General features: G+C 51.6%; 4 protein-coding genes across 9 annotated transcripts; all 4 read right to left on the reverse strand.

Moving 5' to 3' along the window:
- Positions 1 to 5,352: 5,352 nt before the first annotated feature.
- On the reverse strand, positions 5,353 to 8,164 carry RHEBL1 (RHEB like 1). 2 transcript variants are annotated; one of them, XM_029073848.2, is made up of 8 exons: positions 7,997 to 8,164; positions 7,539 to 7,610; positions 7,160 to 7,227; positions 6,605 to 6,687; positions 6,471 to 6,527; positions 6,263 to 6,310; positions 6,063 to 6,144; positions 5,353 to 5,941 (listed from the first exon to the last, which is right to left on the reverse strand). In XM_029073848.2, exons 1-8 carry the CDS (start codon positions 8,046 to 8,048, stop codon positions 5,852 to 5,854), a joined length of 552 nt encoding a protein of 183 aa, XP_028929681.1. In that variant the 5' UTR covers positions 8,049 to 8,164; the 3' UTR covers positions 5,353 to 5,851. The 2 variants fall into 2 exon arrangements, with proteins under 2 accessions (XP_028929681.1, XP_028929680.1); XM_029073847.2 differs by having other exon boundaries at positions 6,063 to 6,147.
- Positions 8,165 to 15,390: 7,226 nt separating this feature from the next.
- On the reverse strand, positions 15,391 to 22,904 carry DHH (desert hedgehog signaling molecule). Its single transcript, XM_029072960.2, has 3 exons — positions 22,432 to 22,904; positions 17,609 to 17,870; positions 15,391 to 16,958 (listed from the first exon to the last, which is right to left on the reverse strand). The coding sequence occupies exons 1-3, from the start codon at positions 22,741 to 22,743 to the stop codon at positions 16,333 to 16,335; spliced, it is 1,200 nt and encodes a 399-aa protein (XP_028928793.1). The 5' UTR covers positions 22,744 to 22,904; the 3' UTR covers positions 15,391 to 16,332.
- Positions 22,905 to 24,162: 1,258 nt separating this feature from the next.
- Positions 24,163 to 39,902, reverse strand: LMBR1L (limb development membrane protein 1 like). 5 transcript variants are annotated; one of them, XM_029074323.2, is made up of 16 exons: positions 39,693 to 39,898; positions 32,133 to 32,250; positions 31,585 to 31,615; positions 30,644 to 30,783; positions 29,588 to 29,691; positions 29,357 to 29,483; positions 28,611 to 28,679; positions 28,457 to 28,521; positions 27,867 to 28,086; positions 27,670 to 27,746; positions 27,502 to 27,579; positions 27,239 to 27,312; positions 25,893 to 25,983; positions 25,713 to 25,779; positions 25,253 to 25,414; positions 24,163 to 24,809 (listed from the first exon to the last, which is right to left on the reverse strand). In XM_029074323.2, the coding sequence occupies exons 1-16, from the start codon at positions 39,762 to 39,764 to the stop codon at positions 24,742 to 24,744; spliced, it is 1,563 nt and encodes a 520-aa protein (XP_028930156.1). In that variant the 5' UTR covers positions 39,765 to 39,898; the 3' UTR covers positions 24,163 to 24,741. The 5 variants fall into 5 exon arrangements, with proteins under 5 accessions (XP_028930156.1, XP_028930157.1, XP_028930158.1 ...); XM_029074324.2 differs by having other exon boundaries at positions 32,166 to 32,250; positions 39,693 to 39,897; XM_029074325.2 differs by lacking the exon at positions 25,713 to 25,779 and having other exon boundaries at positions 39,693 to 39,902.
- Positions 39,903 to 53,635: 13,733 nt separating this feature from the next.
- Positions 53,636 to 58,128, reverse strand: TUBA1B (tubulin alpha 1b). The gene is made up of 4 exons (XM_001509215.6): positions 58,010 to 58,128; positions 55,462 to 55,684; positions 55,221 to 55,369; positions 53,636 to 54,821 (listed from the first exon to the last, which is right to left on the reverse strand). The coding sequence occupies exons 1-4, from the start codon at positions 58,010 to 58,012 to the stop codon at positions 53,841 to 53,843; spliced, it is 1,356 nt and encodes a 451-aa protein (XP_001509265.1). The 5' UTR covers positions 58,013 to 58,128; the 3' UTR covers positions 53,636 to 53,840.
- Positions 58,129 to 68,958: the final 10,830 nt, after the last annotated feature.

A 68,958-nucleotide genomic window follows, 5' to 3' on the forward strand; every position in this document is an offset into this window, starting at 1 on the left:
TCTGACTCCCGGGCCCATGCTCTATCCTCTAGGCCTTGCTGCTTCCCCAATACATGTTCTCCCTCCTATTTAGACCGTAAGCCCTTTGGTGGACAGGGTCTGTGTCTCTACCTGATTACCTGGTATTTACCCTGGTGCTTAGTACAGCCCTTGAGCCCATAGAAAGTGTTTAAATGAATACAAGTCTTAATATTATTAATACAGCATGGGAGGTTGCCCCACTGAAGGGGTGGGAGACTGGCAGGGCCAGAACAGGGTTTGGAATCATTATTACTAAGTTCTTACTATGTGCAAAGCACTGGGCTGCTTTCCACTTAGAGAAGCAGCCTGGCTTAGTGGATAAGACCACAGGCCTGGGAGTCAGAAGGACCTGAGTTCTAATCTCGCTATGACACATGTCTGCTGTGTGAGCTTGGGCAAGTCACTTAACTTCTCTGAGCTTCAGTCCCCTCATCCGTAAAATGGAATTAAGATTGCAAGCCCCATGTGGGACAGGGGAAGTGTCCAACTGATTAAGTTATCTACCCCAGTGCTTATAACAGTGCTTGACACACAATAAGCGCTTAACAAGTACCATAATAATAATAATTATTATTAGGCCAAGGAGGCCATTGTCAGGCCTAGCCTAGCTCCTTGGGTGGCTTCTCCTTTTCAAATCCTTTATTCCCTCTTCCATGGGGAGGGGCAGGACCTGCAGTTGGGGGGCAATATTTAATCTGGAGGGAAGCAACATCAGCTTGCCCGTGTGCCTACCTCCCCCAACTTGAATAACCCCTTGGTGCCCATAACCCCTCCAGGGGAACCCAGGCCCCCCCCCACGGTGGAGGTAATATCAATCCATATTACTAATAGTAATAATGATCAATAATAATAATTGTATTTGTTAAGCACTCACTATGTTCCAGGCTCATACTGTGCCTGCACATATTAATGTCTGTCTTCCCATCTAGACTGTCAGCTCGTTGGGGCAGGGAATGTGTCTGTTGATTGTTATAGTGTATTCTCCCAAGCCCTTCGTACAGTGCCCTGCTCACAGGAAGCACTCAATAAATATGATTTAATGACCAAGTGCTGGGGTGGATACAAGCTAATCAGGTTGGACACAGTCCATGTCCCACATGGGCTCACAGTCACAATCCCCATTTTATAGATGAGGTAACTAGGGCCTAGAGAGGTGAAGTGACTTGCCCAAAGTCTCACAGCAGACAAGTGGTGGAGCCAGGATTAGAACCCAGGTCCTTCTGACTCCCAGACCTGTGTTGTATCCTCTAGAGCCCCATATGGGACAGGACAGAGTCCAACTCGATTGGCTGGTATGCACCCCAGCGCTTAGTACAGTACCTGGCACATAGTAAGCCCTTAACAAATACCCCAATTGTTATTATCATTATTAGGTAGGAGGCAGTGGCAACATTAGAACCCAAGTCCGGGCTCTTTCCACTGGGTCATACCGTGGGGTAAATGGATTCTGGGAGAGAACATTGCCATTGGGGCATTTGGTGTTGGCAACTTTTCCCCCAAGCAACAGGGGGGGCAGATGGGGCAAGATGACTTTGTGGTTTCCGGAACCCCAAGCCTAAGCCCCCAACCCACCACAAGCTTGGAAACCTAAAACAGTGAAGGTCAAGCTCAGCAATCTTTGCTTCCCCACCAATTCAATCAGTCAATTAGTGGCATTTACTGGGCACCTCACTGAATACAGAGCACTGTACTGAGAGCTCAAGAGACTACAGTAAGAGCTCACAGTAAGCGCTTAGTAAATACGATTGAATGAATACAATAGAGGCGGAAAGATTCGAGCCCCACCCCTAAGGGTCTTAGGCTTTAATGGGAGAAAAACAAAATTCTTTCCATTTAAGGAGACAAAAGATGAGAAAGATGCTTCTCGCTGGGAAGCAGCATAAAGTAGAGGAAAGAGCTCGGACCTGAATTCTAATCCTGATACCGACTCCTACCTAATAATGATAATAATTGGGGTATTTGTTAAGGGCTTACTATGTGCCAGGTGCTGTACTAAGCGCTGGGGTGGATACAAGTGCTTTAATAGTATTCATTCATTTATTCAATCGTATTTATTGAGCGCTGTGTGCCGAGCACTCTACTAAGCACTTGGAACAATACAAGAGAAGCAGCATGGCAAGAGCATGGGCTTGGGAATCAAAGGTCATGGGTTCTAATCCCAGATCTGCCACTTCTCTGCCATGCGACCTTGGGCAAGTCATTTTCCTTCTCTGTGCCTCAATTACCTCATCTTTAAATGGGGATTAAGACTGTGAGCCCCTCGTCGGACAACCTGATTACCTTGTATCTACCCCAGCGTTTAGAGCAGTGCTTGGCACCTAGTAAACACTTAAATACCATAATTATCATTATTACAGTACTTTGCACACCGTAAGCGCTCAACAAATACGATTGAATGAATGAATCCCAGCCCTAGACCACAAGGGGCTTACCCCTTAAGAGGAGTACAAAATTATTTCCATGGAGGCAAAATATTAGGAAGATGGATAAATAGGCACATTAATAGTAGAGTACTACAATGGTATCAGTCAGTCATATTTATCGAGTACTTACTGTGTGCAGAGCCCTGTACCAAGTGCTTGGAAGAGGACATTATAACAACACATTCCCTTACTGGCTAGCGGGAATTTTCCGTCTAGAGGGATATGTGCCTAAATAATAATGATGGTGTTTGTTAAGCGCTTACTACATGCCAAGCACTGTTTATTGTTTTACTGTACTTTCCCAAGCATTTACTAGTGCTCTGCACACATTACGTGCTTAAAACGTCTTGTACCAAGTGCTTCAACTAAGTGCTGGATCTTTTATTTCTGTCTCCAGCCTTTAAAGCCCTGCTTCCAGACTGACAGGGACCCCTCTGGCCTCTTTGCCCATGTCCCTACATGCACCTGGCAACCTTCTCCCCCGATTAGACTGTAAGCCCGTCAATGGACAGGGATTGCCTTTATCTGTTGCCGAATTGTACATTACAAGCGCTTAGTACAGTGCTCTGCACCTAGTAAGCGCTCAATAAATACTATTGAATGAATGGTTGCTTCAACCCCAGGGCAGATGCCCTGGAGTCCCTGGTTGCTCAATCATCCATCACCCGGTAGTCGTAATTGGACACCTCTCAGGTGCAGGAGTGCTGTACTAGGTGCTTGGCTGAGGACCATAAAGGTGGTGGACATGAACCTTGGCCTCAAGGAGTTTACCCTTAAACGGGCAAGACACTGTGGTAGAGGAAGAGGGAATGTGTAATTATGAGCTAGGGCTTAAGTAACAGGGTAAGTAAGGTGGGTACAGAAATGCTTCGAGAAGCAGCGTGGCTCACTGGAAAGAGCACGGGCTTTGGAGTCAGAGGTCATGGGTTTGAACCCCGGCTCTACCACTTGTCAGCTGTGTGACTTTGGGCAAGTCACTTAACTTCTCGGTGCCTCAGTTACCTCATCTGTAAAATGGGGATTAAGACTGTGAGCCCCACGTGGGACAACCTGATTCCCCTGTCTCCCCCAGCGCTTAGAACAGTGCTCGGCACATAGTAAGCGCTTAACAAATACCAACATTATTATTATTCAGGGAGTGGAACTGTGAGTATGCAAGTGTACCAACTACACACAGAAGTACTCAAGGGGTGGTTGGGAGAGGAGGGATGTAATCCAGAGAGGGGAGAAACAATCAAGGAAGCCTTCCTAGAAGTGTGATTTCAGAAGCTGTAAGACCCATGTGAGGCAGGGATTGGGTCTGATATTACCTATCCTTTTGAAGATGAAAATGGACAAAATTCATAGGGGGAGGAAGATTCTGGCAAGAGGTAGGATGCCAGTAGGATCTTGGGCCACTGGGCCCCTAGGGTCCCCCAGCAGTGACAGCCACAGCCAATCAACTGACAACCATTTCCCTCATCCAGGTAGGGAACAGGTTAATCCCGGCTCTGCCACTTGTCTCCTGTGTGACCTTGGACAAGTCACTTCCGAGCCTGTTACCTCATTTGTAAGATGGGAGTTAAGTCACTGAGTCCCACGTGGGGCATCCTGAACTGTGTCCAATCTGATTAGCCTCTATCTACCCCAGTACCTTATTACAGTACCTCCACATAAGGCACTTTAATACCCTTTTTTAAAAAAACAGCTCCTCTTTAGGGAGAAGTGTGCAAGGACATAAGCATTAGAGGGGTTTTCTGCCAACCCCAATAATGGTATTTGTTATGCACTTACAAAGTACTAAGCGCCGGGGTGGCAGACAAGTGGCAGAGCGGATGAAACACCAAGGGGTAACGGCCCCAGGTACAGGACAAGTGGGGTTTTTTCACCCTTGTTCCCCCCAACCAAATTGCTTCCCACGAGTTTGCAGGGCGGTGAAGAGGCGCCACTAGAGGGCAGCACTTCAGCACCTGGGGGGGGGGGCGGCTGGAGGGTAATTGAACCGAACCATCATGGGACACTGGTTAGAACAGGGGCCTGGGAGTCAAAAAGTCCTGGGTTCTAATCCCAGTTCCACCACTTGTCTGCTGCCTGACCTTGGGCAAGTGCCTTTACTTCTCAAGGCCTGTTATCTCTTCTGTAAAAATGGGGATTGAGACTGTGAGCCCCACCTGGGACAGGGACTGGATCCAACTTGATTTGCTTGTACCCCACCCCACTGCTTAGAACAGTGCGTGGCACATAGTAAGTGCTTAACGCATGATGGGGACAGACAGGAGTTGTAGCCACCAGCACGAGGTGGGATCTACAGCCCTGTGAGGAGTTAAGAAGCTCTAAGAATCAATGCCAATTAAAAGCAGGCAAGAAGGCTAGGGATAAGATTCCTTGCAACCCACAACAGGGCAAGGGGAGATCAGGTAGAAAATTAAATAAGAGTTTTGTTTTTTGAGCTCATTCCCTGCCCGGCCTTGCTCAGGGGCATGGATAGGATTTCTCCCCCACCCACCTCCAAACATCAAGGTCAGATTAGCACAATCCAGGCGAGCTCAGGTTAGGTGGGGCTGAGGTACCTCCCACCCCCATTTCAAAAAAGCAGAGTGGAAGGAATTGGGGCCGGGGTGACAGGCATGCTGGCTTCTAATCCTGCAGGCTCTGGCTCCATTGCCTGCTGCATGACCTGTGGCAAAAATCACTTTGTGCCTCAGTTTCCTCCTCTTTCAAACTGGGATCAAATACCTGTTTTCTCTTCTATTGAGAGCCCTATGGGGAAGAGGGAGAGGGGAACAGTAGTGATGATCTTGTGCTTAATACATAATAAAGACTTAATACTACAAATGGATTATATAGATGAGCCCTGTGAACAACCCTGCAAGAAATCTTGAGCCATTTCACCTTTCTTCAACCCAGGTACAATGACTAGAGGGAGGGGGGGAAAAAAAAAAAAGAGACTTCTGATTTTTATTTGCACACTGCCAACCAGGGAAGCCAGCCCCAGCCACTGAGGGGGCAACCAGCCCTCTACAGCCCCTGGCCTAGGGTGCTGGCTTCCTGCTCTCCCCCCTGAGAGACACAGACACACACACACACACACACTGGACCTTCACTCCAGGCTGTAACAGAGCTCCTTCCCCAGCAACAGGGAGTAGAGAGGTGGTCGGGGGAGGTTGGGGAGGGCCCCCAAAAGTGGAGCCGTAGTCCTCCTTGCCCCCTTTGTAAACATTGGTGCCCAGGCAGGCAGGCCTGGGGAGACTGTGCAAATACAACGGTGCCAATTGTACCCACTGGCAGCACCAAATACCCGTAGAGTCTAGAAGGGCCCCCGCCCTTGAAGGAGCAGGCCTAAGGCCTCCCCAGGGAACAGGGGTGGGGGGGGGGATTTGAGGAGAGGGGCTGGGGGCTGGGAGGCGACCCTGGGCCCAGCCAGGCGCTCACATGACGCTGCAGGAACGCTCTTGCCCATAGGAATTCTCCACCCGAGCGATCTCCTCAATGATCTTGGTGAAGATGCCTTGTGTCACCTGCAGGAGTCAACAGTTTAGACAGACCCCCAGTGCAGCCCCAGAGGAAAGAGATGAGACTGCTTGGCAGATCCCTCCCTGCACCCGGCCACCCCCTACTCCCCAAGTTCAGCCCACACACCTGGCTCTCTCGGGCTGATGACTCCAAGAAAATAGCACCCCATGACTCTGCCAGCTTCTTTCCTTCTTCTGTCCGTACTTCTCTACTGGAAACAGGGTGGGGGAGAAGGTGAAGCTGCTGCCCTAGGCCCATAACCCAGTGGGGGAATAAAAGAGGACAGAGAGTGGGTCAGGGGCGGGGGGGCGGGGTCCTTCACCCACCTCTTGGGAGAGAGGTCAGCCTTGTTTCCCACAAGCACCACAGGCATCCTAAGAGGGGAAAAAGAAAAATTGTTGCTGTTCAGCCCCCCAACACACACACACACACAAACCAACACCAAGCATAGAAGGGCTTGTAAAACCACAAGCCTCCCTCATTCAGCTATGAATACCCATCCCCCAGGTCCCCGCCCCAGCCTTGAGGACTCACCTCGTCTTCCCCCGGCTCTCATAGAGCTTGTGGTGCAGGCTCTTGACAACCTGGAAGCTGTGGAGAGAAAAAGCAGAAGTGACGCTCCGGCCCCCACCTCCCCCCGGACCACCCCATTCTGCCGCCGTGCTCACCTGCGCAGGGAGGTGACGGAGTAGACCAAGACGTAGCCGTGGACACCGATGACGAAGGACTGTGGGAGAATGCTGTATTCATCCTGGAGGGGTGGGGGTGGGGGAAAGAGAGAAAAGGGGTGGTGGAGTGCCCCAAGGGAGGGATTTCCTCCCCACCCCCGCCCCTTCCTCCACCAGAAGTGACTTGATGAGATTATAAACATGTGGGCTGGGAGGCTGTTTTGTGCCTGCTCAACTTCCCCTGCTCTTCAAGACCGTGCTTTGCACTTAATAGACATCACTGATTGAGTCAAGGGTTTGCCCTCCCACAGCTATTCCACCCATGGGAGTGACCCCTAATGATAATAATGGTCCTTGTTAAGCGCTTACTATGCACCAAGCACTGTTCTAAGTCCCGGGGTAGATACAAGTTAATCAGGTTGGACAGAGTCCCTGTCCCATGTGGGGCTCCCAGTCTGAATCCCCACTTTCCAGATGGGGGGAAACTGAGGCCCAGAGAAGTCAGTGACAGGAATCGCAGAGCCAAACTAGCCCCCCACCCCTAGCAGCTGATACCTGTCCCGCTGTATCCATCAGCTGCAGGTGAAACTCATCTTTGCCCACGGTCAGAGTCTTGCTGTAAGCTTAGAGAGAGACCTAGGGGTGAGGATTCAAGTCCGCCAACCCCCTCCCCCACCCAGGGCTCTGCAGGGAAACTGAGGCACGCCTTGTTTGTGGGCGGGGAAGAAGCAGCAGCAGCAGCCCCTGAACCCACATCATCTCGACCCCCCACTCCCGCTCCGCCTGGATCCTTCCCCCTGCCGACCTGGCCCTCTCCACCCACCCAGGGGGGTTGCCAAAGATCAGGGGTCAAAGTTTGATCAGATCAGGCCCTTGGCACCTGGGGAGTCAGATAAGGGAGCCCGTCCCCAGAGTCCCCCTCCCCGCCACTCACTGCTCTCCACCGTGGGGTCGTAGCATTCCAGGAATTCTCCGTCCACAAACTGGTGCGCCAGGGACGTCTTGCCTGGCGGGGGGGGGGGGAGGGCGGGGCGGAAAAGGGGACATGGTGGCCGCCCTCCAAGCCGCCCCCCGACGCACCCCGGAGGGAACCCCGGAAGAGGAGGCCGGGCGGAGAGAGCGAATGCACCTGGGCCGCCCCGACGAGCCAGGTGGCGCCGATCCCGCTCCTCGGCTGCCGTCCCGGGGCCCCGCCCTGCCTCTGCCCCGCTCCTCCTCCTCCTCCTCCTCCTCCCGGTGCCCCGCGTGTCTCCGGCTCCGGGGGCACGGGCCACCCGGGACCGGTCCTGCCTCCTCGTCCTCCGGGCCCGCTCTCCCGCCCCGCCCGTTACTCTCCTGCAAGGGCCGAGCCCGCCTTGGCCCCCTGCTCCGGCTCAGCCGCTGCACACTCACCGACGGAGCGGTAGCCGAGGATGGCCACTTTCCTGTAGCGGAGCAGCGGCATGGTGCAGGCCAGGCCAGGGCAGGGCAGGGCAGGGCGGCTTTTGCCGGGCAGCCGCCGGCCCCGCGGAGAGCGAAACCAAAACAAGCGGGGCGGCCGGGGTCGAGGCCGGGGCCTCCACGTGACCACAACACGGCGAGGCCCGCCGCCCGGGGACTATACCGCCGCCCCGCCCTGGCCACGCCCCCTTCCCCGACGCCCATTGGTCCGCTCGCCGGCCGGGGGGCGGGGCCTGCGGGGAGGCGGCCCCGGGGGGGCGCAGCTGCGCAGGCGCGGAGGGCCGCCGCCTTCATTCACAAAAAAAGGCCGAGGGCGCCGCGCGCACGTGGCGCGGCCCGCCCAGCCCCCTCGGCGGGACCTCGGATGTGAATGTTGGCATCGGTTAAGCGCTTACTAGGTGCAGAGCGCTGTTATAAGAATAATGTTGGTATTTGTTAAGCGCTTACTAGGTGCAGAGCACTGTTCTAAGCGCTGGGGTAGACACAGGGGAATCAGGTTGTGCCACAGTCCCTATCCCACACGGGGCTCACGGTCCTATTTTACAGATGAGATAGCAGAGGCACAGAGACCTGAAGTCATTTGCCCAGGGCCACAAAGCAGACAAAGGGCAGAGCTGGAATTAGAATCCATGACCTTCTGCCTCCCAGGCCCGTGCTCGATCCACTACGCCGTGCTGCTTCCCAGCCTAAGTAGGAGGGAGTAGGATTGAATTCCCCTTGTATAGATGAGGGAAGTGAAGCACGGAGAAGTCAAGTGACTTGTCTCAGATCACCCAGCAAGCAAATGGCAGAACTGGAATTGGTACATAGGTCCTCTGATTCTCATGCCCATTATTCTCATTTTCCTCATTTGTAAAATGGGGATTCATCCGTCCTTATGCTGGAATCACCATGTGGTACAGGAACTGTTCGATCTGATTGTCTTGAATCTACCCCAGCACTTAGTACAGTGCTTGGCACACTGTAATCACTTAAATATCATTGTTGCTATTATACTTATTATTAAGCCCCTTCTTTTATGACAAGAGACAAGGGTCACGCCCACCAACTCTATTGTATCATACTCTCCCAAGAGCTTAGTATGGTGTTCCACAATATCACTGATTGATTGATTTGGGAATAATGATAATTAGTCAGACAAGGCTCTTGGGAGGAGATGGGATTTCCGGAAGGCTTTGAATGTGTGGAGGGCTAACTTCTGACAGATTTGGGAAGGAAACCAGGGACAATGTGAGCAAAGTGACAGGCGAGCAAGACAGGAAGGAAGAAGCGTGGCTTAGTGGATAAAGCCCAGGCCTGGGAGCCAGAGGACCTGAGTTCTAATCTGGGCTCTGCCACTCGACTGCTGTGCAACTATGGACAAGTCACTTAACATCTCTGTGCCTCAGTTTTCTCAACTGCCAAATGGAAATTCAATACCTGTCCTCTTTCCTACTTAGACTGAGCCCCATGGGGGACAGAGAGGTGTCCAACTTGATAAACTTTTATCTACCCCAGAACTTAGAACAGTGCTTAACACATAGTAAGTGCTCAACAAATACTATTTAAAAAAAAAGACAAGGTCGGGGTACAGTCAGTCAATCGTATTTATTGAGCACTTTTCGTGTGCAGAGCACTGTACTAAGCCCTTGGGAGAGTACAGTATAACAATGAACACTAGGCCATGTTGCTCCTTTAACTGGTAAGTGGTAGGACCCTTAAACTCCACTCCTAGATCCCAGACAATTACGGGAGGTGGGGGAGGAAAGAAGGGGCTCAGAGGGGGTCTGAGGTTTGGGAGAAGGCAAGAGATCAGACCCAGGAGATCAGAGAAGCAGCATGGCATAGTAGATAGAGCCCAGGCCTGGGAATCAGAGATCATAGGTTCTAATTCTGGTTCTGCCACTTATCTGCTCTGTGGTCTTGAGCAAGTCACTTCACTTCTCTGGGCTTCAGTTACCTCATCTCTAAATGGGGATTGAGATTGTGAGCCCCACGTGGGACAGGGGCCATGTCCAAACCGATTTGCTTATATCCACCCCAGTGCTCACTATGTGCCAGGCACATAGTAAGCGCTTAACAAATACCATAATTATTACTCTATTAAGTAAGCTCTTAATAAATACCACCATCATTATTATTCTCGTTACCCATCCAGATCCCCCAAGAAGGGCCCTGCCTCCTGTTAAATTATAAGTTTGAGGGCAGGGATTGTGCCTTTTACCTTGATCTTACACTCCTAAGTGGTTAGTAGAGTGCTTTGTGCATAGTAGGCACCCGATAAATATTATTGATTGACTGATGATTGATTTGGAGCTCCGCCCATTACTGGCAGGAACCCTCACTAAATATTTAAGATCTTCCTGTTTCTGGGCTAGAGGTGGGGGAAGGGAGGCTTAGTTTTGTTGTTCAATTTAGTTATTATTATTATGGTATTTATTAAGCGCTTACTCTGTACCCAGCACTGTTCTAAGCACTCGGGTATAGATGCAAGGTAAGCAGGCTGGACACGGTCCCTGTCCCACATGAGGCTCACAGTCTTAATCCCCATTTTACAAATGAGGTAACTGAGGCATAGAGTTATTTTTCTGTGTTTGTCTTTCCCCACCACCTTAACTACATGTGGACATGGATGGTCTTTTTGTTAACATCTATTTCCAAGGGTCTAATTCACCATCACGCACTAAGTTATTAGTGGATAGTGATAACAATGATGATGATGATGATACCATAACCTGCCTTCCACAACTCTAGGCAATGAAATCAATGGTATTTATTGAGTGCTTACTGTCTACAAGAGCACTGTGCTACGCAGTCGGGAGAGAACAAAACAATAGAGTTGGTAGACATGTTCCCTGGCCACAATGAGCTTACAGTCTAGAGACTTACAGTGCCTGGCATCTCCAGGGCTGACTGCATTTTCCAGGCTTGGCAGTAGTGTGGTCTAGTGGAAAGAACACCAGCCTGAGAGTCAGAATAGTAATGATAATAATTGCGGTGTTTTTTAAGTGCTTACTGTGTGCCAGGCACTGTACTAAGCACTGGAGTAGATACAAGTTAATCAGGTTGGGTATAGTCTCTGTCCCGTATAGGGCTCAGACTTGATCCCCATTTTGCTGATGAGGTAAGTGAGGCACAGAGAAGTTAAATGATTTGGTCAATGTCACACAGCAGACAAGTAGAGCAGCAGGGTGGCTTAGTGGATAAAGCCCAGGCCTGGGAGAAACTTCTCTGGGCCTCAGTTCCCTCATCTGCAAAATGAGGATTCAATCCTTGTTCTCCCCCCTACTTAGACTGTGAGCCCCTTGTGCCACCTGATTTTCTTGTATCTATCCCAACGCTTAGTACAGTGCTCAACACATAGTAAGTGCTTAACAAATGCCAATACAGAGGACTGACACTTGTGCCTTCGAGCAATCAAATCTTTTCAAGGAGAAACGGCTCCCTCCTGCATTGATCGGGAATGATCCTCTCCTAGTTTCTTTCTTTCTGCCAATTTTTCTGGGAACGAACTGCTCCTCCCCCCGACCTCACACACAAATCCATCCATCCATCCATTAATCAATCCTCTCCCCCCGCCAGATAAATCCATCCATCCATCAATCAATACTCCAGATAAATCCGTCCATCCATCAATCAATCCATCATATTTATTGAGCACTTACTTTGCACAGAACACTGTCTTAAGCACTTTGGAAAGTACAACCGAGTTGGTAGACTCAATCCCTGTACAGAAGGAGTTTACAGTACAGGGAGGCCCTTCCCTGAATACCACACCCCTGCAGAGGGGTCCTGATATCTCATTTCCTGAGAACTGGAGAGGAGGGGAGGAGTTATGAATCTCAAGTGTTCATGAAACTTGTAGTACACAAACCATCAGTCTCTCAATCAAGAGTATCTACTGAAGGCCAAATAGGTTCAGGGCATTGTACTAGTCATTTAGGAGAATGTAATGCCCTGTCTCCTCTTTGTAATTTATTTCAGTATTAGTTTCCCCCTCTAGGCTGTTAAGCTCTTTTTTTTCCCAGTGATATTTGTTAAGCACTTAATACACGCCAGGTACTTTTCTAAGCACCCGGGTAGACACAAACTAATCAGATTGGATGCAGTCTTAATCCCCATTTTAGAGATGATGGAACTGAGGCCCAGAGAAGTGAAGTGACTTGCCCCAGGTCACACAGCAGACAAGGGGCAGAGCCAAATTAGAACTCAGGGCCTTCCCACTCCCAGGCCCATGCTCTGTCCTCTGCTACTCAAAACTATCCTCAGCAGGGGTCATGACTACTAACTCTAGTATATTGTTCCTTCCGCACACTCAATAAGCATTCAAAAAATACCACTGATCGATTACTTGATTGATACTAGACATAATCTCTACCCTTGAGGGGTTTACAGTCTAGCAAGAGTGGGGGGGGGGCTCTTGCTCACACATTTTTCCATCTGTCTGGAGCTCCCTCCCCCTTCACAGCTGACAGACCTCTGCTATTCCCCTCTAGACCTCTTCCCCTCTAGACTGTAAGCTCCTTATGGACAGGTAAAGTGCCTACCAACTCTGTTGTACTGAACTCTCCCAGGCAGTAAGTACAGTGCTCTCTGCCCACAGTAAACACTCAATAAATACCATTGACTGATAGTCCAGACCCTCCTGAGAGACTACCTTCTCCAGAAGGCCTTTGCTGGTTAATCTTTCATTTAGATTGTAATAGTAATAATAATATTATGATGTAAGATCGAAAGGGCGGGATTGTGCCTACCAACTCTACCGTTCTGTACTCTCCCAAACCTTTAGTAAGATACTCTGCACACTGTAAGTGCTGAACAGATACCATTGATTGATTCGTTATTGACTGATGGAATGGCTCACACTCTAACCCCCTGGTGGCAATTAGAGTAGCTTTGTAGCCACTCCGTGCCTAGCAGCTCCCTCAACACCAGCATCTCAGGAGCTGAAACCCCGAGAACAAAGGCAAAGCAGATAAATAGTATCGTCTCTCCTTCATTGTGGGCAGAAGCAGCAGGGCCTAATGGAAAGAGCCCTGGCCTGGTAGACAGAAGTCCTGGGTTCTGATCCAGGCTCTGCCACTTGCCTTTTGTGTGACCTTGGACAAGTCACTTCATTCTTTCATTCCATTTTCTGGGCCTCAGTTACCTCATCTGGAAAGTGGGGATTCAATACCTGTTCTCCCTCTCCTTTAGGCTATGAGTCCCATAATCGTCTGACTCGATTAACTGGCATCTACCCCAGCCCTTAGTACAGTGCTTGGCACCAAGTAAGCGCTTAACAAGTACCATTAAAAGAAAGACCTGAAATCTCCCCTCTGTTCCTTCTCCTAACTCAGTCAGGAAACCCTCAGCTTGTCTCCTCATTACCTTAGGTAGCAGGAACACCAGATTTATCAGACCACGCCCCAATCACAGTGTAAGCCCCTTGTATTCAATCACCAAGTGATGTGAGCACATATCCGGTGCAGAGCACTGTAGGCAGAGAATGGTTTCTTATTACAATATCTTGCTCCCAGTAGGCACTCAATAAATACTCTTCCTAATAGTACCCTTCCAGCCTCTGTTACCTTTCCAATAGGAATAGGTAGGAAGGAGCCAATGGGTCATAAGCTCCTTGAAGACAGGCATGTGGGTACTGGATTAATTTCAGTATATAATAATAATAATAACTGTGGCATTTGTAAAGTGCTCCCTCTGTGCTGTGCATTATACTAAGTGCTGCGGTAGACACAAGATTCACCAGGTCGAACACGATCCCTGTTCTCCTTCCTCCACAGATTGTGAACCCAATGTGGGATGGGTGGGAGTGGTTCTGACGTTATTCTTGTGCCTACCCCAGTGCCTGATGTAGTGCCTGACACATACTTATCACTTAACAAATATTGCTATTATCATTATTACTATAATAATAATGTTGGTATTTGTTAAGTGCTTACTATGTGCAGAGCACGGTTCTAAGCGCTGGGGTAGATACAGGGTAATCAGGTGGTCCTACGTGAGGCTCACAGTTAATCCCCATTTTACAGATGAGGAAACTGAGGCCCAGAGAAGTTAAGTGACTTGCCCACAGTCACACAGCTGACAAGTGGCTGAGCCGGCATTCGAACCCATGACCTCTGACTCCCAAGCCCGGGCTCTTTCCACTGAGCCACATTATTATTCAGGAGCCGAACTTGGAAAGACTAAGGGGACATAGCTGCCGCCGTCCTACCGTGACGACAGCGGGGGGTGGCAGCAGCTCTGCTGGGGAAAAACGTGGCCCCATCCCCTCCCTTCATCCCTTCTTCGACCACCTCACCAAGACGTTGAGGGTTAGTCTCTCCCCCTTCTGGTACTGTGGTACGGTCCTAGCTCCCGGCTTTTGCCCGGAGGGACCATACCATAGTTTCTAGTAATAGGGGGGACACCTGACCCCAAAGTTCCCTCAGAGGCCACCAGAGGGCGGCAAACACCCGTCCTGGATAGGAATTGGGAGGGCGGACTCAGATCTGCAGGACTCCAGGGTTCAGTCCTCTTGGTTATCGAAGGACCCTACAACAGTCCCCTCCCCTACGAGGGGCGAGAACGCGAGGGAGGTGGCGTGAGCCTCGGGAACCTCCTCCCGGGACGTCCGGGCGTCCCCCGCGATGAGGCCCGACGGCGCCGGGCACAGGAGTCCCGGGAGGAGCGGTGGAGCTGGCCGTTGGTCAGCCCGCGTTGCCCAGGACCAGCTTGGCCACGAAACAAGTCCGGAGAGCCGGGCACGATGATTCCTGGGTCCTGTGGAAGAACCAGAGTTGGAGACTGGAAGGAGGTGGGGGCCAAGCGGTTACAGCCCGGGCTTGGGAGTCAGAAGGTCTTTGGTTCTAATCCCGACTGTGTCACCTGTCTGCTGTGTGACCTTGGACGAGTCACTTCTCTGGACTTCAGTTCCCTCATCTGTACAGTGGGGATTAAGACAGTGAGCCCCATATAATAATAATAATAATAATAATTATGGTATTTGTTCAGCGCTTACTATGTGCCAGGCACTGTACTAAGTGCGGGGGTGGATACAAGTAAATTGGGTTGGACGCAGTCCCTGTCCCACGTGGGGTTCCGGTCTCAGCCCCTGTTTTACAGATGAGGTAACTGAGGCACAGAGAAGTCAAATTTACTTGCCCAAGGTCACAGAGCAGACAGTGGCAGAGCAGGGAATAAAACCCATAACCCTCTTGACTCTAGGAGGCCTGTGTTTTATCCACTCCACCATGGTGACAGGGACTGTATTCAACCCAATTATCTTGTGTCTTAGAGCAGTGCTTGGCACATAGTAAGTGCTTAACAAATACCATAATAATAATGATAATAGCTATATCATTATTATTATTATTATTATTAAGGGAGCATGGGACCCTGGGTGTGTGGGGGGGGTGGCTAGCACCCAAAACCCAAGGCTCAATGGGGATCCCCATTAGCACGACTCCAGCCCTCGAAGGCCCGGCTTGGTAGTTTCTCTACCCCATCGCCCCCGGCCCCCCTTCCCTCTTGACCTTCACTATGCAAATGGGATCGGCAGGAATGCGGAGTTGGCCCAAAGCGGGGGCAGGGGCAGGAGGGTCAACCGGCGAGGAGTGGGGCGACTGTCGACGGTGGGGGGAGGTGCTGGGCAAAGACCCGGCTCCCAGGCTTGCCCTCCATCCGGGTCTCTGCTCAGGCCTGGCTGGGCTCCCCGCTGCCCGAGGGATGGGGAAGGGGCGGTCCGGGTCCCAGGGTAAAGGAAACCATGGATTCCTCTGAGCCGGGTGGGCTAATTCTCCGAGGAGGCGGGCTCGGTCCAGACTTGGCCAGAAGGACAGAGAAGGAGCAGCAGCAGCAACCTGCACCCCCCCGTAGCTGTCTCCTTTCTCACAGCACGCGGACCCACCGCGCAGCTCAGGATGGGGTTAGAGCCGTGCCCACTTCACCAGCCTCCTGGGCACAAAACAGGGCACCAACCGCAGACGGAGGTGCGTGGAACATTATATTACACTTTATAAATAGAAAAATAAAACTCTTGGGCGGCCTGGTGGTTCTGAGGTGGATGTAAGGAGCGGGTCCAGGCTGCAAGTGGGGTCCGGGAATCCTTCGCTTGCGCCTTACCTCCCTCCGATCCGACCCAGGGACCGGCCGGACTCCCGGCCCGCACCACCACCACCAGCCCAGACCCCAGCCAGGGCCCAGGCCCTTCTCCGTGTTCATCCTTCCCGAACACTTCATGTGCCACCCTTGCCCCCTCCCCGCTGTGCTCCCGTCCCCCACCCCATGCTGGGAGGGGCGAGGTGATGGGCTGGGGGGGGGGGTGTCTCTCAGCCCAGCACCTCCTCCGCCAGGCGGTACAGGAGGCGTGAGTACCAGTGCATGCCGGTGGGCTGCACGGCGCCGGAGGGCAGCAGGGCGCCCAGGGCGTGCAGCAGGCGTAGGGGCGCGAAGGCGCGGTGCGCCCACTGGTGGCTCTCCAACACCGCGTAGCACGAGGCCAGCACGTCGTTCACCAGCAGAGTCCCGTGCGCCGTCAGAGGTGCGAAGACGCCCACGGCCTCCTCGCGCGCCACACGGGCCACGCGTGCCGGCCGCAGCGCGCCACCCCCAGGCGCGAGCACAGAGTCCCCCGCACGCAAGCGACGTGCAAACACGGGCTCAAAGTCGGCCGGGGCGGGCGCGGGGCCGCGCGCGGCGAAGACCAGGTGCCAGGGCGTGAGCAGCAGTTTGCGCGAGGGCCGCTCCGTCTCCACGGCCACGAAGGAGGCGCGACGCTGCAGGTCCCGGTCCAGGAAGAGCAGCACCGGCGTGGGCACCACCCGACCGGACGCGTCGGCCGCCAGCACCCAGTCCCCGTGGTGCAGCTCCCGCAGCCCCTTGCGTTCGCCGCTCCACAGCCGCACCGTGGCATTGCCCGGGAAGCAACCGCCAGCCCGCACCGCCAGGGAGTTATCTGTGGGGAGGATGAGAGGGGGGGCGGAGAAGGGGCAGCTGAGCCCTACCTGGAGGGGTGCCCCTTCCCCACCTCAAAATGAAAAACAAAATAAAACAACCCCCCCACCTGAGAGACCTTCCCCAACTAAGTCCTCATTTTTCCCAACTCCCTCTCCCTTCTGGGCACTCGGTATTCACTCCATCCTCCATCCGGCAGCACTAATGTCCACCTCGGTAATTTATTTATTCATATTAATGCCTGACCCTCAGTCCAGACTGTAAGCTCCTTTCGGGCAGGGAATGTGCCTGTCAACTCTCGTGGTTTAGTGGAAAGAGACCGTGTTTGGGAGTCAGAGGATTTGGGTTCTAATTCTGCCTCCGCCACTTGTCTCCGGTGTGACCTTGGGCAAGTCACTTAACTTCTCTGTGCCTCAGTTACCTCATCTTAAAGTGGGGATTCAAAGTGTGAGCCCCAAGTGGGACGACTAGATTTCCCTGTATCTATCCCAGTGCTGAAAACAGTGCTTGGTATCAACAAATACCAGAATTATTATTATTATTACTGACCCAAGCGCTTAGTACAGTGCTCTGCACGCAGTGAGAGCTCAGTCAAAACCACCAAAGGATGGATTGATGAGTCGAAGCCTTCCTCCCCGCCCCCCTGCCTACCGGCTTTGACGGACACATGCACATGGTTGCGGGACTCGTAGTGCACCCAATCGAAGCCGGCCTCCACGGCCAGTCGGGCCAGCAACCCGTACTTGTCACGGTCGCGATCGGACGTGGTGATGTCCAGGGCTCGGCCTTCGTAGTGCAGCGAGTCCTGGGCGTGATGGCCATCCTCGTCCCAGCCCTCGGTGACCCGCAGGCGCACTCCCGGCCACGTGTTCATCACGGCGATGGCCAGCGCGTTCGCCCGCTCCTTACAGCGCTGGGAGGGAAGGGGCCGGGGTCAGCCCCAGGCGGACATTTGGCTTCTGGGAGCCGAGTCTCCCCCAAACCTGCCCTTGCTCCGTGCTGCTCAGGGAGGGAAGACCCTCCCGCTTCGGCTAGTGCTCTCTGTAATTCATTCCATCGTATTTATTGAGCGCTTACTGTGTGCAGAGCACTGTACTAAGCTCTTGGAAAATACAATTCGGCACCAGATAGCGACAATCCCTACCCAACAACGGGCTCACAGTCTAGAAGGGAGAGGCAAGCAACAAAACAAAACAACGCAATGCAGTCAGCTCTGGGGTGGAGCGGTACCGGTGGAGAGAGCTGGTTTGGGCAGGAGGGGAGTCCCGCAGACCAGACGGGGTGGGAGGAAGGGGCGGGCGGGTCCCGGCTCTCCCGAGGCTAATATTCATCCTTATGACCCGGGTCGGTCCCCCCTCCCTCGCCTCCCGCCCCCGGGCCCGGGCCCGGCCCAGGCCTCTCTCCAACGATTTATCTTTTGTTTCACTGCCTCCCTTGCTACCGGGCACCGTTTCCTTCCTTCCTTCCTTCCTCCCTCCTTCTCCTCCTCCTCCTCCTCCTCGTCCCGGCCCCTAGGGTTAACCTGTTGCGCCCCGGGCCCAAGGAGGAGAAGGGGTGCCGGGGAAGAGGCGGGAGGCCGGGCGGCTTTCGGAGGGGCCGGGGCCGAGCCCTTGGAGGGGGGCCGGGGGGCGGGGGAGGGGGCTCGCTGGCGGGGCACAATGGCTTTTCTCCGGGTGACTTAACTGAGCGGGAATGTCGGGCCGGGGCCGGGGCCGCGGCCACGGCGGGAGAAGCGGACTCAGCAGCTCCGGCCACAAAGGGGCTTTTCAGCCGCCCCGGCGCGGGGAGAAAAAGGGCAGGGAGCCGCGCTCCCCTCCCTCCCCGACCCCCTCCTCCCCGCCCCCCAGGCCAGGCCAGGCCAGGCCAGGCCCGGCCCGCTCCTCGGGCCCTCGGAATGGGTCGGGGGGAGGGGGGTGCAGGGGAGAAGGGCGGCCTCGCAGCCTGAGCCCGGGGGAGAGAGGCGGCGATTATCGCTCCGAAACAGTAACAGTCTGAGGGAGCGACCTTGGCTTCCCTCTTCCCAGGGACAGCGGCAGAGGGATGAGAAGGGGGGTGGGGGGATGAAGGGACGGGGGAGGGTCGAGGTGGGCGTGGAGCAGCCCCCCAGACTTCTCCGGGGACAGGCTCCTGGAGCCCCCTCCAGATAGCCCAGTTCCACAGCACTTAGGGAAGCAGCATGGCCCCCGATTAGGCTATAAGCCCGTCAAACGGCAGGGACTGTCTCTATCTGTTGCCGACTTGTTCATCCCATGCGCTTAGTACAGTGCTCTGCACATAGTAAGCGCTCAATAAATACTATTGAATTGAATGAGTGTACTTTCCAAGCGCTTAGTACAGTGCTCTGCACATAGTAATTGCTCAGTAAATACGAATGAATGAATGAGTAGATGGATGAATGAATGGATGGATGGATGAATGAATAGTGGAGAGAGCGCGGGCCTGGGAGTCAGAAGGTCATGGGTTCTGATTCCGGTTCCGCCACTTGTCTGCTGTGGGGCCTTGGACAAGTCACTTCCTTTCTCTGGACCTCAATTACCTCATCTTTGGACAAGTCACTTCACTTCTGTGGACCTCAGTTACCTCATCTGTAAAAGGGGGATTGAGACGGTGAGCCCCACCTGGGACAGGGATTGTGTCCAACTCGATTTGCTTGAATCCCCCTGGGCGCTTAGTACAGTGCCTGGCACAAAGTAAGCGCTGAACAAACGCTATCATCATATCAGGCAAGGGAGCTGACACCTTCCCTCTCTTCCCCCAGGCATTCTTGAGTGTGGCTTTGGGAACCTCCAATACCAAGAAAAGGATTAATCCCTCTAGACTGTCAGCTCCTTGCGGGCAGGGGACTTGTCTACCAACTCTGTGGTATTGTCCTCTCCCAAGCGCTTAGTACAGCGTTCTGCACTTGGTAAGCTCATCGTGGACAGGGAATGTGTCTATTGTTCTATTGTACTCTCCCAAGTGCTTAGGACAGTGCTCTGCAAGCAGTAAGCACTCGATAAACATGACTGACTGACTCAATAAATATTAAGTGATTGTATTTTCCAAGTGCTTAATGCGGTGCTTTACACACAGTAAGCTCTCAATAAATACGATTGAATGAATGAATAGCCTCCTACTCTCCTATTTCCTCTAGCTGTAATTTATGTTAACGACTCAGCACGTAGTAACGCTCAGTAATTACCACTGATTGATATATTGTCTCCCCCTTTAGACTGAAAGTTCTTTGCGGGTGGGGATTGTGTCTAATAGTCATAATTGTACTTTCCAGGAAGCGCTCAATAAATACGATTCAATGAATAAGCGCTCAATAAATACACTGATTGATTGACTGTAAGCTCCTTGTGGGCAGGGATCGCGTCTGCCACCTTTATTATACTGTTCTCTCTTCAGCGCTTAGTACAGAGGTCTGCACCCAGTAAGCGCTCAATGAATACCATTGATTGATTGAGGGAGGGGCAGTTTCGGGGCTCCCCCAGCTCCTGACAGAGGACTTTGCCTTGAAGGTGCAGCATCAGGGAAGCCGACATCATAGTGAATAATAATCGTGGTACTTGTTAAGCGCCAAGCATCGTATTAAGCGCTGAGGTAGATGCAGACTAATGGGGTTGGACGCAGTCTCTGTCCCACAAGAGGTTCAGGAGTCGATGGGGGCACCGAGCCGCCACGGAGTTGGAGGCGAACGTGGAAGAGGAGGGTCTGGGGATGCCGACACCGCCCCCTCCCCCGCCTCGCCCCTCGCACTAGCAAGAGTGGGGAGGTCGGGAGGAGGGACCCAGGGGATCGGGCCTCCAGCCTGCCTTCGCACCTCGGGAGGGTCAGGGTGTGGAAAGGAAGATGTGTTCAGGGAGGGAAGGAAGATGTGTTCAGCTCCCTCTTCCTGCCGGGCCGGCGGGAACTCGAACTCCAGGCAGGAAAAGACCGAAGGCTCCGAGTCCCCTCCGCCGGCTTTCGAGGCCCCTCCCAACCCCTCTCCCGGCTCGAATGCCCCCACCCTCACAACACCTCTCTGCCCTCTCTAGACTGCGAACCCGTTGTGGGTGGAGATTGTCTCTCTTTATTCGCTGAATCGTACTTCCCAAGCGCTTAGTACAGTGCTCTGCACACAGTAAGCGCTCAATAAATACGATTGAATGAATGAATGAACCCTCCACCCAGACCCAGACCCAGCTGCCACCGTCTCTCTCCGTCCAGCTCCTCCACCCTCGCCAGCGTTGCAGAGAACTAAGGGATTGTCCAGCACAGTCGAGCGAAATGGGTTGAATTAGGAGCGTGATAGAAGCAAATATCTTCCTCACCGTGGCAGGGGAGACTTGAATCTCTTTTGCCCCCGCTCCCGCCGCCTCCTGTCCACATTCTGGCATCCCCTTTCCCTGCCTTCCGGGTCAGACTGTGGCGGGGACCCAGGCGCTCTGGCTCCCAGTTCAGCTGAGGACCGCACTGCCTCTTGGAGCCTGGCTGGGCCGGGCAAGGGGACGGAGCTAAATAAATAAATAAATAAATAATGATGGTCCCTGTTGAGCGCTCACTATGTGCCAAGCACTGTTCTAAGCGCTGGGTTAGATACAAGGTCATCAGGTTGTCCCCCCATGGGTGGGGGGGTTCACAGACTTGATCTCCATTTTACAGATGAGGTATCTGAGGCTCAGAGAGGTTCAGACTTGCCCAAAGCTCCGACGGGAGGAGGCTGTAGTCGGGACACCTGTCTCCCCGGTGCCGGGCGAGACAGGGCGAGGGTCCCGGAGACGGAGACCCGTGAGAAGCCCCCTCTGCCTCCAGTTATTGCCCCAGCCCCCTCCCCGCGCCAGGGTCCTCCAGAATTGCTGGCCTGGCGCCCGGAGAGTGTGAGCCCGTTGTGGGCAGGGACTGTCTCTTATTTGTTGCTGAACTGTACCCTCCAAGCGCTTAGTACAGTGCTCTGCGCCCAGCGAGCGCTCAGTAAATACGTTTGAATGAATGAACGTGAGATGTCCGTCTGTCCCACTGGCCTCCGGCTCACCTCAGTCCTTCCTGTCGGGCTCGGCTGCTGACCTGACCCCCGGTCCACGCCTCGGCCATTTCCCGTCTCGCCTGCTGCCACCTCGAGACCCCCCAGGATCTCCCCCGCCGCCGCCGACCCCTCTCTCCGTCTCTCGGGGTCTCTGGGTCTCTGTCTCGCCCACCCCCAGACTTTCAGCATCCCCCATTGCCCCTTCCCGCCAGCGTCCGGTCCGCGTCGTCGAGGCTGTCGCGATCCGGGACCCCCAGTCCCCGCGGGCGGGGAGCTTTCCACAGTGCTTAGCAATAGGTGGCGTCCAAGACCTGCCGTCGCCCCCCGCCCACCAGCCCAGGCTGCCCAGGCTGGGGTCAGGGGGCTGCGGGCACTCGGGTGGGCCCTGGGCCAGGGAGCTCTCGGGGGGCCCGGGAGAAGGAGGAAGGGCAGAGAGAGGCGGTGGGCACTTTTGGGGCGGGGGGTCTCCCCGGGCGGGGTCCGTTACCTCGGTCATGAGGCGGTCGGCGCCGCTATTCTCCTCGTCCTTGAAGATGATATCGGGATTGTAGTTGGGCACCAGTTCCCGGAAGCGCTCGGAGCCGCGAACCACCCTGCCCTCGGGCTGGCCGCTGGCACCCAGGGTCCGCTCGGGCACCCCGGGCACGAATTGCTTATAGAGCAGCGGGACGAGCTGCTTGCGCACGTAGCGGCGCCGGCCCACGGGGCCCCGGCCGGGACCGCAGCCCCGGGCGGGCAGTGCCAGCAGGGCCAGGAGGGCCAAGCAGCACACGGGCACCACGCTCCCCCGCCGCGCCATGGCCGGAGAGGCGAGGGCACCGGCCCCCGGGCAGCTGCGCGAGCCGGGCCCCCGTCAGTTGGGCATGTCCGCGGGCTCCGACGGGCGGCAGGCGCCGGTGCCCTGCGGGATGCCCTCCGGGATGCCCTCCGGGATGCCCAGAGCCCAGTGGGCCGTCTGCAGCTGGACGGGCTTGGCCCGGGGCTGAGGCTCCGCCCCCGCAGCCCACATGCCCCTGGAGTGGGGGCGGGGACCCGCTAAGGGGCCATGCCCGAGGGAGGGAGGGAGGGTGGGAGGGAAGGGAAGGAGGGTGGTGGCGGCTGGGTGGCTCAGTGGGTAGGTGCCAGCCTCGACGCCTCCTGCTTCCTTGCCCGGGCTCCGCAGCTGCCCCGTCGCTGGCCGGCGACCCTGCCTTATTGGGCCGGCCGGCCGCCCCCTCCCCGCCCCCACGGGACCGCCCCGTCCCAGCCAGTCCTGCGCGCCCCCGTGCGCGGTCCCGTGCGCGCCCCCGCGCTTTTCCCGACAGGTGGCCCCAACTCAGGGCGGGCTCCCGAGGGAGGCGGTGCCCCCTAGCGGCGACCGCTGGGAAACTCACACTCGCCGTCGCCCCGTCAAATGCCAATCTCTTTTTGGAGGTGGGGGGAATGGCCCAGCCTTCCTCCTTGCCCCCTTCAGGGCCGGCTCCTCCCTCCTCCAAACAGCCCAAACGCCGAAGCGGCAGCCCTGCTGGCTCCAGCGAAGGCTACTTTGGGGCCGGATTCATTCCAGAGGTGGGGGAAAGGGAAACCTCCCTCTTGGCAGGGAGGGGAGAAGGGGCTCTTTAGGGCAGGGGGCCAGGCTGGAGGGAGGAGGGGCACAGGGCACCAGTTGCCTCTTTTTGGGTTTAAGAGCCAAGAACGAGAGGAGCGTTGCCCCCTCTCCACTTCCCTGCCCGACAGCAGGGTGGGGGCAGGATGGGAGGTAGAGGGAGGCCACGGGCAGCTGCTTCCTCTTCCATTGTGGGCACTAAGGGGGTGAGGCAAAGGGGGATGGAGGCAGTGGGCACTGCCCCTGTGAGGGCAGCAGGGAGCCTGGGGAAAGAAGCCGAGAAGCATTGTGGCCTAGTGGAAGGACCCGGGCTTGGGAGTCACAGGTTGTGGCTTCTAATTCCAGTTCCATCACTTATCAGCTGTGTGATTTTGGGCAAGTCACTTAACTTCTCTGTGCCTCAATTACTTAATCTGTAAAATATGGAGTAAGACTGTGATCTCCACATGGGACAACCCAATTACCTTGAAACTATCTCAGTGCTTAGAACAGTGTCTGGCACATAGTAAGTGCTTACCAAATACCATCATCATCAAAGATAAAAAGCCATGGCTCTGAGGACAGTGGGCCACCCGCCTCCCTTCCCCCAGCCCAGGGAGGTTGCCCCCTCCCCAAACAGAATCCCCAGTCAACTTGGAGGGAGGGGTTGACTTTATTGCTTGGGGAGAAATGGGGCCCTTTCCCTCTCTCAGCCCCAGACTCTACACAGCATCTGGTCAAGGGCTGGACAGGGTGTGGATCGTGGAAATGGCTGCTTCTCCTAACTGGCCCTCCGAAGCCCCTCATTGGGACCAATGTTACAAAATGTGCCAGCTCTGACTAGCCACCCACCCCCACCCCAGTCCCTCCTTCTCTCCTCTTCTCCCCGACTCCCCCCTATTGCACATTGAATCCTGTAAACAAGGCCGGGGGCCGGGCCCGGCTTGCAGTGAGGCAGATTGACATGTAAACGGAAACTGGGGCCCAAGGCCAGGGGCCGGGGCCCACCCCCCACCCGGCCGGGGGGTGCAGCTGCTCTGGTACTGGGGGCGGGGGGGGGGGGGCTTGGAAGGGAGGAAAGGGTCTGAGGGTGAAGGGCTGGCTCAGAGTGTGCCACAGTGTAGACAGGTCAGTGGTGGGGAAAGGGGAGCCTTCTGCTCCAACCTGGTCCCCCCATCCCCAACCCCTCCGGGTTGGGGGTCCATCGCCTGGGTGCCTCATCCTTGATCCTGATCACTGGAGCCGGGTCTTGCTGGCCTGCCGCGGGGAGCGGGAGACGGGCAGGGGGAGCCTGTCTAGCCCTGGAGAAGAAGGAAGGGGAGGTTAGGGGATTCACCATGGTGTTCCCAACCAAAGCCAGGGGAAGCAGCATGGCCTAGTGGATAGATCCCGGGCCTGAGAGTCAGAAGGACCTGGGTTTTACTCCCGGCTCTGGCACCTGGGTGTGACCTTGGGCAAGTCACTTCACTCCTCTGGGCCTCCGTCCCCTCCTCTGTAATATGGGGATTAAGAGTGTGAGCACCCTGTAGGACAGGGATTGTGTTCAAATTGATTAACTTGTATGTACCCCAGTGCTTACAACAGTGTTTGGCACATAGTAAGCGCTTAACAAGTACCATAATTACGTGAAGGTGTGGGAGCAGGGTTGCAGGCTTTCTTCCATGGGACACTAAGCCAGGGGCCCAGCCCCTCCCTCCAGCTTTCAGCCCTGCCCCTCCCCACTGATGGTCTCGGCCCCCCTTACCGAGGGCTCGGATCAACTCAGCCCTCACAGCCCAGGTGACCGTCCGGACCAAGCTGAGGGTGGTGAGACCGGCGAAGGCCGCGTTGTACAGGAACACGATGTAGAAGCTGCCCAACCAGTTGAAGCGCCCAAAGTCTCCCAAGAGGTCAAAGCGGGTGAGTCCTGGCCGAGAGGGCAGGAGGAGGAAGAGGGAGAGCTGACTCCAGGTGGGAGGGGAGGAGGGTGATCCCCTTCTCCTCACCACCATCCTAGGCGCCACGTCCTGCCTCCCCTCGGTGGCTACCTTGGTACAGAGCCGGCCCTGGTGCCCACCCTCGTCTCCTTCAACCTCTCTCTATGCGGAAAGAGGGGCCAGGGCCGGCCTTCGGCAGCAGCTGGCACATTGGAGGCTCGAGGCTCCACCAGCCACCCCCTCTTCCGCCTCGAGCCCCGCTGAAAGGATCCTCTCTGTGCCTCTCACCCAGTGTCCGGGAGAAGACAGGAAGGGCGGAGCTCAGCACCAAGAGGCAGACGCAATTCCCGATGATCTGGTGGAGAGTGGGAGATGATGGGGGTGGTCCCTGGCAGCCACAGGACACCCCATATCCGTGGCCCCAGCATTAACTAGCCTCCTCTCCCTTCCCTCCCCACCCCACCCTACCTGGGTCATGGCCGTATTGTTCCGCCGAGGTTGTAGACGGCGGAACAGTGGGGAGTTGTAGAAGCCGACCACGGAGGACACCATCAGGTAGCTGCTGCTCAGTTCAGGGAGAGCTGGTGCCCAAAGGACTTGGGGGGAGGGAAACCCCCTCTTCCCTCCCTCCCCACCTCAAGTCCTCCTCCAACAGCAGCAAGCAAGCATCTGTGGTATCTGGAGGACCTGGGTTTGAATCCCAACTCTGTGACAGGCCTGCTCTGTGAGCTTGGGCAAGTCACTTGACCTCTCTAGACCTCACTGTCAGCTGGAAAATAGGACTAATGGTTGCTTTCCCCTTTGTCACAGAGATGCTGTAAGGGAACTCAAAAAAGTGAGTTAAATACTCAGAGTTTTAGGATTAAATTTGCTATATAGCAATCAAAGTATTATTGTTCCCGTAGTATTTATGTACCCAAGTCTGTTTATGTATATGCATAAATCATACTTGAGCACTGATGTGTTGGTTTACTGTTGTATTGTACTCTCCCAAGCGCTTAGTACAGTGCTTTGCACACAGTAAGCACTCAATAAACATAACTGACTGCAGAGCACTATATGAAATGTTTGGAAGAGTACAACAGTTGGTAGGCACATTCCCTGCCCTTAACACATATATAGTCTAGAGGAGCAGACAGACATCTACAAATATATGTAACTGTACATTCTATTACTTAAGCACTAACTCATGTACATATCCCCATTCCTTCTTCCTATCTGTAAGTCATTTTAGTGTTTGTCTCCCGTGCCCCCAGCTTATAAGCTCCTTGAGGGCAAGGATCAGGTCTACTAACTTTATTCTATGCTCTCAAAAGCTTACCACAGTGCTTTGCACAGACTAGGCAATCAATGGTATTTGAGCATTTATTATGTGCAGAGCACTGTACTAAGCACATGGGAGACTATAGTGCAACAGTCAGCAAACACGTTCCTTGCCCATTACAGGAAACTAAGCCCATTACTTAGTATACTGCCTGGCACATAGTAAGTGGTTAATACTATAATTATTGCTATTACGAGCTTACAATCAGTACTTGGACTCTGTACCAAGGTAGGCCCCATTGGAGTGTTGAGGATCAGAGGTCAGAGGAAGACTGGATTGGAAGCTCCTGGTGGGTGCGGGGATTGCACCTACCAAACCTATCATATTGTACTTTCCCAAGCCACTTAGTATAGTGTTCTGCATATAGTAAGCGCTCAATAAAATCCACTGATTGATTGATTTGATCAGAGCACCCGGGCCAACCACTGGTCCCAATCACCATTCCTGTTTGGGCCAGGATTCCCCTTGAGAAGGGGCCTTGAAAGGATACAAGATCAGGATAACCTGGATGGCGGCGCCGAAGGAGCCAAATTTGGAGAAGGAGACCTGGCCCAGAGATGCATCCTAGGAAGGAACAGGGTAGACCAGGGGAGGGGGGAGGTCAGCTGTCGCAGCCCCCTACTTAGGGCCACTGCCTGTGCCCCCTTGCCAACCCCTTGGCCCAGCCCCTACCAGAGATGGGGAAGGCCCCTGGCCCACAGGGAGCCCTAATTCTGGAGGCAAGGGTAACCCCCTCTGTCTCCAGCCAATTACCTGCATGCCTTTGGGCATCGCAGCCTCATCAATCAGCAGCTCCAGGAGGTGGATGGCAACGATGAGCACCGAGAGGCCCTGGTGGAGCAAGGAATCAGGCCGAGGTCCTGGTGGCTCCCCACTCCATCACGCCTCCGCCCGGCCCCTGCACCCCTCCCCCTCACTCACCGTCAGCAGCAGCAGTAGCAGCATGGCCACAGGGTAGGCCAGGTTTCGCTGCCAGGCAGAGGCCTTTTGGCGTTTCTCTGTCAGGGAGATCCATCGGCCCGTCAGTAGGGATGGCGATAAGGCAAGGGGAGGGTCTCCCCCACCTGCCCACTACCTCCCCCAGTCTCAGGCCCCCCTTTCCCCAACAGGCCCCTTACCCAAGATCAACCTCTGGGTCTGCAAGGCCAGGAGATCCACGCCCAGGGGCAGCCAGCGGGGAATTGGACAGCACGAGGCGGGGTCTGCAGGGGAGAGGGTAGCACACGGTGGCGCCCCCCGGCCCAGTGGCCCGGGACGTTCCTCTCTGCGGATCCGGCGGGTCAGGGCCGCCTCCTCGAAGGTGGAGCAGTGCAGCTGCTCCTCCAGGTCTTCCAGCAGCTGGGGAAGGGGTGGGATAGGGCCACATGTCAGCCTGGGACACAGCTCTGTTCTCCTCCCTGCTTCCACCTCCCTTCCCCCCACCTCCCTCACACCCCAACCAGGACCAGGCTGGGAGCACCACCTTGTTTGACTGGAGAAAGAAAGGTGGGAATTAAGGCGGAGGAACAGGGGGGTTCTGGGGGGGTCTGGAGGGTTGGTGATGGTGGTTGGAGTCTAGACTAACCTCCTCTCTAGACCTGAAGCTCACCGCAGGCAGGGAACATGTCTACCACCTCTGTTGTACCACTCTCTCACAAATGTTTAGGACAGTGCTCTGCACACAGTAAGCACTCAAATACCTCCATTTGACTGATGGGGAGTCACATACCCTGGGCTTGACCAGCAGCTTCCCGGTAACAGAGAACATTCTGGCGAGGCCCAGTGGGGTGCACACTGAGGGAAGAGACACTCAATGACGCTCACCCCCCCCAAACCTTTCCAGCCCCTCTGTCCCATCCTCCCCGCAGGGTGCCCCGACTCACCGAGGAGCAGCAGGCCCCCCATGAAGGAGATGCAGGAATACAGGTATGGGAGGTAGTACTCCCATAGATCTGTGGGGAGAACAGGTTGGTGAGAAAGCTGGCTGTGGGGCCTGGAGAGGGAGGGGGAGGTCCATCGGCCCCCCAGCATCCTCTGGGGCAGGGGGGAAATTTGGTTGACTGTGCGCCTGAGGTCCCAGAAGGAGATGGGTCATTCACCTTACGGGGACTCCCAGGTGGCTGGGCTACCACCCATCATGGTCTCCGGGGTCCCAGGTGGGGACAGGTCACTCACTCTACAGAGACGCCCAGGTGGTCAAGGTCCTGCCCACCAGAGTCTCCGGGGTCATTCATTCATTCAATTGTATTTATTGAGCACTTACTGTGTGCAGAGCACTATACTAAGCACTTGGGGGAGTACAATATAAGAGCCATTCCAAGCCCACATTAGCTTACAATTTAGAGGGGGGAGACAGACATTAATATTAATACATGTCAGATATGTACATAAGTCCTGTGGGGCTGGGAGGGGGAAGAACAAAGGGATCAAGTCACGGTGATGCAGAAGGGAGGGAGAAGAGGAAGGAGGGAGGCTTAGCTTGGGAAGGCCTCTTGGAGGAGATGGCTTCAAAAAGGTTTTGAACGGGGTAAGGGGAAGAGTAGTCATCTGTCGGATTTGGGGAGGGTGGGCATTCCAGGCCAGAAGCAGGACGTGGGCAAGGGGTCCCAGAAGGGAATGGATCACTTACCGTACAGGGACTCCCGGCTGGCCGGGGTGCCGCCCACCATGGCCGAGGCCACCCAGATGATGCCTACAAGCAGTAGAGTCAGGAGCACCAGCATCACCACGGTCTCGTATACACGGCCCAGCACACCCTGCCAGGGAGTTGGGGAGGCGGGGAGTCAGGAGCCCCAGAAGCAGGGCAAGATGTACCCTCTTGTCTTTCAGGCTCCCCAACCCCAGACCTCCCTCTGCTCACCTTCCTGGAACCGGCGAAACCCTCAGACTCGGTGAAGAAATAGGCGAAGGGCATGAGGAAGATGAGGGACAGGTTCGAGAAGAGGAAGACAAGGTTCCAGAGACCTGGGGGTGGGGAAGATACAGTGTGGCTTTGGAGGGTGGGGGAGATGGCAGAGCAAAGCCGGAGCAAAGTAGCACTGATTAGAGAAGTGGCGTGGCCTAATAACATGAGCCTTGTCTTGGGAGATGGGAGACCTGCGTTCTAGACCCAGGTCTGCCATTTGCCAGCTGTTGATCTTGGGTAAGTCACTTAACTTCTCTGTGCCTCAGTTTCCTTATCCGTAAAATGGAGATTCAATACCGGTCTCCCTCCTCAGACTGTGACCCTTTCGGGGACTGTGTTCAATCTGCTTACCTTGTATCTGCCTCAGTGCTTAATTCAGTTCTTGACACTTACTAAGCATTTTAATAGCAAAATTATTATCATAATTAAGGGGATGAAGCACTTTCTCTCCCTCCCCCTTAAACTAGGAGCCCATTCGGATCAAGGACTGTGTCCAACCTGATTGTCTTCCATCTCCCTCATTGCCTGACAAATAGCAAGCGCTTAAATACCACAGTTATTATTATCGATTCATTCAGTCATATTTATTGAACACTTACTGTGTGCAGAGTACTGCACTAAGCGCTTGGGACAGGATAACAACAGTCACATTTTCTGCCCACAACGAGCTTACAGTTTAGAACATCCATTGATGGCCAACTGTGTGCAGAGCACTGTAGTGAACACCTGGGAGGATCTAAGAGTTAGAGGATCTGATCCCTGCCCTCGAGGAGCTTTCGGTTCAGCCAGCAGGCTGGATATCCTAGATCCTACCCTAGATCCAGTCTCGGGGTGCAATGGGGGTGGGGACAGGCCCCAGCTGGAGATGTGGGGGGAGAACCCTGGTGAGGGCAGGGCTGAGCTCCGATGAGCTCTCCCCCTCTAGACTATAAGCTCGTTGTGGGGAGGGAACTTGGTGGTAATTGAGTACTTGCACGCAGTAAGCACTCAATAAATACGACTAACTCTCACCATGGATGAGTGAGGCGTTGAGCCACTGGACATAGTAGCTGCGGGGCAGGGAGAGGAGGACCTCGTTGCTGAGGATGGAGAAGGGCAGGAGCAGGACAGCGCCCAGGGCCACGGCCAGGGTGAAGGTGCAGAGTCCAAGGCTGCCGGAAGAGGGGATGGGGTATGGGCATAGAGCGGCATTAGAGGAGCCCTGGTGCCACTGGCTCCTCCCCCAGTTCTTCCCAATTTTCCCAAAGTTTTAATCCCGTGCTCTGCACACAGGATGTGCTCAATAAATACCCCTGATTGATTCGGTTCCCTTGATTCAGTTCCCTTAGGCTCCCTGGTCGGGGTCCACAGGAGCCTCCGGCACCCAGACTCCCCAGGAATTGTAGTGTCACTGGACACTTCTCCTCTCCCTCCTGACTCCCATCAGCCCCAGTGCCAGCTCCAGGGCAGCGAGGGGCAAGTGATAGTTCCCAGGGAAGCAGCATGGCCTGGTGGAAAGAGCACGGGCTTGGAAGTCAGGGCTCATGGGTTCCAATCCCAGCTCCACCGCAAGTCTGCTGTGTGACCTTGGGTAAATCACTTAACCTCTCTGTGCCTCAGTTACCTTACTGGAAAACTGGGATTAAGACTGTGAGTCCCATATGGGACAGGGAGTGTGACCCACCTGATTACCTTGTATCCACCCTATTGCTTAGAACAGTGCTTGGCACATAGTAAGCGGTTAACAAAAATCACAATTATTATTATTATTGTCAGGGACCACATGAATCTCAGGTCCCAGCACAGGACAATTTCTCTGGGAGCCCCTAGATAGAGAGGTGTGGGAGGGGGTTCTGATGGAGGCCCTGGCCCTCCCCAAAGCCCGGCTCCTGGGCCCTGCAGCCACCAGCAGGAAGGAGTGTGGTTGTATGGTCCTCCCAACCCCTGGGTCCCCGGGTGGCTGAGGAACTTACGCAATCTTATTGACAGTGGCATCATCATCAACTGTAAAACCCAGAGAGAGAGTCAGAGAGAGCAGAGACATAGAGAGACATCCAAACATCACCACCCAGGAGGCCACATCAGCCCCAAGGTACTGTGACTGGAGACTGGCACTTTAGCTGAAGCTGAGCAGATCTGACTCCAGAGTAGTGTCCCGGGAGGAGAGAAAACCCACTTAGATACTCAAGGTGAAGATCTGGAGTTTGTGGGGGATGGGAAACTCCTGGGGTTGGGAACGGGAAGTGACCAGAATAAGGAACCGGATACGGGGTGGAAGGGAGAAGGGGAAGAGGAGGAAAGGAAGCGGAAAAGCCTGGCAGCTTCCAGCCAATGAGCCATGAGCTTGGGCACTGCGGCCCGTCTGGCTGGGCATGTTGAGGGGACGTCTGCCGGGAACCTGGTGCCCACAGCCCAGGAGAGGAACATGGCCAGGGAGGGGTAAGTAGAAGGCCGCCCTCCCTTCCCTGGTGTGTTGGGGGTGGGGGTTGTCACCAGCCCTGAGTTCCAGGGAAGCACCCACAGGCACAGTGGAAGAGCCTGGGAAGGGCAGTACCGGTGGTGAACTCAGTCGGTTTCTTGAAGTGGGTCACAGCGACGTGGCAGAGGAGGTAGAGAGTGGCGAAGAGCAGCGTGGAGATCTGGAGGAGAGAGGGAACAAAGGTCAGGGTGAGCTCTAAACGCCCCGCTAATCCCCTCCCCAATCCCCTTTCCTCCACCGCCCCCAATGTCTAATCCTCAACTCCCGCCTCAGGCCGAGGCAGGCCTCAGAGCTTGCCCTGTGGCCCCAGGCTTACCTCCCAGCTACCTCTGGTGACAGAGGCCAGAGAAATGCCGCTCAGCCTGTTTGTCCCAGCATCTCAGGGTGATGCAGCCCAGCAACCAAGACAGGCCCGGCCCTGGGCTTTCCCCCCTGCCCTCCCCACCGAGGATTGCTGGAAAGCAGCGAGCAGAGAGCCCAGCCCTGCCCCCTCCTTCTCTCCTCCCCGGGTGCAACGTAGGGAGGCAGTGCCTAACGGAAAGAGCCCAGGACCAGGAGACAGGAAAACTGGCTTCCAGCCACCAGCATGCTGCGGGACCATAAAAGTCACTTGTCCTCCCTGCGCCTTAGTTTCCTCATCTGTAAATTAGAGGTACCGGCTTTCCCTCGCTCTTCGACTGTGAGCCCTACACGGGCAGGGACTGTGCCATCTGATCATCAGGAATCTCCTTCCTGGCGGCAAGTTCGTTGTGGGCAAGGAATATGTCTACCAATTCGCTTGTACTGCAGTCTCCCAAGTGCTTAGTACAGTGCTCCGCATACAGTAAACACTCAATAAATATTAGTGATTGAATGATTTACCCTAATACTTGGGACATACTGATTAATACCATAAAAAAAAACTCTAGACACACACACACACCCATACAGATGAGGTAACTGAGGCCCAGAGAAGTGAAGTGACTTGCCCAAGATCACACAGCAGGCAAGTGGCTGAGTCAGGATTAGAACCCAGGTCCTTCTGACTCCTAGCCTCTTGCTCTATCCACTAAGCCAACAGTGTAATTGTCTGTTGGATTTGAGGAGGGAGGGCATTTCAGGCCAGGAGCAGGATGTGGGTGAGGAGTCGGAGGCGAGATCAATGAGATCGAGGCACAGTGAGAAGATTAGACAAGGTTAGCATTAGTAGCGAGTGAGAAGCAAGGTGACGTAGGAAGGGGCAAGCTGATTAAGTGCTTTTAAGCCAAAGGTGAGGGGTTTTGGTTTGATGTGGCGGGGAACGGGCAAACACTGGAGTTTCTTGAAGAGTGGGGAAAACATGTTCTGAATGCTTTCCTCCCTTCAGGGGCTTCCAACCTCAAACCAACCTACTCACTCTGCCTCATTCTCATCTCTTTCATCCTCAATCTCTGGTTCCTGCTCACCCTCCTGCCTGGAACTGGTAAAGCATCTGGTAAAGCAAAGATGCACTTTGCATCTGGTAAAGCACGGCTCTTATTTTCAAAGCCTTACGACAAGCGCATCTCCTGCAAGAAGCCTTTCCCCATCAACTCATTTCCCCATCCTTTCTGCGGTTGCACTTTGTGCCCTCCTCTTACTGTAATTCATCTTAGTGCCTGTCTCCCTGCCCGACACTGGAAGCTCCTTGAGGGCAAGGATTGAGTCTACTAGCTCTATTAGACCAACCCAAGAGCTAAGCAAAGTGCTCAGTACAGGGTGAGTGCTCGAGAAATACCGGTAGATTGATGGAACCCAAGCATGAAGCAGGGAGATGGGCAAGGAATGTGATGGCTTATCCTTGTATTTTACTGTTCCAAGTGCTTAGTACAATGCTTGGCACACAGTAAGCACTCAAATTCAAATGAATGAGTTCCTGAGGCCTGAGCCTTAGGGGGAAGGGCTGGACCTCTGGGCAGCGGGAGAGGGGCCCTGCCAGAACTCACCCCACCCCCAACCTCACAGTCTTTATGTCCAAATCCAATGCTCTGCGGCTTCCCCTATCTGTAATGAATTTTCATGTCCACTTCCCCCTCTAGTCAATTGTATTTACTGAGTGCTTTACTGTGTGTGAGCACCGTACTAAGCACTTTGTAGTCAGAGTCAGACTCTGGCTTTGGAGTCAGAGGTCATGGGTTCGAATCCCGGCTTGGCCACTTGTCAGCTGTGTGACTTTGGGCAAGTCACTTAACCTCTCGGTGCCTCAGTTACCTCATCTGTAAAATGGGGATTAAAACTGTGAGCCCCACGTGGGACAACCTGATTCCTGTGTCTACCCCAGCGCTTAGAACAGTGCTTGGCACATAGTAAGCGCTTAACAAATACCAACATTATTATCACTTGAGAGAGTATAACAATATAACAGGCACCTTCCTTGCCCACAATGAGCTTACAGTTTAGAGGGTGGTAAGCTCCTTGATGTCAGGGATTTTTCCTCATCTCCCACTCCCTTCTGCATCACACTGACTTACTCCCTTTGCTCTTCCCCACTCCCACTCCCCCACTCCCAGCCTCACAGCATTTATGTATATGTATATACATATATGTATATGTATATATCTGTCATTTTATATGTATTGATGTCTGTCTCCACCCCTCTAGATTGTAAACTCGTGGTGGGCAGGGAATGCCACTGTTTATTGTTATACTGTTCTTTCCCAGGCACTTAATACAGTACTCTGCATACAGTAAGCGCTCAATAATTAAGACTGAATGAATGGTCTATCAATGCTGTTGTCCTCTTCCACGAGCTCAGTACAGTGTTCTGCTCACAGAGTGCTAAATCAGTACCCCTCTCCCAGTTGCTAAGATTGGTACAGAAGGAGGGGGAGGAAACCCACCCAACCCAACACCTAGTTCAGAGTCCTTTTGGAAGCAGGGTTCTAATCCCCCCTCAGTCACTTGCCTGCTGAATGTCATTGGGCAAGTCACTTAACGCTCCCTGACTCAGTTTCCTCATCTGTCAAATGGGGATTCAATACCTCTTCTCCCTCCTACTTAGAACAGTGCTTGGCACATAGCTTAATATCATTATTATTATTAGACCATGAGCTTCATGTGGGACAAGAACTGTCTGACCTGATGATATGGTTTCTCTCCCAGAGCTTAGTCTAGTGCTTGGCACATAGTAAGCACTTAACAAATACCACTATTAATATCATCCCTCATGTGGTGACCATAAGAAAGCTCTCCATTCCCATACACCGGGGGAGCTGACCCTACCGGGCCCAGCAGGGAAGCAGTTGGACAATCGTATTTATTGAGTGCTTATTGTGTGTAGAGCACTGTACTAAGCGCTTTGAAGAGTACAATATAACAATAAGATGATGATGGTATTTGTTAAGAACTTACTATGTATCAAGCACTGTTCTAAGCGCTGGGTAGACACAAGCTAATCCGGTTGAACACACTCTGTCCCACATGAGGCTCACAGTCTTAATCCCCACTTTACGGATGAGGTAACTGAGGCACAGAAGTGACTTGCCCAAGGTCACATAGACAAATGGTGGAGCCGGGATTAGAACCCAGGTCCTCCTGACTCTCTGGCCAATGCTCTATCCACTAGGCTTCCTTAAGAGACACATTCCCTGCCCACAATGAGTTTACAGTCTAGAGGAGGAAACAGACATTAACAGAAATAAATAAATGACAGATAGGTAAGTGCTGTGGGGCTGGGAGAGGGGATGAATAAAGGGAGCAAGTCAGGGCAACCCAAAAGGAAGTGGGAGAAGAGGTAAGGAGGTCTTAAGGGCCCCGCCTCTCTCTCGTGGAGACATGCAAACAACTGGTACCCACCTGCCAACTGCCACGCCTCCTGCCCCCCAACACCTCCAGCCCACTGGGCAGGAGGGATCACGGGGTAGGAAAGAATGTGAGGTGTGAGGAAGTGTGTTGCACTGGGAATTACGTAACACCTGGGGAGGGAGGGAGGTTCAAAAGGTCACACTGGAGTTCCACGCTGGCTGTGGCTGGTTGTTGCTGTGGCCTGGGCTGGGCTGAGCTGCCTTCCCAGAGAAGCGGCAGCAGAGGGGGTGGGAGGGAGCAGGAAGGCCCACTCCAGAAAACCAGTGGATAACCTAGTGGAAAGAGCTCCTGCCGGGGAATTTAGTTCTAATCCCAGCTCTGCCACTTGCCTGCTGGGTGACCTTGGACAAGTCACTTTGCTTCTCTGGGCTTCAGTTTTCTAAACTGTAAAATGGAGATTCAATACCTGTTCTCCCTCTTTCTTAGATTGTTAGCCCCGTGTGGGACACAGACTGCATCCAATTCTCAACCCCAGTACCCCAGCGCTTGGTATAAAGTAAGAGCTTAACAAACACCACTATTATAATTATTATTACTATTATTAGAAGGGGTGGGGAGAAGGCTCTAGGGCAGCCCTGGAGGAAGTCATGGTCCACAGATTAAAGGGAAAGCAGTCCTGGAGCAGCTCGCAGCTCCTCCCTGTTTGGCACAAGCAAAAGGCACTGGCACCTCTCTGGCTGGCACCACCCACCTCTCATCAGCACGGGGGCAGGTGCCAGTTTCTCCATCTCCCCTCCCTTTCGCCTCCCCCACCCCCACCCCAGGGAAACCATCAATTAACTCTTTCCTGGCTTATTATAATGGTATTTAAGTGCTTTCTATGTGCCAGGCACTGTTCTAAGCAACGGGGTAGATTCCAGATAATCATGTTGGACACAGTCCCTGTCCCATATAGGGCTCCCAGTTTCAATCCCCATTTTCCAGATGAGGTAACTGAGGCCCAGAGAAGTGAAGTGACTTGCCCAAGGTCTCACAGAAGTCAAATGGTGGAGCTGGAATTAGAACCCAGGTCCTTCTGACTTCCAGATCCGTGCTCCATTCACTCTATTGATACCCACGGGGCCTAAGGGTTGGAGAGAGAAGGGTTCCTGGAATTCAGAGCTGAAAGCCAAGGCTAGAAGTGGGAGAAAGGGGAAGGGGACCAGTTCTAGGGAACAATCCCAGTAGCCCTTCTGATCCACACCTGCTGCCTCTGCCCCTGTGACCCAGCTGAGCCTCTACATCTCAGCTCAGAGCATTCATGCCGGCCACATTTCTATCACATGAGCACCATCTGTCTTGCTCTGCCTGTATCCTTTAAATCTGAGACAGTCCATGGGAGAGGGATGGGGACCTTGTGTGTGTTTGCTGGGGGAGGGGAGGGGAAGTGTGTGGGCGGGGGGAGTTGGGGTCAGTTTCCCTCTGTTCCTTCTAGAATGGCTTCCAGGAAGAATCAAACGCTTTTTATGAGGGTGCTGGGGTTGGGCGGGGAGGAGAAGAAAGCCCTAGGCCTGGCTGTGAGAGGAACCCCTAGCTTGACCCCAGGTGAACTGGAGTCTCAGCTCCACCAGCCACCCCGCCGCACCCTCCCAATCTCCCACAGAGTTCTGGGGCTGGACTGGGGGTGACAGGGCCTAACCCTAGATCCCAGCAGGGGAGAGAGGAGTCCCCAGAAGGTCCCACAACTGGGTAGACTAGCTATAGTCACCAGCCCTGCCCTCAGTGCCACCTCCAAGGGATCACTAGCCCTCCCCTTAACCCTGGTGGGGCTGGCAGGCCTGGACCCAGGTCTGAGAAGCAGCATGGCCTAGTGGAACAAGCCCAAGCAATCAAAAGGACCTGGGTCTAATCTTGTCTCCGCCACTTGCTAAGTGACTTGCCCAAGGTTCCACACCAGGCTTCTCTGTGCCTCAGTTCCCTCATCTGAAAATGGGAATTAAGGACCTGTTTCCCTCTTGCTTAGACAGCCCTGTATGGGACAGGAACTGTTTCTAACCTATCTTTAATATATTCCAGAGGTTGGTGCAGTGCTTGGCACATTGTAAGGGCTTAACAAATACCACAGTCATTTTTATTTGTTGTTATTTTTTCCACAGTCCTAGGGTTTGACTGTCAGCAAGGGCAGGGGTCTCAGGTCTCACCGAGCTGATGGATCCTGTGGTGGGGGGGACCCTCATTCTCTCATGTAGTGTCCCTGCCTTCCCCTACCCCCAAGAACCCCTGATAGAGGCCTGAGCAAGGGTGGAATAGTTGAGGCTGGTAGGGAAATGTCCTTTGGAGAAGCAAGGACCTGGACTCCTGCCTCCAGACTCAGGGGAGAGGGGGCCTGGGGTGCAGAATTTCACATGTTTTTGTCATTTTAAAGTTGCTTCTCTAGGATTTTCCCTAGGAAATCACCACCCTGAGAAAATCCATTGTGAAAAATTCCTGCGAAACAAATGCAAACTTCCCCCTCCAAAATATTGAAAGCTGCACAACTTGCTCTTTTGCTCTCCTACCTCCCCACCCCCCTCTCCCAATTCACCACAGTTCCCTGTTCGGGGGAAGGGGGGGCGGGGTGGGGTGGAGAGGTACGGCTTGAAATGTCAGGAAACTTCCCCTGGGTCAGGGAGGAGCTTCTCTGGGTCTACCCCGGGCCACTAGCCAGGACTTTGAGTATTCTGGTCTTGGGGAGCAGGGTGGGGAGAAAGGGATGTGTGTGTCTTTCTGGGAGGCATGCAGAGTGAGGAACGGGGTGTGTGTGTGTGGGTGTGTGGGTGTGTCTTGGGGGGGTGGGGGGGCAGTGCGTGGGTGTGTGTGCACACGTTTGTGAGTGTGTGTCTCAGAGTGGGGGGAAGTGTATGAGTGTGTCTCAGGAGTGGGGAGAACAGAGTGTCTGTGTGTCTCATGGGTGGGGGGTGCAGTGAGTGTGTGCCTCAGGGGTGGGGGGAGCAGTGTGTTTGTGAATGTGTGTGTGTCTCAGGGGTATGGAGGGAAGATTTCCCTGACCTGCTCTTCAGAGGCCTGGACTGCACTGTGTATCTCTCGGGTGTGTGGGATGAGGCTGTCAAGGACAGGCAAGATCTATGTGTTCCCTGCCCTTTCAAGGGCTTCTCCTCACTCCCCAGGCTTCCAGGGCGCCTGGATACAGCTCCTTGCTGACATGCAGACATCTCTGGGGAAGACCAGGGTTTTCTATTCGCCCCCACAGCAACAGGCTCCTCCTCCAAATCCCCAGAGTCCGGGAAGCTAAAGGAGAAGCCTCTGAACCCCTCGCCTTGGACCTTTGGGCTTCTCCCTGGAGCTAGGTCTCGCCCCTAGTCCCCTCTCTCTACCTTTAGACCAACGCCCCAGCTCGGGTAGGGCCCGTATCTAACCTGATTATCCCCTATCTACCCAAGCGCTCAGCACATAGTAAGCCCTTAACAAATCACAATTCTATTATCATTATTACCTTCAACCCCCACCCCCCCCCCCCATCCCCTTCCCATCCCACTCCCGAGGGTCGAACACCCTCATCGACAAAGATATTTACTACGTGCAGGGCACTGTACTAAGCGCTGGGGAGAAGACAATCCAGCGGAATTGGTAGGCAGGAGCCCTGCGTCGAGCAGTAGGAGTGTGAGCCCCAGGTGGGACAAGGACTGCGTCCCACCCGATTAGCTATCTACCCCAGCGCTTAGAACAGTGCTTGGCACCTAGGAAGCGCTTAACAAATACCATTAACGACAAGAGAGGGAAAGACAGCTTCGAAGAAGGAGAATCGACGGGTGGTTGCTTTCCTCCCAGGAGGGACGTTCGACCCCAGGACTTGACCCCCTCCCTCCGGTGCCCCGCACTCACGATGCACTCCCGGACCCGCTGGTGAAAGAGTTGCTCCCGCACCGACAGAACCTCAGAGTCCTCCGCGTCCATACTCCCTGCTGAGCATGGCTGGGGTCGGGGGGCTCCGGGCCGGGGCAGCGCGGTGGACGAGCACAGGACGGTCAATCTCAGTCCCGGCTTGGGGCGGGCGGACGCCCCGCCCTTAAAGGGGCAGGCCCGCCCCCGCCGCCCGCCTCCGGGCTCCAGCCGCCCTCGAAGCCTTCCCCTTTAAGGCCCACCCGTCGCCTCCACGAGTCGCCCGCAGCCGCCACGGGTCGGAGGCGACGCTCCGCCGTTGCCCTTAAAGAGCCCCGTGACGTCATAGAGGTGGGCGGGGTCTGTTTGGACCAATCCGGTGGGCGGGGCTCGTTGGTGGGCGGGGCTTATGTGTCCTCGGGGCTCATTGGTCCTCGCGGCTGCGTCTTCTAATAATGTTGATATTTGTTAAGCGCTTACTATAATAATGTTGGTATTTGTTAAGCGCTTACTATGTGCAGAGCACTGTTCTAAGCACTGGGGGAGATACAGGGTCATCAGGCTGTCCCACCTGAGGCTTAATCCCCATTTTACAGAAGAGGGAACTACGGCCCAGAGAATAATAATGTTGGTATTTGTTAAGCGCTTACTATGTGCAGAGCACTGTTCTAAGCGCTGGGGTAGACACAGGGGAATCAGGTTGTCCCACGTGGGGCTCACAGTCTTCATTCCCATTTTACAGATGAGGTAACTGAGGCTCAGAGAAGTGAAGTGACTTGCCCGCAGTCACACAGCTGACAAGTGGCAGAGCTGGGATTTGAACCCATGACCTCTGACTCATTCATTCAATAGTATTTATTGAGCGCTTACTATGTGCAGAGCACTGTACTAAGCGCTTGGAATGAACAAGTTGGCAACAGATAGAGACAGTCCCTACCGTTTGACGGGTTTACAGTCTAATCCCAAATCCGTGCTCTTTCCACTGAGCCACGCTGCTTCTTGTATGTGCAGAGCACTGTTCTAAGCGCTGGGGTAGATACAGGGTAATCAGTTTGTCCCACGTGAGGCTCACAATCTTCAACGTCACTTTACAGGTGAGGTCACTGAGGCCCAGAGAAGTGAAGTGACTTGCCCACAGTCACGCAGCTGCCGAGAGGCAGAGGCGGGATTCGAACCCATGACCTCTGCCTCCCAAGCCCGGGCTCTTTCCACCGAGCCACATTGCTCTTCTCGCTGAAAGGGCGAACTGTCTTAGATGCATTTATTCAATAGTATTTACTGAGTGCTTACTATGTGCAGAGCACTGGACTAAGTGCTTGGAATGGATAATTTGGCAGCAGATAGAGACCATCCCCGCCCAATGATGGGTTCACAGTCTAATCGGGGGAGACAGCAGAGCAAAACAGAACAAAACAAAAACAAGAAAACATTATCAAGATAGAGAAGCAGCGTGGCTCAGTGGAAAAAGCACGGGTTTAGGAGTCAGAGGTCATGGGTCCCGGCTCTGCCACTTGTCAGCTGTGTGACTGTGAGCAAGTAACTTAACTTCTCTGTGCCTCAGTTACTTCATCTGTAAAATGGGGATTAAAACTGTGAGCCCAACAAGGGTCAATCTGATGACCTTATATCCCCCCAGCGCTTAGAACAGTGCTCTGCACATAGTAAGGTTTTAACAAATGCCATCCTTATTATTATTGTTATTCTATTGAGGGGGAGGGAGTTTGAAGCTAGGGAGAGGGCTTGGGAAAAGGGTCTCTGGTGAGATAGAAAAGAACTGGGCATAGTGAGTAGTCTGGCGCTAGAGGAGTGGAGTGTGCAGTCTGGCCTGTAATTAGGAGACCAGTGAGTCATTTACCACCTTGTTGGTAAAATGAGGGTTAAGACTATGAGCTCCACATAGGACTCCGACTGTGTCCGACCTGATTAGTTTGCATCTATCCCAGCACTTATTAAAGAGCCAGCACAGAGTAAGTGCTTAACAAGCACTATTAAAAAAATGCAGGGAGTTTGAATGGTTTAGGGTGGGAGGAAGCAGTTGCAGAGACTCCAGCTGCCCAGATTTCTCTGACTCTGCTCCAGGCCCTGGATCTCATTCCCTGGCCTGTTGGACTTGCTGACCTTGGGCAAATCAGGGAAGAACCCGGTGGGGCGGAGAGGAAGAGAAGGCCCCGTGGAAACTCACAGGGCAAAGTTCCCCGAGGTGAGGAAATGCTAAGAGGAGCAGAATTTCCTCCCTGGCAAGTGTCATTTCCTCCTGGGCTCCCTGTGGGGCAGCAGAAATCAAGAATAATCCGGGGGCCCCTCCCATTGCTACTTTGTGATGTTCTGGAGTGGAGGGGGTGTTCAAACTGTCACAACAAATATTAGGGAACCGGGGTGTGGGACTCAGGGTTAGCTCTGCTTTCTGGGCCTTAATGGAACTTTCACTCCCAGTAATAATAATCATAATAAAACTGTGGCCTTTGTTAAATTCCTACTCTATGCCAAGAACTGTATATACAATGTAATTAGGTCAGATACAGTCCCTGCCCCATAGAGGCAGGGGGATACAGTCTAAGGGGGAGGGAAAAGAGATGTTTACTCTCCATTTTATGGTTGAGGGAAATGAGGCATGGAGAAGTTACTTGCCCTAGGTCACAGAGAGCAGGGATTAGAGCTCAGGTTAATCCTAGTGTGGTCTGGTGGAAAGTTGAGTTAGCAGAAACTAGAGGAGCAGCATGACCATAGTGGAAAGACCACAGATTTTGGATTCAGAGAACCTCAGCTCTAATACCATCTCAGCCACTTGCTTGCCGGGTGACCTTAGCCAAGTCACTTATTATTTAAAATAATAGTATTAATTATAATAATAAGCATTTAGCAAATACCATTTGTTATTAACCATAATAATTAACAATAAATGGTATTTGTTAAATGCTTATTATGTGTCAAGCACAGTTTTAAGAGGTGGGGTAGATATAGGATAATCAGGTCTGACACAGTTCCTGTCCCACACAGGGCTCACAGTCTAAGTGGGAAAGAGAACAGATGCTGAATCCCCATTTTACAGATGAAGTAACTGAGGCCCAGCGAACTTAAATGACTTGCCGAAGGTCATACAGCAGGCAACTGTTATTTTCTGACTCCCAGGCCTGTGCTCTTTCTACTAAGGAGATGCTACTACTCTAACAACTTTCCAATGCCTCAGTTTCCTCATCTGTAAAATGAGGCTTCAATACCTGTTCTTTCTCCTACTTAGACTGGGAGACCCATGTGGGACAGGGACTATGTTCGGCCTTATTACCTTGTGTCTACCCTCTGCTTAACCAGCGCTTAAGGAATGGCATGATTATTATTATTAGGTCTCCTGTCTTCAGTTCTGTGGTCTTTTCATTAGATGCAGGCTCCTCTCATCCCAGCATGGGGGGAGAGATAGGGTCCCATGGGATATCTTCTTGGTTACAGTCCCACTGGGATTCAACATCAACATTATTATAACACTTATTAAATGGTTACTATATGCTAAGATCTAAGTTAGAAACAATAATTAGAAAGGATATAGCCCTTGTCCCACACAGAACTCACAGTCTAAGAGAAGGGGAGAATAGGTATTTCATCCTCATTATATAAATGAAGAAACTGAAGTCCAGAGAAGTTGTGTTTTGCTCATGGTCACACAGCAGGCACCATGGTGGAACTGAGACTAGAACCCAGGTTTCCTGCCTCCCAGTTCTCTGCTCTTTCCCCTATACCACACTGCTTGCCCAGATCCCAACCATTCTCTCTGCGGGAGATGGAGCCAGAATCCAGGAGAGCTGGACCTAGGGCTTCCTAGCATTTCTAGATTTTGATGTTCTCATATAGTAATTAATTATGGTATTTGTTAAGCACCTACTATGTGCCAGGCACTCTAGTAAGCACTAGGTCTAACACAGTCCCTGTCCCTGTCACCCTCTCAATCCCCATATTACAGATGAGGTAACTGAGGCTCAGAGAAGCGAAGTAACTTGCCCAAGGTCTCCCAACAGACAAGTGGTAGAGCCGGGATTGGAACTCAGGACCTTCTGACTCTCAGGCCCAGGCTCTATCCATTAGGCCACGCTGCTTCTCATATGTGAAACAGCCCCTGTCCTGACCTAGCAGATGGAAAGTCCGTGGTGGTAGGCAGGCTGGCCTCAGGAGTGTGATGCCTCTAATGCAGACATGTGAAAACCAACTTCTGTCAACATGGTAAAGCTAAAATCTGACACATGAAGATCCTCCCTTCCCAGCCCCTCTCCCAGGTTGATGGTCCATAAGTCACGTTTTCCCTCACCCAGGGCAGGTAGTTAATAGTGACAATTATAAGAGTGGTATTTGTTAAGTGCTTACTATGCACCAAGCTCTGTACTAAGCACTGGGGGAAATACAAGAAAATCAGGTCCCACATGGGGCTCGCAGTTTCAGGAAGAGGGAGAACAGATCCCCATTTTGCAGGTGAGGAGACTGAGGCTCAGAGAAATAAAGTGACTTGTGCAAGGTCACATGGCAGACAGGTGGCAGAGCGGGGATTAGAACGCAGGCATCCTCTGACTCCTAGCCCCGTTCTCTTTCCACTAGGTCACACCCAGCGGAGGAAGGGCAGGGAGCTGATTCCCTGTATTCCTGGAGGTTACTAGCTCTGGAATGTCTCCCAGGGATGCTCCAGGAGAGTGACTGGTGTATGCCAATAAATGCCCTGAGTGTCAGGCCGGCTGGCAGTCACATCCTGTTTGTGTGCCTTCCTCCTAGATGCAAAACCGGGGTGACAGCCAGGCCAGAGTTTGGAAATGTGATCCCGCTTCTAGGCAAGGCAGGGCACGGTGAGGCAATGATGCCATCTGCAGGACAACCAGAAATGAGCCGGGAAGCGGATACTGATCCAAGGGGAATAATAATAATAAACTGTGGCATTTGTTAAGCGCTTACTATGTGTCTGGAACTGTTCTAAGCGCTGGGGAAGATACAAGCAAATCAGATTGGACCCAATCCAGTGTCCCACATGGGGCTCACAGTCTTGATCCTCATTTTACAGATGAAGGAACTGAAGGCCAGAGAAGTCAAAGGACTTACCCAAGGTCACACAGCAGACACATAATAATAATGTTGGTATTAGGTAAGCACTTACTATGTGCAGAGCGCTCTTCTAAGCACTGGAGTAGATACAGGGTAATCAGGTTGTCCCACATGAGGTTTACAATCTTAATCCCATTTTACAGATGCGGGCACTAAGGCACAGAGAAGTTAAATGACTTGCCCAAAGTCACGCAGCTGAGAAGTGGCAGAGCCGGGATTCAAACCCATGACCCCTGACTGCCAAGCCCGTGGTCTTTCCACTCAGTCATGCTAATGGCAGAGCTGGAACGGGAACCCAGGACCTTTTGATTCCCAGGCCCGGGCTCTATCCACTTGGCAACACTACTCCTCAGCTGGCTGTGGACTTCAGAGTCAATCAATCGGTGGGATTTATTGAGGACTTACAACGCACAGAGTAGAGTACAACAGAGGAGACAAGTTCCCTGCCCACAACCAGCTTACAGTCTAGAGTGTAGCCAAAGCCCACCAGCTGTCATAGTATCTTGAAAAGACCCTCCTGCAGCAGGGGGTGAGGCACAGAGAGCCTTACTGGGGGGCACCTCCTCTGATGGTCACTTCCCCGCTCTGTGCCTCAGTTTCCCTACCTCCATACAACAGGTGGTGAGGTTAATACTCGTTTCCCTCTCCCTTTTTCTCAAGGATATTGTGAAATCCTACATGTCTATGTGTGAGAAGAAAGACACTGTTTAAACTCAAGGGGTCATTAATCGGAATTAATTATTATGATTATGACTCACTTCGAGTCAGTCTGGCTGGGATTCCTTCTGTTTACTGCTGTGACATCTCTGAAATCAGAGCCCAGTTACCCTTCCTGGGAAGAAGGTAGAGGGAGGGGAGGGAAGGAAGAGGGAGGGAGTCAGGAGGCCAAGGTAATATCTGAGCTGGGTTGGCAGGGCAGAGATGTCCTTCAGTCAATAGTCAATCATATTTATTGAGTACTTACTGTAAGCAGAGCACTGTACTTGAGAGAGTACAATAAAGCAATAAACAGCTTGGAGAAGCAGCGTGGCTCAGTGGAAAGAGCACGGGCTTTGGAGTCAGGGCTCATGAGTTCGAATCCCGGCTCTGCCACTTGTCGGCTGTGTGACTGTGGGCAAGTCACTTAACTTCTCCGTGCCTCAGTTCCCTCATCTGTAAAATGGGGATGAAGACTGTGAGCCCCACGTGGGACAACCTGATTCCCCTATGTCAACCCCAGCGCTTAGTGCTCGGCACATAGTAAGCGCTTAACAAATACCAACATTATTATTATTATTAAACAGACACATTCCCTGCCCATAAGAAACTTAGAATCTAGAGGGGATAATTGTATTTATTAAGCACTTATTATGTGCCAGACACTGTACCAAGTGCTGGGGCGGATACAAATAAATTAAGTTGGACACAGTCTCTGTCCCATGTGGGGCTCACAGTCTCAATCCATTTTACAGATGAAATAACTGAAGCACAGAGAAGTGAAGTGACTTGCCCCAGGCCACACGGCAGATAAGTGACAGAGCCAGGATTAGAACCCATGACCTTCTGACTCCCAGGCCCCTGCTCTACCCACGAGAGTGTGAGCTGAGAAACCTAAGCACTTTTTTTTCTAATGGTATTTATTAAGCACTCTGTGCCAGGGACGGTACTAAGCTCTGGGGAAGATACAAGATAATCAGGTTGAACACAGTCCCTGTCCCACATGAGGCTCATAGTCTTAATCCCCACTTTACAGATTAAATAACTGAGGAACGGAGAAGTCAAGGGACTTGCCCAAGGTCATGCAGTAGATGAGTGGCGGAGCTGGGATTAGAACCCAGGTCCTCTGACTCCTAGGCCTGTGCTCTTTCCTTTAGGCCACGCTAGTCGCTAAGCACTTGGGAACTTGTCTTTCTTGCCATGGAATATGTTCATTTGTTTGAAAGTTAGTCTGCCCTCCATCCTCACACCCTGCAGAGCAAAATAGTAAACTATTTAAGGACAGGAATTGTATCTACTAACTCTATTGGACTTTCCTAACCGTACAGTGCTCTGCACACTGTAGATGCTCTGTAGATACTATTGATTGATTGAATGAATGAATTAACTTATGTCTTACGAGAGAGGCCATTGCCCGCTTTGCATGACCTTGGGCAAGTCGCTCAACTTCTCTGTGTCTCCGTTTCCTCATCTGTAAAATGGGGATTCAATACCCTTTTCCCTTTCCTTTAGTTTGTGAGCCCCTTGTCAGGCAGAGACTGTAACTGACTTGATTATCTTGTATCTACCTCAGGGTTTAGTTCAGTGTTTGGCACATAGTAAGTGCTTAGGAAAGTCACTATGATTACAGTAATAACAATTATTATTATTATTATTATTATTATACCCTCTACTGCCATGGTCCATGCCTGGTGGAAAGTAAGCAGCGGCACCTTTTCTCCAGAAGCTGGTTTCAGTGGTCTTCCCAGGTCATTCTGGGACACTCAATCAATCACTCATGGCATTTATTTAGCACTTACTGTGTGCAGAGCTCTGTACTAAGTGTTTGAGAGAACCACAAAGTTGGTAGGTCCAGTTCCCTGCCCACAAGAAGCTAACAGTCTAGAAAGTGGCAAAGTTAGAGATCCCTTAGAGCCCAGGCACTTGGCCAGAAAAGCAGCATGGCCTAGTGGAAAGAGTATGGGCCTAGGAGTCGGAGGACCTGGGTTCTAATCCTCGCTCTGCCCCTTGTCTGCAGCGTGACCTTGGGCAAGTCATTTCAGTGATCTCATCTGTAAAATGGAGATTAAGACTGAGCCCCATGTGGGACATGAACTGTATCCAACCTCATTATGTTGTATCTACCTCAGCGCTTAGCACAGTGCCTGATACATTATAGGCACTTAACAAATACCATTAAGAAGAAGAAAGAGGATTACTGAAGAAAATTTAAAACAACTGAGTGTCTGCCTCCATCTGCTCACCTCTTCAGAGAGTCACCTGCCCAAGCATCTTTTCTGTAAAGTCTTGGAGGGCAGTGAGTCATTCTCTGCCAGACATCCTTGGCTCTGATGTGGATTTTTCAATGGAGTATCAGGAGCCAAGCGGATGGGGGGATAATTATTCATCGAGACTTATTTTTAGTCTTGAATCTGTTCTCCCTAGCCACACCCCCACGCCACCACCTCACCCAGCCTGGCATCCTTCACCAAAGAGGGTGACTTGCAATTCCCAGCTGTCTTTCTGATGTAAAACTGAGAAATTGCATGGTCTAGTGGGTAGAGCACAGGCCTGGGGGTCAGAAGGACCTGGGTTCTAAACCCAGCTCTGCCACTTTTCTGCTGTGCTACCTTGGGCAAGTCACTCAACATCTCCATGCCTCAGTTACCTAATCTGTAAAATGGGAATTGAGACTGTAGGCCCCATGTGGCTTACAGAGAAGGAGCATGGCATAGTGGACAGAGCAAGTTCCTGGAAGTCAGAAGGTCATGGGTTCTAATTCTGGATCTGCCATTTGTCTGCTGGGTGTCCTTGGGCAAGCCACTTCATTTCTCTGTGCTTCAGTTACCTCGTCTGTAAAATGGGAATTGAGTCTGTAAGCCCCATGTGGGACAGATTACTGTGTTCAACCTGATAAACTTGTATCTACCCCAGCGCTTAGTATAGGGTCTGGCACATAGTAGGCACTTAACAAATACCACAATTATTATTATTATTATTATGTGGGACATGGACTGTGTCCAACCTGATTCACTTGTTATCTTCTATCTACCCCTGCGCTTAGTACAGTGGCTGGCACATAGTAAGCACTTAATGACCGCCATTAAAAAAAAACCCTCCCAGTTCTAGTAGCAGGTGGGGAGAGAGGAAGAATTGGACAGAATCAGTCTTCCAATAAATGGTATTTATTGAGCACTTCTTGTGCAATGCACTGTACTGAGCACATAGAAGAGCACAGTACAACACAGTTGGTAGACATGTTCCCTACCCATAATGGGTTTACAGCTATAGGTACTGTACTAATTCATGGACTAAAGGTAATAGGTTATTAGGTTTCATTTTTAATTGTATTTGTTAAGCACTTATTATGTACCGGGCTCTGTACTAAGCACTGGGATAGATATAAGCTAATCAGGTTGGACACAGTCCATATTCCAAATGGGGCTCCCAAGTTTAATCCCCATTTTACAAATGACATAACTGAGGCACTTAAGCTCACACACCAGTTTGGTGAGTCATTAGGGGAAAAATTGGGAATGATATGGAGTCTCTAATGATGAGGAAAGGATTTTAAGGACAGGAATCATTATACTGTTCTCCAAGGATGTTCTGGTAACAGTCAGAGGCCAGAATACTGGTCAGGTTGGATCACTCTTCTGACCCAATATGGCAAAGGAGGTGGTACAGCCTTTGAAGCAGCATGGTGTAGTGGATAGAGCCCGGTCCTGGGAATCAGGTCATGGGTTCTAATCCCAGCTCTTCTACCTGTCTGCTGTGTGACCTTGGGCAAGTAATTTCACTTCTCTATGCCTTAATTACCTTATCTGGAAAATGGGGATTGAGACTGTGAGCTCCACGTAGGCAGGGACCGAGTCCAACCCGAGTCCAGCGCTTAGTACAGTGTCTGGCACATAGTGTGTGCTTCATGAATACCATTTAGTGGAAAGCACATGGGTCTGGGAGGCCAAAGGGCCTGGGTTCTAGTCCCAGCTCTGCCACTGGACTGCTGTGATGTCAGTCAATTAATACAATTTTTTATTTTTTAATGGTAATTGTTAAGCGCTTTCTACGCCCCAGGCATTGTCTAACCCTTGGGGGAGATAAAAGGTAATCAGGTTGGACATAATCCGTATCCCACATGGGGCTCACAGTTTTCATCCCTATTGTACAGATGAGATAACTGAGGCACAGAGAAGTTAGGTGACTTGTACGAGGTCACACAGCAAACAAATGGCAAAGCTGGGATTAGAACCCAGCTCCTTCTGACTCCCAAGCACATGCTGTAATTTATTTATTTATATTAATGTCTGTCTCCACCCCTCTAGACTATAAACATGTTGTGGGCTTGTCTGTTTACTGTTGTAATGTACTAAGGAACTAGTAGCCAAGAAATATCTCTAAGATTAATGTTAGGAAGACTTGCTATGAAGAGCCTGGAAAAAGTCATGAAATGTTTTGATGTAACAATTGCCACAAAAATATAAATTGTCAACTCTATGGTGTTTCCATTGACAATGTATGGATCCGAAAGCTGGAAAATAGGATAGAAAAAATATTGATTCTTTTGAAATGTGGTTGTTGGAGAAGGCTTTCTCGAATACCATGGACTGCCCGAAAAACAAACAAATGGATTTTAGGGCAAATTGAACCAAAGTGGTCTTTGGAAGGCCAAATGACTCGATTTCAATTAACATATTTTGGACACATAATCAGGAGGACTGATTCTCTGGAGAAGAAACTAATGCTAGGCAAAGTCCAGGGAAAGTGTGGAAGAGGCAGACCTGCAGCTAGATGGATAGAGACCATAACAACCATAACGGAGGAACCGTTAGAAGATTGCGGATTATGGCAGAGGACAGGAAGTTCTGGAGAAAGTATATCCATGGAGTCGCTAGGAATCGGAAACGACTCGACGTCAATAATAATAACTCTCCCAAGCGTTTAGTATAGTGCTCTGCACAAAGTAAGTGCTCAGTAAATACGATTGAATGAATGAATAGGCCATGCTGCTTCTCGATTGATTGATTGATGTCAGGCAAGTCACCTCTGATTTGACCCTCCTCTCCTACTCCCCGCCATCCTTTTCCTCTCCCCTGCAGCTGCTCCAGGATTTACCCTAGGCTGAGAATGTAGAACTTTGGCCCTCATGACCCATGGGGTTCCTCTGCCCTAGGTCCATCAGAGGCTTTTGCAATTGAAGAGACCTGAAAATTCAACACAATGCACTAAATGCGTCTCATTAACAACTGAAAGGCTTAGTCAGTCTTGCTGTGGAGGAGATCCAGAGCTATCTGAACAGTCTAATGAATCAATCAGTTGAATTTATGGAGTGTTTACTATGTACCTTTGTACATAGGGAAGCAGCGTGGCCTAGTGGAGACAGCCGAGTCCTGGGAGTCAGAAGGCCATGGGTTCTAATCATGGCTCTGATATTTGTCTGCTGTGTGACTTTGGGCAAGTTGCTTCATGTCTCTGTCCCTCAGTTCCCTCATCTGTAAAATGGGGAATGAGACTGTGAGGCCATGTAGAACAGGGACTGTGTCCAAACCGATTTGCTTGTATCTACCCCAGTGCTTAGTACAGTGCCTGGCACATAGCAAGCACTTAATATCATAATTATTATTATTGTGCTAAGCGCTTAGGAAAGTACAATATAAGAGTTGGTAGATGCCTGCCCAAAATGACAAGTTTACAGACTAGAGGGTGAAATTTCTAAGTGAGAAATTAAAGGGACCGGGAGATCTGAAGACCCTATCATCTCCTGAATAATAATAATAATAATAATAATAATAATAATAATAATAATGTTGGTATTTGTTAAGCACTTACTATGTGCAGAGCACCGTTCTAAGCACTGGGGTAGATAAAGGGTAATCAGGTTGTCCCACATGAGGCTCACAGTTAATCCCCATTTTACAGATGAGGTAACTGAGGCACAGAGAAGTTAAGTGACTTGCCCAAAGTCACACAGCCAACAAGTGGCAGAGCCGGGATTCGAACTCATGACCTCTGACTCCAAAGCCCAAGCTCTTTCCGCTTGAGCCACGCTGCTTCTCTGAATAATAATAATTATGGCTATTTATGCGCTATGTGCCAGGCACTTTATTAAGCGCTGGGGTAGATACAAGCAAATCGAGTTGGACATAGTCCCTCTCATTCATTCATTCAATCGTATTTATTGAGTGCTTACTGTGTGCAGAGCACTGTACTAAGTGCTTGGAAAGTGCAATTCAGCAACAGAGACAATCCCTAACGGGGCTCAGTCTAGAAGGAGAGACAGACAACGAAACACATGGGGCTCACACGAGAAGAGGTAACTGAGACAGAGGAAGTGAAGTGACTTGCCCAGGGTTACACAGCAGACTAGTTGCAGGGCTAGGATTAGAACCCATAACCTTCTGACTCCCAGGCCCATGCTCTATCCACTGTCACACTCTGGGAAAAAGAGGATCTGGGTTCTAATCCCAGCTCTGTCAAATCCTTGCTGTGTGATCTTGGGGAAGTCACTTAACTTCTCTGTACCTTACTTTCCTCAACTGTAAAATGGGGATTCAATACTTGTTCTCCCTCTTACTTGTGTGTGACAGGAGCTGTGTCTGAACTGATTAACTTGGATCTACCCCAGTGCTTAGAAAAGTGCTTGACAATTTAAGTGCTTAATACTTCCATAAGTAATAAGGTCCACAGTTCTCTGTGCAGTACACCAAGTGGACACTCAAAAAATACCAGTAAGCTTCCTTCTCCTCCTACCAATGGAAGAAAACAGGAAGAGCTGAAAGTCAGACAGTTGTGTGGCATTTAGAGATACTTATTGGGAACTGAACATTAAGACCAGTAATGATGATGATAAAAGGACACGGCTGGGAAGTGTTATAGTTTGGGGCCTTGCTTGACCCTCTAGTCTATGAGGGAATTCTCCAGTTACTATGTCATCTCCAGAATTACATCACTGGGGACCACTGCACATGCAGTTTCCTGTAATATATCTGTAACATTTCTATTAATGTCTGTCTCCCATTCTAGACTGTAAGCTCCTTGTGGGTAGGGAATGTGCCTATTATTCTATTGTACTCTCCCAAGCATAGTACAGTGCTCTGCACACAGTAAATACCCAATAAATAATTGAATGTTTGAATGAATTTCCATCTTTCAACCAGCAACTCCTGGGTTTCTTCAGAGCCTGGAGGGCAGAGCTTATCTACAGACCTTACAGGAATTGGGATGGGTTAAACCTACCTCTGCCCTACCATCCTCAGCTGGAAGCCCTGTTAATGGGGTGGGGGGGAGGGTCCTAAATTGCAGTTAGTGAGGTGGAAGTGGGGAGGGTGGGGGATGAGAGAGAAAAAACCTCAACTTTTGCCCCTTCCAGTTTCATCTCCAGAAAGGCCCTTCTTTTCTGCACTTTTCAACTACATAACCATGGGTCCATTTTGTGGAGCTGGTGTTTCCCACGTGAGATAAGGTATAATTTGTAGACTCCTTCTGACCAGAAATTGCAACTACCAACTTCTTAGTAAAAATGTTGGTATTTATTAAGCGCTTACTATGTGCAGAGCACTGTTCTAAGCGCTGGGGGAGATACAGGGTAATCAGGTTGTCCCACATGAGGCTCAGTTAATCCCCATTTTACAGATGAGGTAACAGGCACAGAGAAGTGAAGTGACTTGCCCACAGTCACACAGCTGACAAGTGGCAGAGCCGGGACCCATGACCTCTGACTCCGAAGCCCAGGCTCTTTCCACTGAGCTGCGCTGAGTCCTCTGCATACATTAAGTGCTCAATAAATACTCATTGGTGGTGGATAAAAGCCCATCTGATTACTCAGCAAAGGTGGGAAAGAATCCATCTTGTTTACCATCACAGCTAATCAGCTTCCTACTGATCAGCAAAGTTTCAGGGCTGGTTGGAGGGTGGGGAGAAGGTGAATAAGACAATGTATGGTGCAGGTCTCTGCTGGCCAGCAAATCAGAACTGACCTTGACCACCTGCATTAAGTTAATTGTGGGTAGATAAAAATGTCCATTTTTTTCACTCTCTGGCTTACTCAAGGAAATACCTTACCTTAGAAATGTATGCCCCTGCCAGGCAGGCCCAGTCTAGGTGACCACAAGAGGGCTACTATGCTTGAAAGGATAAATGTGTCCAAACCCTCACCCCAACATCAAGGCACTACAGGGATACCACACACAGTTGAGTCATTTTTTTTTTTTTAAAGCCTTTAATTTCAGACATAATGGAAAAAATCTTGGAGCCACATGGAAAACTTAGACATGATCAGAATGAAGACAACTTAAATCAGACAGCTTTTACCACCAAGCCACGTCGGTGTTACCGCTTGTTTATGAAGCTAAGTGGACGAGCACACATTAGTAGACACCACATGCGACAGAGCAAAGGGGTAAACTAGTACTCTTCTCCTTCCTCTTCACCCTCTCCTTCCACAGAATCCACCCCGACCTCCTCGTAATCCTTCTCTAGGGCCGCCATGTCCTCCCGCGCCTCCGAGAACTCTCCTTCCTCCATTCCCTCCCCCACGTACCAGTGGACAAAGGCACGCTTGGCGTACATCAGGTCAAACTTGTGGTCCAGGCGAGCCCAGGCCTCGGCAATGGCGGTCGTGTTGCTCAGCATGCACACGGCCCGCTGGACCTTGGCCAGGTCGCCCCCGGGGACCACAGTTGGGGGCTGGTAGTTGATGCCCACCTTGAAGCCAGTCGGGCACCAGTCCACAAACTGGATGCTCCGCTTGGTCTTGATGGTGGCAATGGCAGCATTGACATCTTTGGGCACCACATCGCCACGGTACAACAGGCAACAGGCCATGTATTTACCGTGGCGAGGGTCACACTTGACCATCTGGTTGGCTGGCTCAAAGCACGCGTTGGTGATCTCGGCTACAGAAAGCTGCTCATGGTAAGCCTTCTCAGCAGAGATGACCGGGGCGTAGGTGGCTAGGGGGAAGTGGATGCGGGGATAGGGCACCAGGTTGGTCTGGAATTCGGTCAGATCCACATTCAGGGCCCCGTCAAACCGGAGGGAGGCGGTGATGGAGGACACGATCTGGCTGATGAGGCGGTTCAGGTTGGTGTAGGTGGGGCGCTCGATGTCCAGGTTGCGGCGGCAGATGTCGTAGATGGCTTCGTTGTCCACCATGAAGGCGCAGTCGGAGTGCTCCAGGGTGGTGTGGGTGGTCAGGATGGAGTTGTAGGGCTCCACCACGGCCGTGGACACCTGAGGGGCCGGGTAGATGGAGAACTCCAGCTTGGACTTCTTGCCGTAATCGACGGAGAGGCGCTCCATCAGCAGAGAGGTGAAACCAGAGCCGGTGCCACCTCCAAAGCTGTGGAAGACCAAGAAGCCCTGGAGGCCCGTGCACTGGTCCGCCTGTTGGTAGGGGAAGACAGAGAGAGAGAGACAGTGAAAAAGTTAGTGCTCTATAAGAACAGAGTACGTGAAAGCTAATCTCACTGTAGGAAGACTTAAATATTTTTTCCTCCAGGTATACAGTTCTCCTTTAATAGGTGACACTTGGCTATCATTACTATTCTAAGACTTTGCCTTAACAAAAAGCTCATTAAGTTTTGTGAAATTATAGTTCTAAATTAATTTTCTTTCCCATCAGATTAGTTCTAGCTGACTTTAGAGACTTGAGGGAGTAGTCTCATTCACCTAGTATTTCTTGCTTGCCTTCTCTTACTGGCTTCAGAGAAAGTAAATATCAATATCTGCTGAAAACAACCTATTTCAAATCTGAACCAATCATCTTTGGGAGATAATATATACCAGCTTCCGGATCCTGTCCAGGACCAGGTCGATGATCTCCTTGCCAATGGTGTAGTGCCCACGGGCATAGTTGTTGGCGGCATCTTCCTTGCCGGTGATGAGCTGCTCAGGGTGGAAGAGCTGGCGGTACGTCCCAGTGCGCACTTCGTCTGTGAAGAGAGATACCGAGACGCGGTCAGGGTGGTGGGGAGGAGAGATGCCTACGCCCAGCTTCAAGGGCAGGACGGGGAAACTGACTCACCGATGACGGTCGGTTCCAGATCGACAAACACGGCCCTGGGGACGTGCTTGCCCGCGCCCGTCTCGCTGAAGAAGGTGTTGAAGGAGTCGTCCCCTCCCCCGATGGTCTTGTCACTGGGCATCTGGCCATCAGGCTGGATACCATGTTCCAGGCAGTACAGCTCCCAGCAGGCATTGCCGATCTGGACTCCGGCCTGGCCGACGTGGATGGAGATGCACTCACGCTGCAGAGGGGAGGAGGAGAAAAAAAAAAAAAAAGAGGATGGTATTTTCAGTAGGATTTGTGTTCCTCAGGGAAGCGGAGCAGGGTCCTGGACCTCTGTAATTAATCCATTAATCTCCCACTACCTGGGTACTGCTACTAGGTACTCTAGACTGTGAGTGCGGTATGGGCAGGAATGTGTCTTGTTATACTGTACTCTCCCGATGCTTAGTACAGTGCTTTGCACAATAAGCGCTCAATAAATATGACTGAATGAATGGATGGGTGACTCCAAAATCTGGTTCATTTGAGCAACAGGGGTGGCACAAGGACTGGACGATATTTAAGCCTGTCCTCTGGAGATAGGAAGGAAAGAGACAGCTTCTGCCCCAGGGTTGCTCGCGTCTCTCCAGGGTGGTCACATCCTCCAATCGGCCGGACCCTTCCCAGGGTTCCCTGGACGAGAACCAGAGGGAAAAGCCGCATCACGCGCCGCTTCCTCCTCTGCAGAGCTCAAATGGGGAGGGGCCAGACTGTTCTGGGGCCTTGTCTGGAGGACCTGGCTTCCTGCCGCCCGCAGCCCAGCGAGGCATGTGGTGCGACAACCCAGGAAGGGCGCCCGCCCCTTCGTTCGATGAATGAGCCACTCAGGCTAAGGCGGGAGGCCGGCCATCGCTCCCCGCTGACCCACGCGTTGTCCACGTCTGCAGAGGCGCCTCTAACCCCCTCCTCACCCCGCTGCACATCTGTCCGGTGGGGGGGCTCGGCTGGGGATTATCTCAGACCCAGATCTGGAGCGAGATCGGATTTCTTTTCTCCAACCCTCCCCGCCACCTGCTCCCCTCCGCCCCAACTCCCCCTGCATTCCTGGCGCTGCAGGGAGGCCGGACTGGGGAGGGGCAGGTGGCCCTTGCCAGGGCCTATTGTCCTTGGGAGGGGGAACGGCGGGAACCGCAGAGCTGGCAGGCTCCCAGCCCATGTGGTGCTTGGGGGTCGTCTTAATCCCCCCAGCAGCGGGTTTGGAGGGGCACACCCGCTCCCCACCGGCCTTGAATTAGCCCCCCACTTTATTCATTCATCCAATAGTATGTAATAAGCGCTATGTGCAGAGCACTGGACTAAGCGCTTGGAAGTGTCCAATTCGGCCACAGAGACCATCCCTGCCCAACGAGGGGCTCACAGTCTAAACGGGGGAGACGGCCAGACGGAACAAACCAAAAAGGCAACATCATCAAGATAAATAGAATCAAGGGGATGTAGACCTCATTAACAAAATAGAGGAATAAATGTAGAGAGAAATGAACATAGTGCTGAGGAAAGGGGAACGAGCCCAGGGTGTTTAAAATAGGGACCGACGAGGAAGCGACTCGTCGGCCTGCAATTTAGTAAGCGCTTCCTGGGTGCAGGGCACTGTACTAAGCGCTTAGGAAAGGAGACTACATTCCTTCGCAGCCCCTCCCGTGGGGGAGGAGGAGGGGGCGTCCGCAATGGCGGGAAGCTAAAGGCCCGTTCTCCATTGGGGAGGGAAGGCGGTGCCCGCGCTTTCTGAGGAGAAAGGCGCGCACGCGCCGCTTCGCGCCCTTTCCCGCCCCCGCCTTATCTCGCGCCGGGGGGGGGGGGGCCAAGGCGCGAGGCAGGACCCCCCCCCCCCCGTTGTCGTCCCTCCCGTGCGCGCGCGGGAAAAGCGGCGGTTTTTAACGGTCGGGGAGGCGAGGGGCGACGCCGCCCGTCCTGCGGGCAAGGTCGCGGCCCGACCCCTCGTCAGGGGGGCAGGAAGGAGGGTCGCCCACTCGCTTCCCTTGTCGAGCAGCGGGAGAGGAAGTGGAGAAAGCGAGCCCCGTCGCCATGCCGCTCCCCCGACCTCCTCCCCCCTACTCACACTTGGCCGAACGCTGGCCCGCCTCGACCTCCCCCAGTTTCCCTCGGGGCGCTTTCCCTTCCCCCCCAGGGCCTCACCTAACTTCTCCCCTGCCCCACTTTTCCCGCTCCCCTCCACTTTCCTTTCTCCCACGCTCCCCTCCCAGCTCAAGCTTCCCTTTTTTCTGGATTCCCCCAGTTTTTCCTCCCTGCAGCCCCCTCTTTCTACCTTCTCTGAACACCCGATTTTTCACCTTTTCCCGCCCCCCACTGAGTCTGCCCAAACCCTCCTCCCACGCCTTTTCCTCTCCTCCCCTGGGCCTTCTCCACCAACTCCTTCCACCCCCAAGGTCCCCCTGCAAACGCCCCCTCCCCTGCACTCCCTACCTTTCATGGGCACAGTGCTCTGCACACCGCAAGCGCTCACTAAATAGGAGTGAATGAAATTCCCTCTCAGCGCGACCACCCCCGCCAGCCAAACCCAGCTCACCATGGTGATGGAGGAAAAGACGGCGAAAGGAGGAAGAGGAGGAGAAGCGGATTCCGGTTACCGTCCCCGACAAGCTAAGAGTCGAGGTAAGTAACACACTGGGATGGGGGAGGCGCTCGAATCGGTTTATGTAGCCGCTCCCGGGGAAGGAGGGAGGAGAGGTGGTAGGCGGGTCCGCCCCTTCCGTCCCGCACACACGCACACACCCCTGCGGGGTTGGGGCCGAAGCAGCTGCAGAGGCGGCCTTGTCCCCGCCCAGCCTTTGCACACCCGCGGTGGAGCAGCTAAGAGGCTGAGTCAGAGGCCTCGGCCTGGCCCCACACTGCCCCATTTCCCTCCCCAGGACCCCTAACCTTTGGAACGGCTGAAGTCTGCCCACATTTCTCCAAAAAAAGAATAAAATGCAACCTCCTCTTGTGCCTCAAAGTGAAGCCAGGTCGACCCACCCTCCGACCCGAGCCGGAACAAGGCAAAGCAGACGCCCCCCCCAAATCACCCACTCTGATGCGATCCTAAGGTTTCGAGCAGCCGACCGTAAAGCACAGTTCGCAGGACTAGCACTGAAAAGGAACAGTGAAGGCTGAGGCTTTTTCATCCCTTAACGATCCAGAGATAATGAGGTGTGTGTATGGGAGGGGAGGATATTCATTCATTCAATCGTACTTATTGAGCGTTTACTGTGTGCAGAACATTCAATAGTATTTATTGAGCGCTTACTATGTGCACAGCACTGTACTAAGGGCTTGGAATGTACAATTCGGCAACTAAGCACTTGGGAAGTACAATTCAGCAACAAATACAGACAACCCCTGCCCACAAGGGGCTCAGTCTAGAAGGAGGGAGACAGGCATCAAAACAAGTAAACAGGCAACAGATATCAGGAGATGTCTAAGTAGATCAATGGTGAGATGCAATCTTGGTTAGCTCCAGGTGATCATGTAAATGTTCATGAGATGGAGACACCCTGACTAAATATATGTATGTGTGTATCTATAGATGCACAAAATGTCTATGCAATTGTGTTTGGCCTCTCTGAAATCTCAGGGTCTCCTGGCTGATGGAGAGGCAGGGAGTTAGAGCTATTACACACTCTGGGCCTGGCCTGAGGGATCAAGCCACAGGAAGCTGGTGGATTTTTTATTTGAACCTGTGCAATTCATTCATTCATCCATTCAATCGTATTTATTGAGTGCTTACTGTGTGCGGAGCACTGTACTAAGTGCTTGGAAAGTACAATTCAGCAATAGACACAATCCCTTCCCACACCGGGTTTACAGCCTAGAAGGGGGAATCAGACATCAAAACAAGTAAACCGGTATTCGCCCCCCCACCGCCCAACACGTACCCACATTACTGGACCACCAGCAAATAGATGCTATGAGGTTATTTACATGTTAAGCTTGTTGGGCAGTGCTTTGCACCCAGTGGCTGTTCATTCATTCATTCAGTAAATAACACTCCCACCTTTCCGTGGAAAGCCCAGCTACAAATCTGAGCAGTTCATTTGAACAATCACACCGGTTTGAGTCGACGTTATTTTGGCAGAACTTCCCTTACCCTATCTCCCCGCTTTCAGGAAGTTGAATCAGAGTGGCTTGCTGGCCAAATGCAAATGGAGGATCAGGCTGCTGTACCTTTGTCCATCTTCCCCTTTAGGCTATAAACTCCTCGAGGTAGGGGATCTTATCTTCTACCTCTATTATACTCTACTGTGCTGTGCCTAGTACCATGGGGGTGGGGCGGCCTCAATGAATGAATCAATGGTATTTATTCGTTCATTCATTCGTTCAGTCGTATTTATTGAGCACTTCCTGTGTGCAGAGCACTGTCCCAAGCGCTTGGGAGAGAACAGTGCAACAGTGCAGCCCACAACAAGTTTATAGTCCAAGGGGAGGGAGGGGGAGGAAGACAGACATCAACATAAAGAGATAAAATTACAAATATGTACATAAGAGCTGTTGGACTGGGAGGGGAGAAGAGCAAAGGGAGCAAGTCAGAGGGGCGTGGGAGATGAGAAAAAGTGGGGTTTAGCCTGGGAAGGACTCTTGGAGGAGATGTACCTTTAGTAAGGCTTTGGGGGGGGGGCGGGGTGAGGAATTATCTGTCAGATTTGAGGAGGGAGGGAGGGAGGGCGTTCCAGGCCCGAGGCAGGACGTGGGGACAGAGACAGGCAAGATGGAGGAACAGTGATAAGGTGAGCACTAGAGGAGCAAAGTGTGCAGGCTGGGTTGTAGAAGAAGAAAAGCTAAGAGAGGTGGGAAGGGGCAAGGTGGTGGAGTGCTTTAAAGCCAATGGTGAGGAGGTTTTGTTTGATGCAGATGTGGAAGGGCAACCGCTGGAGGGTTTTGTTTTGTTGGGGGCTTTTTGAGGAGCAGGGTGACATGTCCTGAACGTTTTTGTAGAAAATGATCCAGGCAACAGAGCAAAATATGGACTGGAGTGGGGAGATATACTTATTGACATTTATTGATTACTTATTGGGTGAAAAACACTGTACTAAGTGCTCGGGGGAGTACAGTACAACAGAGTTTATTCATTCAATCATATTTATTGAGCACTTACTGTGTGCAGAGCACTGTACTAAGCGCTTGGAAAGTACAATTCAGCCATAGAGACAATCCGTGCCCACACCTATCTTACAGTCTAGAATGGGGAAGGCAGACATCAAAACAAGTAAACAGGCATCAATATAAATAGATATATACAGAGCAAAACAAGTAAATAAGCGTCAGTGTAAATAGAATTATAGATATATACATATGTACCTAAGTTCTGTGGGGCTGGAAGGGTGGGGAGAGCAAAGGGAGCAAGTCGAGGTGACATGAAAGGGAGTGAGAGCTGAAGAAAAGGGGGACTTAGTCTGGGAAGGCCTCTTGGAGGAGTCGCACCTTCAGTAGGGCTTTGAAGGGGGGAAGAGTGATTGGCGAATTTGAGGAGGGAGGGCATTCCAGGCCAGAGGTAGGGTGTGGGCCAGAGGTTGATGGCAGCAGGAAAGGTGAGATCGAGGCACAGTGAGAAGGTTGACATGTTCTCTGCCCTCAAGGAACTTACAGTTTAGACCCTTTTCCAAAAACTGCCCTACCCAGCCTCTCCTGTTATGTGCCTGCACTTCTTCAATGGCACTTTTCTCTGATTCTTGTTAGTCCTAATGGTCACCTTGCTTGCTCCCCTGCTTCTGGTTTAGAAAGGATATTTTTTAAGATGGTTCCTACATTTCAGTTTTGCAAATAGCCTCCTCTCCAAAACAGGTAACCATTCATGCTGCCAAACAGTAAGGAATGCTGATCTCATTTAATATGTCACCTGTATAGCTATCTCACAGGGAAAAGGACCAGAGGAAAAGTACTGTGCAGTGGTCAGATTTAATGCATAAGGCTATAGAGCCTATACTTAATTTACTAGCAGCTTGATTTACAACCCTCCCCTTGAGCACCCTGGGACAGCAGCCAAGACCCTTAAGATGGTACCTTTCACAGGCCTCAATCAATCAAGCAAGCATTGGTATTTATTGGGGGCTCATTAGGTGCAGAACACTGTACTAGACGCTTGGGAGAAGCAGTGTGGCCTAGTACAGAGAACACAGGCCTGAGAGTCAGAAAGATCTGGGCTCTGATGTCAGCTCTACCACATGTCTGCTGTGTGATCCTGGGCAAGTCCCTTAACTTCTCTGGGCCTCAGTTACCTCATCTGTAAAATGGGGATTAAGACTGTGAGCCCCATCTGGGACAGGGACTGTGTCTAACCCAATTTGCCTATATCCACCCCAGGTCTTAGCACAGTGCCTGGCACATAGAAGGGCTTAACAAATATCACTGTAATCATTGTGATTATTATGATAATAATATGATAATTATGATTAGCAGACATGTCCCCTGTCCATAACAGACTGACAGTCTAGAGGACTTCTCTCCCCTTGGCCAGCAGACACATGCCAGAGTTGCTTGTTCAACATTCTGCCGTACAAACCCACCCCAGATCAGTCTCAGCCTGTCCCGGAACAGGTGACGATTCACAACAGCAGCCCTCCCCAAAGCAAATGGACTCCTTTGTCAGCCTAGCCACAGACCGGCTTTGAGACCAGCTCATGTTTCTCTGGCCGGACCGTTGCGTTGAACTCGGGGCTGGAAGCACATTTATCCCAATTCAAGGCATGCCTAGGGACTTTGTTTTTGGGGTAGGATGATTCATTCCTCTGTAGGCTTTCATCTTGGACTGTGTTTCGGGGCCACATTAAGGCAAAGCTCTCTTAGTTAATAAGAACAGCCTAGCCCTGGGCCCCTGGATCTGTTATTTTCCTTGCCCACACGCTGCAGCACCGTAAAGATGGTTGCATAGCAAAAATCTTCTTCCTCAGTAGCCAGCATTTTCTGAGGCTCTTTTGAATGGATAATGGTGAGAGATTTAAGATGTTATTGTATCATTTGGTATGAAACTACAGAAAAAACACATGACGTTTTGATTGATGTTTAAGGATTTCCTTTCAAATGAGAGGTGCCGATGAGTGGGGAAGCTTCTAGAGATTTTGGGGGGAGGCAGCAAGGCCTAGTGGAAAAAGCAAGGGTCTGGGAGTCAGAGGACCTGAATTTTAATCCTCACTCTGCCACTTGTCTGCTGTGTGGCTTTGGGCAAGTCACTTAACTTCTCTGTGCCACAGTTCCCTCATCTGTAAAATGGGGATTAAGACTAGGAGCCTTATGGGGGCCAGGGATTGTGTTCAACCCAATTATCTCATATTTACCCCAGTACTTAGAACAATGCTTGTCACACAGTAAGCACTTAACAAATACCATAATTATTATTATTATTTGAGGTCTTTAGTCATAGGTTCTGCTTTTAAATGGGCTTGTATTTCTCTATAAATGAATCCTTGAAGGCCTGAAGGCCTCCTCCAGGAAGTCTTCTCTGATTAATCACTCAGGTCCCCACTTTAAATCTCTCTCAACTACCACTTCAGCACTTACTCTGGTAACTTCTCTCCCTCTTGGACTTTAGTTCATATCTTTATACTCTACTGCTTCCTCTTATCTGTTATTTATTTTTGTGTCTGTCTCCCTTGCTAGACTAGAAGTTTCCTGAGGGCAGGGATCATGTCTATTAACTTCAGTGTATTCTCTCAACCTCTCCGTAGAGTGTTCTGCATAGAGAAAACACTCAAAAATACTACTGATTGATTGGTGGACATCCCAATGTGGGATAGGGACTGTGTCTTGCATCTACCCCAGCACTTAGAACAGTGCTTGACATGTGAGTAAGAGCTTAGCAAATATAATCATCACCATCATCATCATCACTGTATTTATATTTAGCATTTAGTAAGGGAGAGTACAACACAACAGAGTCGGTAGAACTATTCCCTTCCCACTAAGAGCTTACAGTCTAAATGGGGAGAAATTATCATTTCCTTATTAGATTGGGCTATTATGTATTTTCTAATCTATAAGTGAGCTCTCTTAAAGCCCAGACTGCTATACTAATAATAATAATTTTTTTAAGCGCTTACTGTGTGTCAGGCACTATACTAAGCAGAGGGGTAGATACAAGCAAATCGGGTTGGACATAGTCCCTGCCCAACATGAGGCTCACAGTCTCATTCCCCATTTTACAGATGACGTAACCGAGGGACAGAGAAGTGAAGGGACTTGCCCAAATCCACACAGCAGACAAGTGTGGAGCCACTTCTGACTCCCAGGCCCTTGCTCAATCTACTGTGCTGTGCTCTGCCGTGGGAACATGAGACGAAAGATGTATGTTGGGGGCTTTGCTTGACTCTTGCAGCCCCTGTGGCCCCCTCCCAGCTGGCCAGCGGTAGGGGAAGCGGAGGAGTGTTGGGGAGAGGAGAGGAGAAGGGCTCTTGCAATGAATCCCCCTCTCCTTTCCAATTAGGGATAGGAAGGGAGGGCGAGGGGAGGGATTGGTGGTGGTCATGGCAACCTAGACCTTTTCTTCTGGCAGCCATACCCAGAAGAGAGAGCAGTGTCAGAGGGAGGAGGGACCTAAGGGTAGAAAACACCGGTTAAAGTTTTGGGAACCCAGTGAGTGTATTCATTTATTCATTCAATCATATTTATTGAGTGCTTACTGTGTGCTGAGCACTGTACTAAGTGCTTAGAAAGTACAATGCAGCAACCGAGACAATGCCTACCCAATGGGCTCACAGTCTGTAATGGGGGAGACAGACAACAAAGCAAAACAAAAGGACAGGCATCAATTGCATCAATATAATAGAGTTATAGATAGATACACATCATTAATAAAGTAAATAGAGTAATAAATATGTACATATATTCACAAGAGTTGTGGGGCGGAGGGGCGGACAGAGCAGAGGGAGATAGTAGGGGCAATCATATCTTCCCCCAACCCCTGACAGTGGCTGCCCATTTAGCCCATACTAGGCCTCACAGAAAGAACCCGGGGCTTGGAGCCCCAAGGCCTTGGTTCTAGTCTCAGCTCTGCCCGTGGCCTACTGAGTGACCTTGGGAAGTCACTAGCCTCTCTGGGCCTCTGTTACCTCACCTGTAAAATGGGTAGTCTCTGATCCTCATAGATTGTGAACCCCACGTGGAACAGGGACTGGGTCTGAACTGATTATCCTGGATCTACCCCAGCACAGTGCTGTGGCTGTGGCACATTAGTAAGTGTTGAATGCCATCATTATTATATACCATACCCTCCTTTTTAGAGCAGTCAACCATTAGAGAATTAATAATGTTGCCGGTTTCCAAAGGGAGTTCTCCCAGAATTCAAGATCACCTATTCGGGCCCTTAACTACTTCCATTCCTCTGTGAAAAGCCTGAGTTTACTGCTAATCTCTTGGCTTCCCGAAAAACCACCATTTTAAAAATGTAATTTGTGAAGGGGAAGAAAAGTCTGGGGAAGCGAAACCTAAATATTTAGCACCCATGTTGACAGGAGCTTTTAGGAGCAGAAGACTGGCCGGCTCCAGGAGCCCAGGAGGGGAGAATTTCCTGGGTTTTCTGCCTCGGTTTGTAAAAACGTCAAATTGCAAAGTCACGTTGAGCGGGATCCAGCAGGGTGGGGACAGGCGGAAGATTCAAGCAGGCCCACCCCCAGGCCGGAGAAAACGTGAGGAGGTTCCCGTATGCCATCGATGCAGGAGGAGAAAGCCGCAGAGCTGGGGCCAGGCTGCCGGCCGGCAGACTGCAGGGAAAAACTGCGGCAGCTTCTCCCTCCTTGGCAGAGCAGGAGGGAGGAAACACGGAATACCCAGCAAAGACACAAATCGGTCTGAGCCGGTCTCAAAGCCGATCTTCTCCCTTGCCGGTTTAGAAGGAAAGATGGTCCCTTTTGCAGGGCTGGAGTGGTTGGCCGTTTCTCATCCCGAACCTTGAGATCTCCCCGAAACTTCACAGCCCAGCCTGGTTTGGGTGCTCTTTCTTCCCTTTTCATCAGTCCTCTCTCCGTGGCCCACACAGGCCCCCCTTCAAGTCTCCTGCTTCCATTTGCTTTCGGGGTGTGGGCCCCTTGGGGAGTTGTGCGTCTGTCAGGGGCAGTTAAAACGGTATGTCTTTGTCCCTTTGCTCAGCTGTTTCTCAGTTTGGGCTTGGAATGAACCGACCGGATTCTGTTCTGTGTAGCAAACTGAGAGACTCCAGGATGGGCGTCTGGTTGCTGCTTCTGCAGCCTCATCTGCTGCCTTTGTGCCACCATCTGCCCCTAAGCCCTCTTCTCCCCACTCCTGCCCTCCTCCACCCTCCTGCATTCTAAGATAACTGCCATCTGCAGCCCCTCCCCCGCTGTCTTTAGGGACCCAGGGTCATCTGAGAAAGGATCCAGCTGTAGGCCGGTTCAAGTCTGTCAGGCCTCATGTAGTGTTCTAGGCATTCATGTGAAATGGAACCGCACTCATAGGCTTCGGGGTTCAGGATTAGGGGTTACCTTTGAAAGGAAGCCCCAAATCTCTTCCTTTGAAGGGATACCACATATTACCATTTCTTAGCATCTTAAACCAAATACTTTTTGGTTAATTTTTGGGGTTGCTTTTCAAAGAAGGTCCTGCCTACCTACATTTGACACCCGAAAAGGAAGGCCAAAAAACTTGCCATTTTCACAGACTAAGACATAGGATGTGTTTTACGTTTCTGGCCTTGGTGAATGCTGGTCGGGTAATCGCACGTGATGTCACCCATGTTAGGACGGGAGTAACATAACGACGTCACAGGTGTCATTTTGTGGAAATACAGCAAGTTCTCCCAACCTAGAACATTTCAACAAGATGCAGGGGAACGGGGAACCCTTTCTCAAGAAGCTTTATGTCCTCTCCCACATCCGTGTGATCACGGGCACTGCATATGAACTCTGGAAATCAGATGTAGGAGCTGGGGATGAGGGAGATCGGGTGCATATTGGACGTGAAGGTGTTTGACACCCTATCCCTCCTGCCCCCATATCCGTACAGGATATGGGGTGGGCCTGCTGAAAAACAGAACATCTAATCTAAAACTGGATGACTACATTGAGGCCCTTCGGCTTAAATAAACTGGAGACCCACCTTTCTCCACTTCCCATTCTCTCTCATTCGTACTCTTTTACTCACCCTTGGCCGACTATATTCTCATTTTTCCTTATTCATCTTCTTGTTACAGACAGGAAACATGTCTGCTAATTCTGTTGTACTGTACTCTCCCTGACACTTACTACAGTGCTCTGCACATAGTCCTGAATAAATACAATGCATTGCTTTATTCTAACATGATGCTTTTCTATCTTTTCTTTTTGTTTCTGCCCCTTGTTTCCCTTTTGTATCTTACTGTGTCTGAAATGAACTCTCCTCCCTTCATCATGTGATTGGGTAAATTGGCTTGCTCCCTCGGTAGCTTATCCTGAAGTACTGGTTGGGGACATAACAGAAACATTTTAACTGATATTGGAACTGAAAATTTCAGCTCAAGTTCAAAGCTGGTTGCCATTGTTTGAGAGAAGATTATTCCTGGCCCTTCTGCTCTCACTAGAAATCAGTTTCTGCCATGCATGAAAGTGCTTAGTATAGTGTCTGGAACATAGTAAGCACTTATCAAATACCATAATTATTACTAATGGGAAGGCTCTAGCATCTGCTAGAGAAGCAGCATGGCTTAGTGGATAGAGCTTGGGCCTGGGAGTCAGAGGAATCTGGGTTCTAATCCTCGCTCCTCCACATGTCAACTTTGTGCCCTTGGGCAAGTCACTTAACTTCTCTGGGCCTCGGTTATCTCATCTGTAAAATGGGGGTTAAGAGTATGAGCCCCATGTGGGACAGAGACTGTGTCAAGTCGGATTAACTTGTATCTATCCCAGCACTTAGAACAGTGCTGGAAGAAGCGCTCAAGTACTTATTCTTATTTAATGTTTATTATTATTAAAGCCTCGAATAACTTCACTCTGGGATCTGTGCAGCACTCTCTAATAGTTTTCATTCCAATAGTCTTCCTGAAAGGTTCATTCAATAGTATTTATTGAGCGCTTACTATGTGCAGAGCACTGTACTAAGCGCATGGAATGTACAATTTGGCTACAGATAGAGACAATCACTGCCCATTGACGGGTTTACAGTCTAATCGAGAGGTCAGGGTAATGGCTCAAATACTGAGAAACACCGCAAGGGAAGGATGGATTCTGACTCCAGTTAGTGAAATCATGAGCAAGGAGGCAGCAGGGGCTAGTGAAAAGAGCATGACTTCAGAAGTCAGAAGGTAGGCGTTGTTACCATGACTCTGTTCCTGGCTGGCTGTGTCACCTTGGACAAGTCTTTTAACCTCTCGGGGACAGTTGAAGGAGGTATACTTGCCTCTCCTTACCTCACAGAGTTGTTGTGAGGCCAACATGAGGTAATCGATGAGAAAGGGCTTTGGAGAAATTCAAGTGCTCAAAAAATCCAAGTGGTGGTATTATTGTTAATCAATGTATTTATCGAATGCTTACTGTATGCAGAGCACTGTACTAAATGCTTAAAAGAGTAATTATTATTATCACTATAATGCATTTGAGCTCTGGTAATTTGCCAGTCATTACTTTCTTGATCCTTTCCCAGAAAAGCAGTTACTGAAAAAATTTATTGGAAATGAATAGGATAAATCTCATCTTTAAGGTCTTAAAAAATGCATGGAATCTATTTCCCTTGCTTGACCTGGCTATCAAGATTTGGGAGGAGGCCGTATGTAATTTGAAACGTTGGGAGAAGTTGAAAGACTACTGCCAGGAGCCATATCCCATTACCTTCAGGGGTGTCGTGAGTACGAAGAGGGCCAGAACCAAGATGACCAACAAGACTGAAACAAGTTTAGAAGATTATTGAAGGAGTATTTCTTTCAAGGGTCTCCTTGAAAGAAATTTCTTTCAAGGGTCTCCTTTTCCTACCAGCTAGAACTTGATGTATTCTAAAATAACAATATAATGACAATATCTGGCTTAGAGACCCCAGGTTGAACTAGAATCTTGTGTTTTGGAGGTGGGATGGGGTGTGTGTGTGTGTGTTTGTGGGTGTGTAACAAAGTCATAATTATTTGAATTAATTGACCTAAATCCCCATTTTAAGATAAAATAACTTCAAAGATGGAAAATAAAATGCAACGGACTAATTAGTAGGACCTAATACAGTTGTAATTAAACCAAAAAGTAGGGATTTGACAAAGGTAAAATTCACAATAGGTATTTAGCCAATTCACTTAACTATTCCCTGAGTCAGACACACACTCACACTCATAGCTAGAAGGCTGGGAGTTGTCTATGTGGATCTTACTGAACTAGTATTTTATCAGTTTGGCACCCCGTGGGAGGGGGAAGATGGTTAGGAATTTTGCATTCTGATCAACCCTCAGATTGTAGCCCCCCCACCCCAAAACTACTCCAACACTTCTGCCGACAACCACCCATAGCATTTCTGTCAATATCTGTAATACCCTACTGCTTAAGCACTAGGTCATATACGTACCCACTTTTCCTTCTTCTTACA

Source organism: Ornithorhynchus anatinus, chromosome 10 (assembly GCF_004115215.2).
Source record: "Ornithorhynchus anatinus isolate Pmale09 chromosome 10, mOrnAna1.pri.v4, whole genome shotgun sequence".
Lineage (NCBI taxonomy): Eukaryota > Metazoa > Chordata > Mammalia > Monotremata > Ornithorhynchidae > Ornithorhynchus > Ornithorhynchus anatinus.

Bases quoted from the DNA above. Each gene is read 5' to 3' on its own strand.
- RHEBL1 (XM_029073847.2), bottom strand. From the start codon at position 8,048: ATGCCGCTGCTCCGCTACAGGAAAGTGGCCATCCTCGGCTACCGCTCC. The intron at 7,228-7,538 runs GTGAGTGGCGGG...TCTCTCTCTAAG, and splicing joins CGACCCCACGGTGGAGAGCA to CTTACAGCAAGACTCTGACC. The intron at 6,311-6,470 runs GTGAGTCCTCAA...TTCCCCTCTTAG, and splicing joins GAGAGCCGGGGGAAGACGAG to GATGCCTGTGGTGCTTGTGG.
- DHH (XM_029072960.2), bottom strand. From the start codon at position 22,743: ATGGCGCGGCGGGGGAGCGTGGTGCCCGTGTGCTGCTTGGCCCTCCTG. The intron at 17,871-22,431 runs GTAACGGACCCC...CTTCCCTCCCAG, and splicing joins CCGACCGCCTCATGACCGAG to CGCTGTAAGGAGCGGGCGAA. The intron at 16,959-17,608 runs GTAGGCAGGGGG...TCCTCCCCACAG, and splicing joins GCATGTGTCCGTCAAAGCCG to ATAACTCCCTGGCGGTGCGG.
- LMBR1L (XM_029074323.2), bottom strand. From the start codon at position 39,764: ATGGACGCGGAGGACTCTGAGGTTCTGTCGGTGCGGGAGCAACTCTTT. The intron at 32,251-39,692 runs GTGAGTGCGGGG...TCTCTCCTCCAG, and splicing joins AGCGGGTCCGGGAGTGCATC to ATCTCCACGCTGCTCTTCGC. The intron at 27,747-27,866 runs GTAAGGGGCCTG...TCTCCCTGACAG, and splicing joins GACCCAGAGGTTGATCTTGG to AGAAACGCCAAAAGGCCTCT.
- TUBA1B (XM_001509215.6), bottom strand. The intron at 55,370-55,461 runs GTGAGTCAGTTT...CTCTCTTCACAG, and splicing joins TCTGGAACCGACCGTCATCG to ACGAAGTGCGCACTGGGACG. The intron at 54,822-55,220 runs GTATATATTATC...CCCTACCAACAG, and splicing joins TGGACAGGATCCGGAAGCTG to GCGGACCAGTGCACGGGCCT.